The sequence below is a fragment of the Doryrhamphus excisus genome, chromosome 2 (assembly GCF_030265055.1).
Source record: "Doryrhamphus excisus isolate RoL2022-K1 chromosome 2, RoL_Dexc_1.0, whole genome shotgun sequence".
Lineage (NCBI taxonomy): Eukaryota > Metazoa > Chordata > Actinopteri > Syngnathiformes > Syngnathidae > Doryrhamphus > Doryrhamphus excisus.
The window spans coordinates 21430759-21502847 of NC_080467.1; the positions used below are offsets into that span (position 1 = coordinate 21430759).

General features: G+C 44.8%; 2 protein-coding genes and 2 long non-coding RNA genes across 5 annotated transcripts; 3 read left to right on the forward strand and 1 right to left on the reverse strand.

Annotated features, from left to right (window-relative positions):
• Positions 1 to 15730: 15730 nt before the first annotated feature.
• Positions 15731 to 21571, forward strand: LOC131104820 (uncharacterized). Its single transcript, XM_058052376.1, has one exon. It carries the CDS (start codon positions 15731 to 15733, stop codon positions 21521 to 21523), a length of 5793 nt encoding a protein of 1930 aa, XP_057908359.1. The 3' UTR covers positions 21524 to 21571.
• A 12033-nt stretch (positions 21572 to 33604) lies between these two features.
• Positions 33605 to 34542, forward strand: LOC131113648 (uncharacterized). The gene is made up of 3 exons (XR_009121517.1): positions 33605 to 33852; positions 33974 to 34061; positions 34429 to 34542. It is a non-coding gene; the product is annotated as an uncharacterized LOC131113648 (long non-coding RNA).
• A 498-nt stretch (positions 34543 to 35040) lies between these two features.
• LOC131113659 (uncharacterized) lies at positions 35041 to 38156 on the reverse strand. The gene is made up of 6 exons (XR_009121519.1): positions 37895 to 38156; positions 36995 to 37089; positions 36612 to 36757; positions 36388 to 36494; positions 36139 to 36299; positions 35041 to 35998 (listed from the first exon to the last, which is right to left on the reverse strand). It is a non-coding gene; the product is annotated as an uncharacterized LOC131113659 (long non-coding RNA).
• Positions 38157 to 40859: 2703 nt separating this feature from the next.
• Positions 40860 to 52595, forward strand: LOC131113670 (uncharacterized). Of its 2 annotated transcripts, XR_009121521.1 has the most exons (4): positions 40860 to 41078; positions 42642 to 42720; positions 51340 to 51611; positions 52084 to 52595. XR_009121521.1 is itself a non-coding variant. In XM_058064264.1 (2 exons), the coding sequence occupies exons 1-2, from the start codon at positions 40908 to 40910 to the stop codon at positions 50175 to 50177; spliced, it is 7707 nt and encodes a 2568-aa protein (XP_057920247.1). In that variant the 5' UTR covers positions 40869 to 40907; the 3' UTR covers positions 50178 to 51256. The 2 variants fall into 2 exon arrangements, 1 of the variants encoding a protein (XP_057920247.1); XM_058064264.1 differs by lacking the exons at positions 51340 to 51611; positions 52084 to 52595 and having other exon boundaries at positions 40869 to 41078; positions 42642 to 51256.
• Positions 52596 to 72089: the final 19494 nt, after the last annotated feature.

Below are 72089 nucleotides of genomic sequence, written 5' to 3' on the forward strand. Positions count from 1 at the left end.
ATCACGGTTCATCAACAGTCTTCACCAGACTGCCAGTCAGGGACCTTGTGACCTTTATGTCCATCTGATCAATCTCCTGCCAGAAGAAGACTAATCGTTAGGCTAGTTGTTGCCAATAGGGGGGTTGCGCCGAAATCAGGAAGTGACCTATGTGGATCGTTGAGTTGTGGTCATGATCACATGTACCAAGTACGATGAAGATCAGACCACGTGAAGCCATCTCATTAACGTTTACAGTCTGCTCAGCATGCAAGGCGACCCGCCACGCCCACATTTCATGGCGCAACCAAAAATTCCTATCATTTGAACATACCGCACCCCATGCCACTCGGGGTGCGCGAGAGTTGACGGGCACGCGAATCGACGGGCGCTAGGAACCAGCACCAGGCATCGGCGTGTCTGGTAGAAAAAAACAGAGGCGCTCGGAGTGGAATTCACCATGCACCATATTTATCCGGAAGGGGGCGATGTGGAGCGCTCCAGCCGCTTCCTGAGACTTTGTTGTGGGTCCTATAATAATAATGTCTTTACTGGAAACATCCCTTTCCAGCAAATGGGCATATTCAGGTTCTCCCAGTGTTTTTTAACACCCACGAGTATTTCATTGGTGAAGTTCATATGCAAAGTGAGATGATTGAGCAATGTATTTGTTGGTGTGTTTTGTAAAGTCTACTTAAACCTTATTACGTGTGTCAAAATGAATAAAGACCGGCTTTGTAAAAATAACAAACATGTTGTGGAATACCAGATGGTGGATGAAAGCTAAAGAGATTTAAACAAAGTCGCGTACGAACAAAACAAAACACGTTTAATTATGTAACATACAAAAATTCAACAATCCAAAGCACAACATAACAACAACAATTTATTAATAATACAGATAAAAAACGTTCACACATATTCATACCTATGGACAATTTGGAGTCGCCAATTAACCTAACATGTTTGTGGAAGGGGGGATGTTTATTTGTTTTTTTTCTGTCTCTTTTCCGGACGTGTTTTTTCTGGATGTTTATCCTGTCTTTCGGTGTTTTTTTCGTCGTCTGTTTGTGTGGCACAGTCACGGGTGTCTGTTTAGAAGAAATAACACGTGAGTGACATCTAGCGGTGAAACACTATAACATCCACTGCATTAACAACTACAATATGTCATCAGAATCATACATAATGTTACGCATAAACATGGCAATATTGCACATCAACACAATATATAACTTGTCATCAATGAAATATGAAATATCTCACCATTTGGGTTCAAACGCTGTTGCCCCTCTGCTGCGTCAATTCGCTGATTCGCCTCTGCCAAGGCTTTCTCAAGCTGGCTGATGGTGGCTTGATTTTTTTCCACCTGTTCCGCCATTAGTTGTTTGCCCCTGACACGTCTGGCAGCGAAGCCTATGAAGGTCTCGGCCAGCACGTAACTTTGTGAATATAAGTCTTCACGGGACACGCAAGGGTCCTGGCACGAGTACTGTCAAAACAGACAGATAACAACACATTATTCACAGTAATTGATGGTAACCCATGGCATCATGTTTTTTACGACAAAATGAAGTGTACACGGACATCGAAATGCACAATAACAAATATTATTCTGTTGAAATGTAGAACTATAGAAAGAATGCAATATTTTCTAGCATCAGAATAATAATGATATGAACGAATAAAATCATCCAAATACTTACACACAACAATTGGCATTTGGTGCGCAAAGCTTGCACCTCCGGGTTGGTGGATGTGGGCGATTTCGCCGGAGAAGAAGAGCTGGCCATTCTAGACACAAAAAGAGATGATAAAATGTGTAGAAGTTCATATTGACTTAAACATGAATTGCATTCAATGGTCAAAATAAGGGCAAATAATAAGAAAACACTTACCTTTCAGCTGTGTTAATCGTGAGGCGACTTAGGTGGAAATAAAAAGTGACCAAATGGATTCCTATTTATAATACTGTGTCATGTGACCATGTCATGGGCGTGGCATTGTTGGACACCAGACAGTTAGGCGACATTCTTCGACGCTCCAGATGTGTTGACGTTATTTTAATAAATTGTATAATACACTATCTCTGTTGTTTTTATAATTAATGTGATATTTTTTGCTCATGACAGTAACCATGTGTAATGATGTTGTAACATCACAATCTCAGCAAGTTGTAAATGAAAATGAGATGATTTTTTATTATAGAACAAAACAATTCTGCTCCATTTACTCTGTCTTTAACAGAATGTAATAATGGACTATCAAATAGAGAAAAAATATGAATTTGATGATGTATAATGCATATTTCTTTAATCTTTTTCAGTACTTCAAGTCAATATATGAAACAAACAAAAACCATGAAAAATACGCTAAACATGTATTAGTCTCCTTTGGCAAAGATAAAATATCTATTTCATTTTTGAACAGTAGTGACTTTACAAGAGGTGCCGGGGCCTCAAAGCGTGTGTCGAGTTATTGAGTGGGCACTACCCGGAAGCGTGGACCGAGGGGTGATTCATTGAGGGGAGGGGCCTGAATCGATGAGCCCGAAGCCTCGCTGCCCGGCTGTACCACGTGACGGATTCCGGAAAACGTTTAGAATTTGCCGCGATGTTTTCCTATCAGTCGGCGATATAAACCCCTTAGGCTTAAACATTAAAATGTGGGGTTTTGTGGTGAGAGTCAGTCTGTTGAGCGTGTGGATAGTTTGTTGATTCATAGTCGACATGTCTCAAAAAAGAGGAATCGCCTAAAACCAAAAATTGTTAATAAAAAGTATTATTGAATAAAAAAACAATTATCTTTCATATTCTATCCAGGTTACACAAGCATACATCTTTTAGTTACACAAGCACTTTCCCTGAAACCATGGCCGCCAGGTGACATAAAACCATGATGAAGATAGCCATATCACGATACATGGCATTGATGGACAATAAAACATTCAGTATGTTATATATACTGTATATTTAATCTTACACTTTTTAGGTTAATTAAGTGGTTCTATAATGTTTTGTAGTACATAATCATATCCTAGAGCCAAAACAGATCAGCATTTAATGCATCACACATGAAGATCCAGCCGCCTGTAATTCTATCCAAGGCCAGCAGGTGGTTTCGTGTGCACATGAAGCTTGAAGAAATGAATCATTTGTCAAACCAGTTGATTGAAATGGTTCAAAGCCTCACGGGGTGTCATCTCGCCATCATTATTGGACATAGTCTGAGAAATCTACATTTGAATTATATAACCTCAGGGTACATCAACATCAAAATGAGCATATGAGCATCTGGTAGAAATTGTTGCAACACATGGCTGAAATGCAGAAAGAATGACATTTTCATGACCTTAAGACACTTGAATAAACATTAACACATGAAAGTTCTATACTTAGGACGGGTAAACTTCACCAACCAAAAATCACTCAGAAAGCCGCCAACAACATCCATTCATTTTCTACCACTTTGTCCTTACGTGTGCTGGAGCCTATCCTAGCTGTCTACGGGCGAGTGGCAGGGTACACCCTGGAATGGTGGCCAGCCAATCACAGGGCACATATAGACAACCATTCACTTTACGGGAGCCAGGCAACAACATTTTGTTGGCAAAGTCTTTGAAAGGTTTCCATAAATCCAGATCCAGCAGTACTAACTGGAACACCATAAAACTGGATGACAGGGTCTCGGGGAATCGCAGGTCTTGGCATACGTCAGTCCCATCAGATAGTAGCAGGCTTGGCTAAGATCCCCAAGATTGCTGTGTTCGGTGCTGCTCTCAATCACTATGCCATCTTTTCTTGAATGCTGGTTGATCCATCCTCGGCATCCTGCAGACATTGTAAAGACAGCTGTTAGGAGTTCACGTTCAACTTGCACCTCACAAGAGAAATAGCACGTACTCTGTTCTGTTGTCCACAGCTGCTTTATGGCAGGGGTGTCAAAGTCAAGTGGACGGAGGGCCAAATAAAACATTTGGCCATAAGCTGAGGGCCGGACTGTCCAATCTTCATTAAAACCAAGATTTAACGTACTGAAAACATAACAAATATATTACAATATGATTGGATAAATAAAGCAATATTTTCTTATGACTGTCAGTCATTTTTAATTTCAGCCATGTCATATTATATTCTTTCATCACCGCCACACTTTCTCCACATAGAAGACACACAGGTTTTCCAGCTACCTCTGTTACATGTACTCTAACTCCCACCTTGTTTGAAAGCCCCTGTTTTCACTGTCCACCTTCCATTTAGCCATTGTTGATGGGTATCTGTAAATTAACTTTTGCTGTTGTGCTAATGACTGATGCTGACTGACTGCTGAATAAATTAAGCTACCTCCCGCTATGCTCCCGCTCGCGCGTCCCTGTTGCATTGTGGGAAAAGTAGTACAGTTTATCTGCAGGCTGAATTTAATATTAGATTAATATCATCACGTGGGCCAGGTAAAACCCTCTCGCGGGCCTGATGTGGCCTGTGGGACTTAACTTTGACATATGTGCTTTATGGCATACAAAAAGCAGCTCCATCTTTGTGTGCAATTGTTGTGGAAAAAAATTCTATCATCCTAAGTAGGATAGAGAATGCCTGAAATAAATACATAGCTCTGGTGGTTTTATTACCTTTGCAAAACAAAGGGGTCAGACAACACACAGTATGCATGGCGGTCTGTAGGTGTCTGGCCAAGAGTGGCCTCTTGGCGGGAACTTTGCTATTCCATAGCATGCAATTGAATTACATTACAATAGAAAAGAGACTTTCATGCCACTCCCCCGATGCCATCCTCATGTATGGGGGTTAGCCTACACACCTTTTCTTTTGGTATGGTTTGTCACACCCATGCGAGATAACCTCCTAGGGTTAACCATTTGGTGGGACCTCTTGATGTCCTTTGTCTTCTGAAGGTAGAGGTTTGATCAAAGAATGACTCATCTGACACTGCCCCTAACCCCAGGTTACAGGTAGCCTCCTGCTGTGCCACCATCTTTGAAGGGACAGCAGGATGTGCTCGGATGCAAATGTTGCAGCGCTACAAAAGGCTGTAAAATAATTCACACAATGTGTAAACTATGTTATACCTGTGAAATATAAAATTTTCCATTACACAGTAAAGAAAAATAACTGTATTGCAGCTGTGCATTTGAGATTACATTTGGAAAAATTGTAAAACCTTTAAAAGCATAGAAAGTACAGTAGTATACCAACCTCAAAGTCCTGGAATATGGCACTGGCATGTCCTGCAAGATAGTCAATAAGGCATGGGATGACAACGTCCCTTGTTTGTTCATGTTGGATTCCATCTGCTGGACACAAAGTGTTTAAAGTAACAGAAAGCAACACTACACATTGAAGCAGTGCTTTGATTTACTAGAAAAACTTAAGTCTCAAACATTTCTATAGAATTTACATGAGAGGGAAGTTTGTAAGTGGTGATGCTAGCAAAAAACTCAGACCTAAAATTTAGCCAGGCGCATGAATGTAAGTGGATATTGTGGTGCGGTGTGCAAAGGATGTGAGAGAATGAGGCACAGAAAACTAAGGAAGAAAAAGCAAATACTGTTCAAGGGGCTGTATGTAAGATTGTGGCTGTTGCTGGAGTGAAATAAAAAAATCTGTATTGCAACTAGCAGCAGGAATGAAGCGGCAGTATCTGTTGTCACAGTGATATCTATTTAGGCTTGTGTAGCTTAAGCAGGTATGATGGACGAGTATTTAGCTTCTTACTCTCAGTCACAGTAACTAAAAGCAGAGGTCATGTCAGTCAGGTGGTCTGCTGGTTATTGTTTTACTTTCACCGCCCTGACATTGTGTCTGTGCGCTGTGCACCTGCAGAAGGCTTGTTGTCAGATCTTTATTTCAAATTAACATGTTTTCTTAGTCTCTGATGACAGACATATTGTGCGATATTTTGTTTACTTGATGTGAATTTCTCCTTTGAGAAAGACTGGAGAAAAGGATGAGTAATAAATAGGGAGAGTCAGACAAGATAAATGTCAGCTGTATGATGTGAACAGAGAATGGAGAGAACTGTGAATGAGACAGGTGGAATGATGACTATTGCAGGTAAAGTACAAATTGAATAGGTGGAGGGTGGTTTTAATACCTGAAATAGAATTTTCGTCTGTGCTTGAATTCTTGCTCTGACAACATTTTTCTTTGCTGGAAACAAGGATAACAGTTTTGGTGTCCTTTTGCCTCCATTCTGGCACCCTCCTCTCCTGAAAGAGAGATATGAAAGAAGAGACAAAAAATCAGTGACAACAAAAAGTGAAGTGCATACTTAAGTATAACTGTGAAACATACAGTAGTTGTTTACAGTCCTTAATGTGTTTAACACAAAAAATCCAAATACTCACCTGTGAGACATTAAACAAGGTAGGCCACCCGTGCTTCATGTCACTGATGCTCATTTGTATGTCGTATGTTCCTTTATGTGCAAAAGTTCTGCACATCAAGTCCTTAATGACTGGGTTGTCTCTCTTCTTTAATTGGTGATTAGTTGGTTTTGGTTCAGCTCCTGGAGGATAGCGAGGAAGAATACCACTTCACCACTGTTCCATGTTTTAAGGGAGCAAGGACATGTTAAATGAAGACAGGGTACTTACAGCCCCAACCATAAATACTGTGCTTGACTTGGTATTGCTTGAGAAGCTCCCCTTTTGAAGTATCTTCCAATGTGCAGCGCCTACATTGTCAGGCCACGGGCCGCCACCTTTAAAAAGGAGCATAAATAGTGTTACAATGGTTTGTTTTTAAAAGTGCTGTCTAATTTCATGTACATAGTTTTTGGATTGTGTTTTAAATCCACAGTTGTAAAGAATGAATTAAAATGCACATTCATTCATGCATTCATTTTCGATTGCTACTCCATAGCATGCAAATGAATTACATTACAATAGAAAAGAGACTTTCATGTCACTCCCCCGATGCCATCCTCATGTATGGGGGTTAGCCTACACACCTTTTCTTTTGGTATGGTTTGTCACACCCATGCGAGATAACCTCCTAGGGTTAACCATTTGGTGGGACCTCTTGATGTCCCCTGTCCTCTGAAGGTAGAGGTTTGATCAAAGAATGACTCATCTGACACTGCCCCTAACCCCAGGTTACAGGTAGCCTCCTGCTGTGCCACCATCTTTGAAGGGACAGCAGGATGTGCTCGGATGCAAATGTTGCAGCGCTACAAAAGGCTGTAAAATAATTCACACAATGTGTAAACTATGTTATACCTGTGAAATATAAAATTTTCCATCACACAGTAAAGAAAAATGACTGTAATGCAGCTGTGCACTTGAGATTACATTTGCAAACATTTTAAAACCTTTAAAAGCATAAAAAGTACAGTAGTATACCAACCTCAAAGTACTGGAATATGGCACTGGCATGTCCTGCAAGATAGTCAATAAGGCATGGGATGACAACGTCCCTTGTTTGCTCATGTTGGATTCCATCTGCCGGACAGAAAGTGTTTAAAGTAACAGAAAGCAACACTACACATTGAAGCAGTGCTTTGATTTACTAGAAAAACTTAAGTCTCAAACATTTCTATAGAATTTACATGAGAGGGAAGTTTGTAAGTGGTGATGCTAGCAAAAAACCTCAGACCTAAAATTTAGCCAGGCGCATGAATATAAGTGGATATTGTGGTGCGGTGTGCAAAGGATGTGAGAGAATGAGGCACAGAAAACTAAGGAAGAAAAAACAAAAACTGTTCAAGGGGCTGTATGTAAGATTGTGGCTGTTGCTGGAGTGAAATAAAAAAATCTGTATTGCAACTCGCAGCAGGAATGAAGCGGCAGTATCTGTTGTCACAGTGATATCTATTTAGGCTTGTGTATCTTAAGCAGGTATGATGGACGAGTATTTAGCTTCTTACTCTCAGTCACAGTAACTAAAAGCAGAGGTCATGTCAGTCAGGTGGTCTGCTGGTTATTGTTTTACTTTCACCGCCCTGACATTGTGTCTGTGCGCTGTGCACCTGCAGAAGGCTTGTTGTCAGATCTTTATTTCAAATTAACGTTTTCTTAGTCTCTGATGACAGACATATTGTGCGATATTTTGTTTACTTGATGTGAATTTCTCCTTTGAGAAAGACTGGAGAAAAGGATGAGTAATAAATAGGGAGAGTCAGACAAGATAAATGTCAGCTGTATGATGTGAACAGAGCATGGAGAGAAATGTGAATGAGACAGGTGGAATGATGACTATTGCAGGTAAAGTACAAATTGAATAGGTGGAGGATGGTTTTAATACCTGAAATAGAATTTTCGTCTGTGCTTGAATTCTTACTCTGACAACATTTTTCTTCGCTGCAAACAAGGATAACAGTTTTGCTGTCCTTTCGCCTCCATTCTGGCACCCTCCTCTCCTGAAAGAGAGATATGAAAGAAGAGACAAAAAATCAGTGACAACAAAAAGTGTAGTGCATACTTAAGTATAACTGTGAAACATACAGTAGTTGTTTACAGTCCTTAATGTGTTTAACACAAAAAATCCAAATACTCACCTGTGAGACATTAAACAAGGTAGGCCACCCGTGCTTCATGTCACTGATGCTCATTTGTATGTCGTATGTTCCTTTATGTGCAAAAGTTCTGCACATCAAGTCCTTAATGACTGGGTTGTCTCTCTTCTTTAATTGGTGATTAGTTGGTTTTGGTTCAGCTCCTGGAGGATAGCGAGGAAGAATACCACTTCACCACTGTTCCATGTTTTAAGGGAGCAAGGACATGTTAAATGAAGACAGGGTACTTACAGCCCCAACCATAAATACTGTGCTTGACTTGGTAATGCTTGAGAAGCTCCCCTTTTGAAGTATCTTCCAATGTGCAGCGCCTACATTGTCAGGCCACGGGCCGCCACCTTTAAAAAGGAGCATAAACAGTGTTACAATGGTTTGTTTTTAAAAGTGCTGTCTAATTTCATGTACATAGTTTTTGGATTGTGTTTTAAATCCACAGTTGTAAAGAATGAATTAAAATGCACATTCATTCATGCATTCATTTTCGATTGCTACTCCATAGCATGCAAATGAATTACATTACAATAGAAAAGAGACTTTCATGTCACTCCCCCGATGCCATCCTCATGTATGGGGGTTAGCCTACACACCTTTTCTTTTGGTATGGTTTGTCACACCCATGCGAGATAACCTCCTAGGGTTAACCATTTGGTGGGACCTCTTGATGTCCCCTGTCCTCTGAAGGTAGAGGTTTGATCAAAGAATGACTCATCTGACACTGCCCCTAACCCCAGGTTACAGGTAGCCTCCTGCTGTGCCACCATCTTTGAAGGGACAGCAGGATGTGCTCGGATGCAAATGTTGCAGCGCTACAAAAGGCTGTAAAATAATTCACACAATGTGTAAACTATGTTATACCTGTGAAATATAAAATTTTCCATCACACAGTAAAGAAAAATGACTGTAATGCAGCTGTGCACTTGAGATTACATTTGCAAACATTTTAAAACCTTTAAAAGCATAAAAAGTACAGTAGTATACCAACCTCAAAGTCCTGGAATATGGCACTGGCATGTCCTGCAAGATGGTCAATAAGGCATGGGATGACAACGTCCCTTGTTTGCTCATGTTGGATTCCATCTGCCGGACAGAAAGTGTTTAAAGTAACAGAATGCAACACTACACATTGAAGCAGTGCTTTGATTTACTAGAAAAAGTTAAGGCTCAAACATTTCTATAGAATTTACATGAGAGGGAAGTTTGTAAGTGGTGATGCTAGCAAAAAAACTCAGACCTAAAATATAGCCAGGCGCATGAATATAAGTGGATATTGTGGTGCGGTGTGCAAAGGATGTGAGAGATTGAGGCACAGAAAACTAAGGAAGAAAAAACAAAATCTGTTCAAGGGGCTGTATGTAAGATTGTGGCTGTTGCTGGAGTGGAATAAAAAAAATCTGTATTGCAACTAGCAGCAGGAATGAAGCGGCAGTATCTGTTCTCACAGTGATATCTATTTAGGCTTGTGTAGCTTAAGCAGGTAGGCTGGACGAGTATTTAGCTTCTTACTCTCAGTCACAGTAACTAAAAGCAGAGGTCATGTCAGTCAGGTGGTCTGCTGGTTATTGTTTTACTTTCACCGCCCTGACATTGTGTCTGTGCGCTGTGCACCTGCAGAAGGCTTGTTGTCAGATCTTTATTTCAAATTAACATGTTTTCTTTGTCTTGGATGATAGACATATTGTGCAATATTTTGTTTACTTGATGTGAATTTCGTACATACGTACAGCTCCTTTGAGAAAGACTGGAGAAAAGGATGAGTAATAAATAGGAGGGAGAGTCAGACAAGATAAATGTCAGCTGTATGATGTGAACAGAGAATGATGACTATTGCAGGTAAAGTACAAATTGAATAGGTGGAGGATGGTTTTAATACCTGAAATAGAATGTGTGTCTGTGCTTGAATTCTTGCTCTGACAACATTTTTCTTCGCTGCAAACAAGGATAACAGTTTTTGTGTCCTTTCGCCTCCATTCTGGCACCTTCCTCTCCTGAAAGAGAGATATGAAAGAAGAGACAAAAAATCAGTGACAACAAAAAGTGTAGTGCATACTTAAGTATAACTGTGAAACATACAGTAGTTGTTTACAGTCCTTAATGTGTTTAACACAAAAAATCCAAATACTCACCTGTGAGACATTAAACAAGGTAGGCCACCTGTGCTTCATGTCACTGATGCTCATTTGTATGTTGTATGTTCCTCTATGTGCAAACATTCTGCACATCAAGTCCTTAATGGCCTGGCTGTCTTTTTTTCTTTAATTGGTGATTAGTTGGTTTTGGTTCAGCTCCTGGAGGATAGCGAGGAAGAATACCACTTCACCACTGTTCCATGTTTTAAGGGAGCAAGGACATGTTAAATGAAGACAGGGTACTTACAGCCCCAACCATAAATACTGTGCTTGACTTGGTATTGCTTGAGAAGCTCCCCTTTTGAAGTATCGTCCAATATGCAGTTCCTACATTGTCAGGCCACGGGCCGCCACCTTTAAAAAGGAGCATAAATAGTGTTACAATGGTTTGTTTTTAAAAGTGCTGTCTAATTTCATGTACATAGTTTTTGGATTGTGTTTTAAATCCACAGTTGTAAAGAATGAATTAAAATGCACATTCATTCATGCATTCATTTTTGATTGCTCATCGATTGCTGTGAGGTCTGCATGCTAATCACTTGCCTGCCAAAAATGCACATTGACATGAATTATATCTGCAAATATAATTACAAAAAACATGCAGTAATTCATAATTAGAATTAATATTTTGTATATGAAACCATGATTAAATAATTTTAATGAATAATGTTGCCCATCTATGTGTACAGTTTGCATGTTCTCCGCGTGCATGCGTGGGTTTTCTCCGGGTACTCCGGTTTCCTCCCACATTCCAAAAACATGCAAAGTTAATTCCAAGTAGACTCCAGTACCCCCCGCGACTTTCGTGTGGGTGAGGGGTAGAAAGCGAATGTTGAATACTCTTGTATTACATTTGTAATGAGCTCTGGAAGTACCTCGGCTGTTCCCACAAGAGATTCCAGAGCATATCAACATGTTACAAAAACACAAAGTAAAACTAAGCAAAACACGGCGTACACACATAGAGAAAGAGAGCGCGGTTAAAAGCTAAACTTTTCCGGTTCGATGGTCCGTTACCTGTGAAAGTATGTTCGCCCAACGAACAATGTTAGCTAAGCTCTTTGGTGGCTAGCAAACATAGCTAAAGTTAGCTTACGCACAACAGTATGACGGTGACATTAAAAAAACAACACCCATCGTATTTGAAGGAAGACGGGGTCGCTATTAGTTTAAAAATTGCAATTGCTCTACTTACCGATGTATTGTCGTCCATATAACTTGCCGTTTTCGTCTTGATACCTTCGCTTGTGTTGTGTTGCCGCCAACTGCACAATAGACCTTTCATAACTCCACCCCTTTGGCAGCGAAGGGGGCACGTCATGACGGGCTACGTCACCAAGCTTAAGCGCTGGACTTAAGCATTTATTTATGTAAGCGATAAAATGATTTTCAGAGGTTTTACTAAGTTAGTAAACTTTATTATTGTTATATTTAATAAGGCTCTGGGTCATTTTCTGAGTGTAGTATTTTGTACATCATTCTAATGGTCAGATCCTTTCGACAACCATTTGTTTATGTTTTATTCTGAAGCAGTGCGTTGCGGTGTGTGGAATGCATTGGAACATTTTGCTCTTTATGGAAAAGTGGATGGCTCTTAAATGAGCCGTTGTGGTGAATCTTCTGCAGATTTTCAGCGATTTCTTTTTTATACAGTGAGCACGCAATGCCATATGCTTGTTTTTTCTATATTCATTTTGTCAATAGGTGACATTTTGTTGAGTGAGGCACGATTGGTCATTTTTCAAATATTGACCCGCCCAACTTTCACAATACATTCAATCAGACAATCGCTGATAGGTTGTTTTTTGAGTGACTTACGATTGGTCATTTATCCAAAGGCGGAGCCTGACAGGTTGGTTTTGTGAGCTACGATTGGTCAGTTCTTCCACGGTGTGGTGCATGGTGCTATAAATGCTGCTTCGCGCGACCACGCTTTACTTCTTCTGTTCGACCGAACTGAACGCTTTTCGAGAGAGAACGCTTTTTGCATTGCCGATATCAGGACAAAGGACCCATATTCGCAGGAATCTGCAGTTTGCCATTGTGTTGGACTTCATCTGCCGACATAGAGGTGAGTTTTCTTTTAATAGACTTCGTAAACTGAAATATATTTATTTGTAAGGACAAAACGTTCTTGATGATAAAAAGACTGTAGCCCCTCTGCCGAGCGCGTTCCGCGGGAGTACACGTCCGGTTGGAGCTTAACTCCATGTTGTTTTTCTTCGGCTTTTTCGCCATATATGTATAATTTTATGTATTTATACGTTGTCATTAGTGCGTGTTTGGGATACACTGACGGTCGAAACTTAACTCCATATAGCTCAAGTTCTATTCGGTGCTGCTGCACGTAGGCCGTTTGTTTAGGATACACGAATAGTCGGAGCTTAACGCTGTACATCGAAAATTTATATTCGCTGTTGCCGCACCTTAAACGAGCCGTTAGCGGGCAATTTGCCATCTTATCGGAGCAGGCGGGGAGAAAATAAATTCTCACTGATGTTAAAAGTATGGGAGTATTTTACACCTAAAAGTAACGATTCTGTGTCCTGTTAAACAGCGATAGCGTATCATTTTTCGACGCCATGATTGCAATGATTAACATAGTCATTTAGCCAAAGCGCCACACTTACGTGTGCATGTGCCCACTCAAACGCACACCTGAATAGATGCACAAAATATGAGAGGGGGGGCTGGTGCTATTGTCCCCCCCCCCCACACACACACCCACCCACCCCATATTGTCAGTGGCCATGAATGTGACTGTGAATGGTTGTCTATGTGTCCTGTGGTTTTGCTGTTGACCAGGGTGTAGTCTGCCTCTTGCCAGAATACAGCTGGGGTAGGTTCAGCATGCCCGCAACGCTTGTGAGGATAAGCAGTACACAAAATGTATGGATATATTCATTCATTTTCTACCGCGGCTACTGGAGTCTAACCCAGCTGTATTTGGGCGAGAGGCGGGATATATCTTGGTAGCCAGCCATATATATAGACAACCATTCACACTCACTCTCATGCTTATGGACAATATGGCATCGTCAATGGGGGGGGGGGTGCACAGAGAAAACCCCCACACATGCGGGAGTGGCGACAAAAACAAGTACAAAGAGTCAAGTACAAGTTTAGCAAAGCGGTGAAAGAGGCTATAGGAGTGTGCAGACCTGCCTTAAAGGCGCCCCCCCACCTTAGTGACGACTCTTTCCATTCAGGAGAGAGGTGAAACAAACAGCCATCTACATATACATATTTCTACTGTTTATTCTGTATATTTAGTATTTTTCATTTTTTTAAATGTCTGCACCAACTTCACCAAAACCAATTCCTAGTATGTGTTTGATCATACCTGGCAGTAAACCTTTTTCTGATTCTGATTGTGGGAACTGACATTGATTTCATCTGTTTTTTTCTTTTAGATGCCACAGAAGAAGGGTTTCCGTATGCGACGCACACCCAAGGCTGCCCAAGCTGTTGACTGTGCAGTTGTGCCAAAAGGTAGGGACGAAGTATCTTCACTGTCACCAGTGGAGGTACCAACAGGTGGGTTACAAAAGGTGGTAAAAGTGTCATTTCATCAAGGTAATACAAGGTTTAAGTATGCAGGAACACAGTGTATGGCGATTGCCTTATGTGTCACTGCTTTACACAGTATTAAAAATGTCTTGTTGTGGGATACTGCTGATCTAGACATGGCTGTTGTTGAAGGCGATCAGTTGTATACTACTCTAAGGGAACATCACGTAATTCATCACCCATCCCACTTTTTGTGTGCCACAGAATTGCCCAAACAGGAGGTGATTGCTGGACACAAATTTGAGTTTTGTGTGAAGGATGATTATGCTTCAGGTGATGTCAATGTAGTTTCTGGCTATTATATTGAAAACGGAATTCACGTCACTCTGCATGATGCTTTACAAACAATGTTTAGCAAGTACAGCACATGCATTTTTACGGTCTGTCAAAGTAGTTGTGCCATAATTTGTGATGCTGGTCAGTATTGTCTGGTGGATTCACACTCGCGCAGCTGTAATGGCATGGTGTGCAGTGATGGAACCAGTGTTGTTCTGTGTTTTGTTAGTCTCGATGATCTTGCTAATCACATTAGCAATTTGGCTGCAGGTTTTGGTGGAACAGAGAAACTTTTTGAGATAGCTGGTATTGTTGTGACTGTTGTAGCTGATAGAAAACGTCACTTGGAGGAGACTGATGTCTCCAAAAAGTTAAAAATGGCTGACATTTCTAGTACATGTGCATCTGATGTCGAAGTAGTCAGTGTTGTTACCACACAGCATGCCTTTTGTCCAATGCTTCAAAATGACTCCCAAGATGTGTGCCAACTTTTGAATATAGATTGTGAAGTTAAAACTGTGCCTGTCAATTTGCGTGTTGGACCCTTGGGAGCTCCCTGTAAAAAGGAGAGCATTGTTGCTGACGGCAACTGTTTTTTCCGTGCCATATCACAAGCGGTGAGTGGCACACAGAAAAATCACAGGAGAATTAGACTCCATGTGGTTAAACATATGGAAAAGCACTGTGAAGATTACGAGAAGCTTCTCAGGAGTGAGTACAGTTGTTTGGCAGAATATATTAGTGTTTCCAAAATGAAATATGTCAATAGCTGGGCAACAGAGGTGGAAATTCAGGCTGCAGCGAATAGTTTAGGAATAAATATCTTTACTTTTTACTCTGATCGTTGGTTGAGATATAGCTCAACGTCAGAATCCAGTTGCGGGATTTATTTGGACAACTCGAGTGGTAATCACTACGAGTGTGTGACATGTGTCAATGAGGGCCTGTTAGGAAGTTGCTTTGGCATTTGTCAGAATATTACATCTCAGGTCAGTCAGTATGGTACCAGGTCACATCAGCATCACGTAATTTGCGCTGATAGTGAAGTAGCAGTTAGTTTGAATGATGTTGTTGAAACAGGCAAAGAAAAACATCAGTCCTTGGTTCCACTTGTAAGCCCATCCAAATATATTAAAAAGAAGAGGGCACTGGCCCAAAGATCCAAATATGTAGCAGAAATGTTGGAAAGGGAGAAGAAGATAACAACGAGTGTAAAAAAATACAAAGAACATGCTGTCTTTAGGCAGAGAATGAAGTCAAGGAGTGTAGCAAAATATAGAAGTGATGTAGTGCATCAAAACATAGTTAAAACATCTAGCATCACAAAGTATAGAAGTGACAGCTTGCACAGGGACAGAGTCAAGACACGTAGTATCCAAAAGTATAAAAGTGACAGCTTGCACAGGGACAGAGTCAAGACACGTAGCGTCCAGAAGTATGAAAGTGACAGCTTGCACAGGGACAGAGTCAAGACACGTAGCGTCCAGAAGTATGAAAGTGACAGCTTGCACAGGGACAGAGTCAAGACACGTAGCGTCCAGAAGTATGAAAGTGACAGCTTGCACAGGGAAAGAGTAAAGACGCGTAGCGTTCAGAAGTATGAAAGTGACCGCTTGCACAGGGAAAGAGTCAAGGCGCAGAGCGTCAAAAAATATAAAGTAGATACCACGCACCAGGCCATTGTCAAACTTGCCAGTATACAGAAGTATCACAGTAACTTAGAGCACAAAATGCGTGTAATGGCAGATGTGAAGGTTCGAAGGCATGCTGCAAAGTTGCGAGAGGAAGAATTCAATGTTGTTGTAGAGAATTTTTTAGAGAAGGTGAAGAATGGGCCCCAGTTTGTCTGCTGTGTGTGCCATAGGTTGATGTTTAAACATCAGGTCCTGCAGTGTCACAGAGAGCATTACAGCAAAAGTAGTGCAAGTGCTTCTCTTGTGAACATGTGCATTAATGAGCAGTATTTGCACAAATGTGATGTAGAGTGCACAGTACCATGTGTGTTGATGGAGTCTGGTAGAGAGCAGCTGTGGATTTGCTACAGTTGCCATTATAAACTTAGCAAAGGGGAATTCCCACCTGAATGTGTTGCAAATAATTTGAGTGTGGACCCGATTCCTCCTGAGCTGGCTTGCTTAAATAGCTTAGAGCAACACTTAATTGCGCTAAATATCCCCTTCATGAAAATGCTAGCTTTGCCTAAAGGGGGGCAAAATGGTGTCCATGGGCCTGTGACTTGTGTTCCGGCCAATGTTGTAGAAACGACAAATTTGTTGCCACGGTCCAATATGGAAGGCTCTATGCTCCGTGTCAAGCTCAAAAGAAAGTTAACTTACAAAGGACACTACGAGTACCATTTTGTAGACAGCATGCACATTCGAGAAGCGCTGAGGTATTTAAAAGAGTCAAATGTGCATTATGAAGATATAGAGTACAACGAGGAGTGGGTCAATGACTTTTGTAGGGAACCTGATGCCTCTCAGGTGGAGGACAGTGTTCCTGCTGTAGATGTCACACCGCCTCTAGATACAGAAGATGAACAGCTCCATGATAGACAGCAACACTGCATGTTTCAGGACACATGTTTAATGCCAGTTGACATTGGTCAGGAAGTGTTGGATCAGTACTATGACAATATATTGAATGTGGCTCCGGCAGAAGGCAATAATCCTGTGAGGTTGCTCTCTGACCATTCAAATGAAGCTAGATGTTTCCCTGTGTTGTTTCCACGTGGCCGTTTTACATTTCATGATACACGGCAATATAGACTGACTGCATCTAGATATTTTAATAATCGTGTCATGCATGCTGATAAGAGGTTTGGGCAGAATGTGGAATACATATTCTATGCCCAGTATTTGTGTGAACTTCTGCAGGTAGTGTCAAGCATTTCCATTGCTTTACGCAAAGGAATTGCTGGTTTGGTGGCAAAAATGGCCAAGGATTTGTTGACCAACGATGAGTCGTTAAAGACATTGTTGGAATGTGACCAGGGCTATCGTTTTTTGAAGCCCATCAGAGGCACTCCAGCCTTTTGGCAGAGTACGCAGCGCGATATTTTGGCGTGTGTGCGTCAGCTTGGTGTTCCCACGTGGTTTTGCTCCTTTTCGTCTGCAGATTTACGGTGGCAAAACTTGTTAGACTGTGCTTTGAGACAAGAGGGAAGAACGCAAACAGCTGCAGAGTTGGAGTGGGCTGATAGGTGCGACTTGTTGCGACGCAATCCTGTGACCGCTGCACGTATGTTTGATTTCCGGTGGCATGTTTTTCTGAAAGAGGTGATAATGTCTTTGAGCCAACCGATTGGCAAAGTTGTGGACTATTTTTACCGGGTCGAGTTTCAACAGCGTGGTTCTCCACATGTCCACTGTTTGTTCTGGGTAGACAAAGCCCCGAAGATTGATGTAAACACTGATGAGGAAGTTACTGACTTTATTGATAGATACGTCACCTGTGAATTGCAGACACAGGATGAAGTATTGTCAGACACGGTGTCTTCTGTGCAGCAGCATTCAAAGCGACATTCCAAAACATGTAAAAAGAAAAATACCACGTGTCGTTTTGGTTTTCCTAAACCTGTGTCTGGCCGAACATTTATTAGCCGTCAGTTTGAGGGACAGGGAGACAAAACGTGCAGTTGCCAGGGTAGCCAAACTGGCATTAAAACATGCACATGTCCGAAAGTCTCCAAAAATTCTGTAGACATGAAAGCAGAAGAGGCATCAGAAATCATAAAATCCATAAAAACAGCCCTGGCTGACGAGAACCACACTTATCAAAGTGTGGAACATTTGTTCCATAGTCTGGGTATAACCCAAGAAATTTTTGAGACTGCACACCGCCGCTTGGGTCGGCGTACAGAGGTCATAATAAGGCGCCAAATAAACGAAATTTGGATCAATCCGTACAGCAAACCTCTGCTGAAATGCTGGAATGCAAACATGGACATCCAGTATGTAGTTGATGCATATGCCTGCGTAGTGTACATCATTTCGTACATTTCCAAAGCTGAAAGGGAGATTGGATTGCTGCTGAGTAATGCCCAGAAAGAAGCATCCAAACAGGCAAACGTCAGTGCCAAAGAGGCCTTAAAAAGTCTTGGCAGTGTGTACCTGCACAATAGAGACGTTTGTGCACAAGAGGCCGTTTACCGGCTGACAAATATGCACCTTAAAGAATGCTCACGTAAAGTTGTCTTTGTTCCAACAGGGGACAATGTAGTTAAAATGAGTTTACCTGTCAGTGTCTTGCGACAAAAAGCGGCATCAGCGGAACTAACAACAGAGGACATGTGGATGACCAGCATTGTTGATCGCTATAAAAATCGACCAAATAACAACACCTTTAATGACATGTGCTTGGCGCAATTTGCATCCGAATACCGTCTTGTCACCAAAAACGAAAGGCCGAAATCCAAAATAGAACTGAAAAATAATTACGGACATGTGACCAAACGTACACGGACCAAACCTGCCGTAGTACGCTCCGCGTCTTTTTCCCAAACAAAAAACCCAGAGTTATACTATCGTAGCCTTTTGCAGTTGTATCTGCCATACCGGGTGGATTTGCAGTTAAGACCTGCCAACTGCCCAACATTTGAAGAGTTTTACAACAACGGTGCAATCAGATTAAATGACGGGTCGATGCATTCTGTCCGATCCATCGTGGATGTAAATCAACAACACTTTGACAGTAGCGGGGATGAACTGGACAGCATCCAAAGATCTATTGATCACAGCGGTGTTGCTGAGGATGCGTGGTGTCTGTTGTGTCCCGAACAAGAATTAGAACGGCTACAGTGTGAAGAAGAGCGCCAGAAAAAACATCAATTAGTAGAAGAAGAGGCAGAAATAATACCTGATTTGGCAAATGAAAATAGACCAGCTCTAAATATCCAAAAACAAAACTCATTGAGTCGAAATGATGGCTTGGCATTGATCCGCTCCCTAAATAATACTCAAATGGACATTTTTTACAAAGTTAGACAGTGGTGCCTCGAGAAAGTAGGTGGGAGAAAACCCGAGCCATTACATTTATTTATCACAGGTGGTGCCGGGACAGGAAAAAGCCACCTAATTAAAGCCATCCATTATGAGGCTACCAGGTTGTTGTCAACAATGTGTCGGCAACCCGACAACATTTCTGTATGTCTGACGGCTCCGACAGGTATTGCTGCGTACAACCTGAATGCCACAACCATCCACAGCACCTTGAGCATCGGCAAGGATACCCGTTTGCCTTACACACCACTGGGTGAGGAAACGGTGAATTCCTTGCGTGCCAAGTTTGCGGACCTCCAAATTTTGATAATCGACGAAATATCAATGGTAGATCACAAGTTGTTGACATACATTCATGGTAGGTTGCGACAGATCAAACAAACTGGAGACTATGCTGCTTTCGGCAACGTCAGCATCATTGCAGTAGGTGATTTCTACCAGTTGCCGCCAGTCAAGGGAAAACCTCTCTACGTCGAAGATGCCACTTTTAACTTGTGGACCAGTCTCTTTCGTGTGGTCGAACTCACAACGATTGTGCGTCAAAAAGATAATGTATTTGCAGCATTGCTAAATAGACTACGCAAACAGCCAAAAGGCGCGCCGTTGTTAGAAACAGATGTCGCACTTCTAAAGCAGCGGGAAACAGGTGAAGTCAGCACCGCATTACACATTTTCCCAACCAATCGTCAAGTTAATGAATACAACTTAAACCAGCTTTTCAAAATATGCCCGCAGTACACAACAGTGAAAGCTCAGGATTACAGCCATAACAAAAAATCAGGAAAATTAGAAAAAAAAGTAGGGCACCACAGCAAAGTTTACAACACGTGTTTAGAGGAAACTCTGCACATCGCTAAAGATGCACGTGTAATGCTGTGCAAAAACATCGATATTGAAGACGGCTTAGTTAACGGGGTTTGTGGCACCGTCTGTGACATAGATATCCAAAAGGATGACACATTTCCCAGTAGGATCTATGTTAAATTTGATGATGACAAAGTAGGCAGACAAAGGCGCGCACAAACAGTTAGTGAATCGATCACACGAAAAGGCAGTACATTTATTGTGCCAGAGGAAGAAAAAGTAACTAAAAGTGGTGGCATGCGTCACCAGTTCCCTCTGAAGCTCGCTTGGGCTTGCACGGTACATAAAGTCCAGGGTGTTACCGTGAGCAATGCAGTTGTGTGTCTGGACAGGGTGTTTGCCGCAGGGCAGGCATATGTAGCCTTAAGCCGGGTCACAGGTTTAACCGGTTTGATTATTCAGGACTTCGATGAAACAAAAATATATTGTAATGATGCCATTAAGGATGCTGTAGGAAGGATGCCCCCATTTTTGACAGAAAGTGAAACACCACACAATGTACAACCACCACATTTCACAATTTACTTGATGAATGTCCAAAATTTGACAAAACATGCGTCAGATTTGGCAGCATGTACACAGCACCTGCAGCCTAACTGCATCGCTGTGACGGAAACGTGGCTGCCAACGGCATGTACACCCAGCAGTGTAACCATTCCTGGGTACTATTTCCATAGCCAACCACGATGTTTGTCTTACTCCAGCAGTAACCCTGCTTTGGTAGAATTACAAGGGCAACAGCATGGCGGAGTTGGCATGTACATTGCAGACCACCTGCACTGTAGTGTTGTCTCCGCCCCAAACTTCAACTTGGAAGTTTTACTGGTGAACTGCTCCGCACCCAGTGTGTTAATAGCAGTTGTGTATCGACCACCGTCCTATCCAATGGCGTTGTTTCAAGGTCACCTTGGCACGCTGCTGGATTGGTTGCACCAGAAGTACGCCAGCGTTGTCATACTGGGAGATTTTAATGAAAATTTGTTAAAATCTTCCACTATCAGCACATTCATGGCTAGGAAAGGGTTCTGCCAGTCAGTCAAACATCCTACCACAGAAAAGGGTACATTAATTGACCATGTATATGTCAAAACATCACACTTTGATGTAGAATCGGTTGTGATGCCCACCTATTTCAGTGATCATGAAGGGATTTTGTGCTCTTTTAAACGCCAAATTTAAAACGCGCACACACAGGCACACACACACACGTTCCACTTCAGCATTCTTCTGGCAGACTTATAGTGTGTAAAATGGGTTCAGGTGGTCTCACATGTTTAGCCAGTGGACAATTTACAAGCCACGAGTTTGCTCTTCCGAGAACGGTGGATTGTATTTGTCAATCACTGAATAAAAGTGAAACCACAGTGAAACTATTTGCCTTTTCTGAAAACAAACTGGTTATTTGTCAAACCAGTAAATGAACATGTACATATTGTAAACATGTACATATTGTAAATATTTTATATTTATATAATATTTAAATAGTGTACATATTATATGTAAATATGTAAATATGTAAATATGTAAATATGAAATATGAAATATGTAAATATGAAATATGTAAATATGAAATATGTAAATATGTATATAGTACCTGATGAAATGATCCCAGTGCTGCCTCACTCACCTGTCCTCTTGTCTTGATAGTTACCGCCTGTCTGCCTTAAAGTTAAATGCTAAAGGGATTCAAACCTTTCAGAACTTTTCGAGTAGAGAAATTGTATTAGTCATGCACTGGCGCAAAATTCAACACTGCCCAAAATTAAGATTCAAAGGGATTAAAACTAAGACTTTTCTGAACACATAGTTGGTATTTTTCTAACAGTGGACAATTTACAATCCGCGAGTTTACTCTTCCGAGAACGGTGGATTGTGTTTGTCAATCACTGACGAAAAATACGTTTTTTTCAGACGCGGTAATGCAAACAATGAGGGCTATGTAAATATGTAAATGAATATGTGAATATGTAAATATGTGAATATGTGAATATGTAAATATGTAAATATGTAAATATGTAAATATGTAAATATGTAAATATGTAAATATGTAAACATGTGAATATGTGAACATGTGAATGTATATTGTGACTAACCTCTGCTCTTCTCTTTCTAGTTTCCGCCTGTCTTCAGTTCCACACACATCTTTATATTAAACATAGTAGAAGTGCATATGTATATTGACATAGTCGCAGTAGAAGTACATGCGTATATTAGTTAACATAGTAACAGTAGAATAGCATAGAAGTAAAACTAAGTGCATCATACCAACTATTATAATAGCAATGTAGTCGTTTGCATGCATGTGAGTTTTCATCAACAGGACAAGACCCCTCTGACGGTGTGAGTGTCCTCTGACAACTGCTGCATATGGTAAGATATGGAGCTGTTTTCACTATTCATATTGGTCAAATTCTGTTAATGTGTGAAACACTTGCCTTTTTTGCCACTTGACATTTTACTAATGTGATTTCTCCCGAAACGTAAACCAAGCTGCAGACCACAAATACAACTTTGCTTGGTAAATAAAATACATCTTGAAATGTTGCCAGTCACATAAAAACACAATTTTTGACCAAGTAGCTTTAATTAGCTGGAAGTTGGAAACACCTCCACTATGCTAAATGGGACACAGAATCTTACACGAGTTTATGTTCTGCAGGGGAAAAATGTTAACCTGTTAACCAAAATGTATGGGGGCCTTGTGCTTGTGCTACTAAAATTATACATAGAATGCCATGGTACTTGTAGTTAAAAAAAAAACCTTCCTCATGCTGTCTTCTTTGACCTTTTTATATGATCATAGCAAGTTTACTAACGCATTTGTTTCACGCTTTGTCTGACCTGTAGTGAATGCTGGCTGCTTCCAGAGGAGGTCCCACTGTTGCACCTTGACATCCACCCATTGATGACTGGATAGGATACTGATGATTCCGGAAACTGGTCATCGTGGGACTGCAACTGCTGATCCTTTCCTCCACCCATTCTTAACCCTCTGTCCATTCTTCACCACTGTCTACCTACCATCTCTCCCTGTCATCCCTCTCAACCCAACCGGTCGAGACAGAAGGCCGCCCCATAGAGCCTGGGTTCTGTCCAAGGTTTCTCAAAGAGTTTTTCCTTGCCTCCGTTGCCAAGTGCTTGCTCGTGTGGGGTTCAGTTGGGTCTCTTTCTAGATAACTTCCAAATGATGATTTGAATTGGCAATATATAAAATAAATTGGCTGGACATAAACCTCTCCTTAAGGGCATTGGTTTTGACTGTATATATGAGGTACATACTTCTCTTGTGCACACACACCAACAATTATGACAATATATATATATATATAGATGAAAAAATTTAATGTCCAATTTAATATCTACATATTGTATCCAGACCATGAGGCAAATGTGTGCTGTTATTAAAGTAATTATCCAAAACCAAAATTTGTGTGTATTTATATTTGCAAAGTAAAATTGATGTTGATGAAAAATTGACTGTAAATGGTTGTCTATATGTGCCCTGCCATGGGCTGGGATCAGTCCAGGATGTACCCCACCTCTCTGCGAAATATAGCTGGGATTGGTTCCAGCACATCTATGACCCATGTGGAGGATGAACAGCATAGAAGATGGATGGTATAATGATGAATGTCAACATAATTGTGTCCATACTTGCCTGTGTGGAAGGGTGTTACGACAGATATTGACAACTCTTTCAAAGGTGGGTATGTGGTCATGTCCTGTTTGATGTCACAGCTCCCTAAAAGTCTCGGGCCAGACAGACCATGTAAAATGTAGTTATACTTTTCCAGAGGTTGGTGGCGCTATACAGTCTAAGGTGGGTACATGGTCATGTCCTGTCGGTGCCACCATAGAAAAAATCAGACCATATAAAATGGAGTTATACAATTTAAACAGTTGGTGGCGCTATATGTACACAGTCAGACTGATTTGGAAACGATCTGACCATGTGGAAGTTATGGCAGATGTACATCTCTGCCTGTTGGTGGCGCTATACAGTCTATGTACACACACAGTCATAGACCGGAGGGTACCCCACACCACCAGAAAAAATGTGGGACCGATCCGACCATGTGGAAGGAAGTTACAGCTGATATACATTTCCACCAGTTGGTGGCGCTATACAGTCTATGTACACACAGTATAACAGACCAGAGATTGACCCAACACACCAAAAAAAATTTCAAGACAATCTGACCATGAATCAGGAAGTTACGGCAGATATACATTTCCACCAGTTGGTGGCGCTGTGTTTTGAACATGGGTTCTGGAGCGTTAGGTGCGTCCTGTCATGATAGACGTCTCCACCGAAAATCATAGTGATACGTGCCACGGGTGGCGAGGGATAATGAATTGAAACTTCTAGGTGGCGCTAGTGTGTCAATTTAGATTGGTGTCACATGGGAGCACCACCAGGGCGCTCAGGCCTGGATTCTGACCTTACGTGTAAGATTTCAGCAGCCTGTGACCTTCTGCGGGCAAAATATGAGCCTTCGATGGTCAATGGCGAAGGCTGACCATTCGCCGTGGCCACGCCCACCACATGTGCTTTACACACATCACAGTCCATCAACTGACATCATCAGTCTGTCAGTCAAACTGTGTATTGACTTTGATGTACATTGCTTCAAGGCAAGGACAGACACCAGGCAGGGCCAGATAAGGTAAAAGTTGAGGTTAAAGTAAAAGTTTGGTGGCGTGCCACGCCCACATCCTAAGTAGCAGCCCAAAATCCTTCGCAATTTAACGTGGGCCATCCGTCTAGTGTCCGTTGATGCTACAACAAACTCATTCAATCAAACCCTCTAGGAGGAGTTTGTCGAGATACGACCCCTACATCCTCCCCCAAATGGCGGCCGCCACCTAAAATGGCCGACTTCCTGTTGGTTTTTGAACATGGGTTCTTGAGACTTTTTTGTGCGTCCTGTCACGAGTGATGTCTCCTCCGAAAATCATGCCCATACGTGCAACGGGAGGCGAGGGATAATTATTTTAAAACTTGTAGGTGGCGCTAGTGAGTCAATTTGGCTTGGTTTCAAATGGGGGCCCCACCAGGGCCCTCAGGCCTGGAATCTGCCCCCCCTTATGAGTTTTCAAGCACATGCGACCTTCTGCGGGCGAATGATGACCCTTTCTTTGTAAACGGCGAGGCCTGAGCATTCGCCGCCAGGCCACGCCCACCACGTGCGCTTTTCCTGCATCATGCTCCATCAACAGGCTTCACCAGGCTGTCAGGCAGTGACCTTGTGACCTCGGTGTTCATCTGATGAATCTCCTGCCAGAAAAGGCCTCATGTAGATGACACGCCTTTAGCCTGTCGCCAATAGGTGGCGCTGCGACGAAATCAGGAAGTGACCTACGGGGACGTTCGGGGCGGGGCCATGATCACATGTACCAAGTATGATGAAGATCTGACCACGTGGAGCCAAGTTATTCACGTCTACAGTTACGCTCAGCGTGCAAGGCCCGGACAGATGAAAAAGGGCAAAATTTGGGGGCGTGCCACGCCCACATCGTACGGAATATCCCAAAATCCTTCGCAATTTAACGTCGGCCATCCGTCTAGTGTCCGTTGATGCAACAACGGACTCATTCGGTCAAACACCCTAGGAGGAGTTCGTCGAGATACGACCCCAACTTCTGGCCCGAAAAAGGCCGGCGCCATCCAAAATGGCCGACTTCCTGTTCGTTTTCCAATATGGGTTCTTGAGACTTTTTGGTTCGTCCTGTCACGATAGACGTCTCCACCAAGTTTCGTGACGATCGGTGAAACTGGTGGCGGGGGCTAATTTTTTTTAAAATTCAAGGTGGCGCTAGAGAGGCAATTTTGGAACATTATATTTGAAACCCATAAAATATCAAATTTTTCGCCAGACCTGATGCGCTCGCCAAATTTGGTGAGTTTTCGGGCATGTTCAGGCCCTCAAAAAGGCCGTCATTTCGTCAGAATAATAATAATAATAATAATAATAATAATAAACATTACGATTACAATAGGGCTTTCGCACTGGTCAGTGCTCGAGCCCTAATAATAAACATTACGATTACAATAGGGCTTTCGCACTGGTCAGTGCTCGAGCCCTAATAAAAAGAAACGGAACGATTACAATAGGGCTTTCGCACTGGTCAGTGCTCGAGCCCTAATAATTAAAACTGCAAGCAGTGATGAGCGGGCTCGAGCACCCCGACGCGGTCGGGGGTATGCGCGGGTCGGTGGTACGCGCAGGTCGGGGGCGCGCGCGTGTCCGGACGGGCGCGCGGACGCGCCGTACGAAAAACCGCGGCGATGGGATAAGCGGTAAGGGAGTTACGGCACTTGCAATTTTCCGCCAGGAGGGGGCGACGCCGGCGGCGAGGCGGGTGCGTGGTCACGTCCCGTCCGGCGCCCCGAACCGCCATAAAAAAATTGCGACGATCGGACCGTGCGGTAGGTACTTGCGGCGAATATACGTTTCCGCCTGTGGGTGGCGCTATACAGTCTATGCGCCCACACGGTAACGGACCGGAGGGTACCCAGAACCACCAGAAAAAATTAGGTGCCGATCAAACCGTGCAGAAGGAAGTTACGGCTGATATACATTTCCACCAGTTGGTGGCGCTATAGCGTATGTACACACACTGTCATAGACCAGAGGGTACCCCAAACCACCAGAAAAAAATTCAGGCAGATCCAACCATGTGGGAGAAAGTCACGGCAGATATACATTTCCACCAGTTGGTGGCGCTATGCAGTCTATGTACACACACAGTCATAGACCAGAGGGTACCCCAAACCACCAGAAAAAATTTGGGGCCGATGCGACCATGTGGAAGGAAGTTACAGCTGATATACATTTCCACCAGTTGGTGGCGCTATAGTGTATGCACACACACTGTCATAGAGCAGAGGGTACCCCAAACCACCAGAAAAAATTTGGGACCGATCCGACCATGTGGAAGGAAGTTACGGCAGATATACATTTTCACCAGTTGGGTGCGCTATAGAGTCTACGTACACACACAGTCACAGAGTGGAGGGTGACCCAACCCAGCAAAAAAAATTTGGTACCGATCCGACCATGTGGAAGGAAGATACGGCTGATATACATTTCCACCAGTTGGTGGCGCTATAGAGTCTATGTACACACAGTATAACAGACCAGAGATTGACCCAACCCAGCCAAAAAAATGTGGAGACGATCCGACCATGCATAAGGAAGTTACGGCAGATATACATTTTCGCCATTTGGTGGCGCTATACAGTCTATGTACACACACAGTCATAGACCAGAGGGTACCCCAAACCGCCAGAAAAAATTTGGGGCCGATCCGACCATGTGGAAGGAAGTTACAGCTGATGTACATTTCCACCAGTTGGTGGCGCTATAGAGTCTATGTACACACTGTATAACAGACCAGAGATTGACCCAACACACCAAAAAAAAAATTCAAGACAATCTGACCATGAATCAGGAAGTTACGGCAGATATACATTTCCACCAGTTGGTGGCGCTATAGAGTCTATATACACACACAGTCACAGACTGGAGGATGACCCAACCCACCCAAAAAAAATTGGAGACGATCCGACCATGTATAAGGAAGTTACGGCAGATATACATTTCCACCAGTTGGTGGCGCTGTGTTTTGAACATTGGTTCTGGAGCGTTAGGTGCGTCTTGTCATGATAGACGTCTCCACCGAAAATCATAGTGATACGTGCCACCGGTGGCGAGGGATAATGAATTGAAACTTCTAGGTGGCGCTAGTGTGTCAATTTAGATTGGTGTCACATGGGAGCACCACCAGGGCGCTCAGGCCTGGAATCTGACCTTACGTGTAAGATTTCAGCAGCCTGTGACCTTCTGCGGGCAAAATATGAGCCTTCGATGGTCAATGGCGAAGGCTGACCATTCGCCGTGGCCACGCCCACCACATGTGCTTTACACACATCATAGTCCATCAACTGACATCATCAGTCTGTCAGTCAAACTGTGTATTGACTTTGATGTACATTGCTTCAAGGCAAGGCCAGACACCAGACAGGGCCAGATAAGGTAAAAGTTAAGGTTAAAGTAAAAGTTTGCTGGCGTGCCACGCCCACATCCTACGGAGCAGCCCAAAATCCTTCGCAATTTAACGTGGGCCATCCGTCTAGTGTCCGTTGATGCTACAACGGACTCATTCAGTCAAACCCCCTAGGAGGAGTTCGTCGAGATACGACCCCTACATCCTCCCCCAAATGGCCGCCGCCACCTAAAATGGCGGACTTCCTGTTGGTTTTTGAACATGGGTTCTTGAGACTTTTTTGTGCGTCCTGTCACGAGTGATGTCTCCTCCGAAAATCATGCCCATACGTGCAACGGGAGGCGAGGGATAATTATTTTAAAACTTGTAGGTGGCGCTAGTGAGTCAATTTGGCTTGGTTTCAAATGGGGGCCCCACCAGGGCCCTCGGGCCTGGAATCTGCCCCCCCTTATGAGTTTTCAAGCACATGTGACCTTCTGCGGGCGAATGATGACCCTTTCTTTGTAAACGGCGAGGCCTGAGCATTCGCCGCCAGGCCACGCCCACCACGTGCGCTTTTCCTGCATCATGGTCCATCAACAGGCTTCACCAGGCTGTCAGGCAGTGACCTTGTGACCTCGGTGTTCATCTGATGAATCTCCTGCCAGAAAAGGCCTCATGTAGATCACACGCCTTTAGCCTGTCGCCAATAGGTGGCGCTGCGACGAAATCAGGAAGTGACCTACGGGGACCTTCGGGGCGGGGCCATGATCACATGTACCAAGTATCATGAAGATCTGACCACGTGGAGGCAAGTTATTCACGTCTACAGTTACGCTCAGCGTGCAAGGCCCGGACAGATGAAAAAGGGCAAAATTTGGGGGCGTGCCACGCCCACATCGTACGGAATATCCCAAAATCCTTCGCAATTTAACGTCGGCCATCCGTCTACTGTCCGTTGATGCAACAACGGACTCATTCGGTCAAACCCCCTAGGAGGAGTTCGTCGAGATACGACCCCAACTTCTGGCCCGAAAAAGGCCGGCGCCATCCAAAATGGCCGACTTCCTGTTCGTTTTCCAATATGGGTTCTTGAGACTTTTTGGTCCGTCCTGTCACGATAGACGTCTCCACCAAGTTTCGTGACGATCGGTGAAAATGGTGGCGGGGGCTAATTTTTTTTAAAATTCAAGGTGGCGCTAGAGAGGCAATTTTGGAACATTATATTTGAAACATATAAAATATAAAATTTTTCGCCAGACCTGATGCGCTCGGCAAATTTGGTGAGTTTTCGGGCATGTTGAGGCCCTCAAAATGGCGCTCATTTTGGGAGAAGAATAATAATAATAAAAAACATTACGATTACAATAGGGCTTTCGCACTGGTCAGTGCTCGAGCCCTAATAATAATAAAAAGAAACGGAACGATTACAATAGGGCTTTCGCACTGGTCAGTGCTCGAGCCCTAATAATAATAAAAAGAAACGGAACGATTACAATAGGGCTTTCGCACTGGTCAGTGCTCGAGCCCTAATAATTAAAACTGCAAGCAGTGATGAGCGGGCTCGAGCACCCCGACGCGGTCGGGGGTACGCGCGGGACGGGGGTACGCGCGGGTCGGGGGCGCGCGCGTGTCCGGACGGGCGCGCGGACGCGCCGTTCGAAAAACTGTGGCGATGGGATAAGCGGTAAGGGAGTTACGGCACTTGCAATTTTCCGCCAGGAGGGGGCGACGCCGGCGGCGAGGCGGGTGCGCGGTCACGTCCCGTCCGACGCCCCGAACCGCCATAAGAAAATTAGCGACGATCGGACCGTGCGGTAGGTACTTGCGGCGGATATACGTTTCCGCCTGTGGGTGGCGCTATACAGTCTATGCGCCCACACGGTAACGGACCGGAGGGTACCCCGAACCACCAGAAAAAAATTAGGTGCCGATCCGACCGTGCGGAAGGAAGTTACGGCTGATATACATTTCCACCAGTTGGTGGCGCTATAGCGTATGTACACACACTGTCATAGACCAGAGGGTACCCCGAACCACCGGAAAAAAATTCGGGCAGATCCGACCATGTGGGAGGAAGTTACGGCAGATATACATTTCCACCAGTTGGTGGCGCTATAGAGTCTATGGACACGCAGATTGAAAGAGTGGAGGGTGACCCGACCGACCAAAAAAAAATTTAGAGACTATCCGACCATGTGGAAGGAAGTTACAGCTATATACATTTCCACCAGTTGGTGGCGCTATAGAGTCTATGTACACACACAGTCATAGACCAGACGGTACCCCAAACCACCAGAAAAAATTTGGGACCGATCCGACCATGCATAAGGAAGTTACGGCAGATATACATTTTCACCAGTTGGTGGCGCTATAGAGTCTATGTACACACACAGTCATAGACCAGAGGGTACCCCAAACCACCAGAAAAAATTTGGGGCCGATCCGACCATGTGGAAGGAAGTAACAGCTGATGTACATTTCCACCAGTTGGTGGCGCTATACAGTCTATGTACACACAGTATAACAGACCAGAGATTGACCCAACACACCAAAAAAAATTTCAAGACAATCTGACCATGACTCAGGAAGTTACGGCAGATATACATTTCCACCAGTTGGTGGCGCTGTGTTTTGAACATGGGTTCTGGAGCGTTAGGTGCGTCCAGTCATGATAGACGTCTCCACCGAAAATCATAGTGATACGTGCCACGGGTGGCGAGGGATAATGAATTGAAACTTCTAGGTGGCGCTAGTGTGTCAATTTAGATTGGTGTCACATGGGAGCACCACCAGGGCGCTCAGGCCTGGATTCTGACCTTACGTGTAAGATTTCAGCAGCCTGTGACCTTCTGCGGGCAAAATATGAGCCTTCGATGGTCAATGGCGAAGGCTGACCATTCGCCGTGGCCACGCCCACCACATGTGCTTTACACACATCACAGTCCATCGACTGACATCATCAGTCTGTCAGTCAAACTGTGTATTGACTTTGATGTACATTGCTTCAAGGCAAGGCCAGACACCAGGCAGGGCCAGATAAGGTAAAAATTAAGGTTAAAGTAAAAGTTTGGTGGCGTGCCACGCCCACATCGTAAGTAGCAGCCCAAAATCCTTCGCAATTTAACGTGGGCCATCCGTCTAGTGTCCGTTGATGCTACAACGGACTCATTCGGTCAAACCCCCTAGGAGGAGTTCGTCGAGATACGACCCCTACATCCTCCCCCAAATGGCCGCCGCCACCTAAAATGGCCGACTTCTTGTTGGTTTTTGAACATGGGTTCTTGAGACTTTTTTGTGCGTCCTGTCACGAGTGACGTCTCCTCCGAAAATCATGCCCATACGTGCAACGGGTGGCGAGGGATAATTATTTTAAAACTTGTAGGTGGCGCTAGTGAGTCAATTTGGCTTGGTTTCAAATGGGGGCCCCACCAGGGCCCTCAGGCCTGGAATCTGCCCCCCCTTATGAGTTTTCAAGCACATGCGATCTTCTGCGGGCGAATGATGACCCTTTCTTTGTAAACGGCGAGGCCTGAGCATTCACCGCCAGGCCACGCCCACCACGTGCGCTTTTCCTGCATCATGGTCCATCAACAGGCTTCACCAGGCTGTCAGGCAGTGACCTTGTGACCTCGGTGTTCATCTGATGAATCTCCTGCCAGAAAAGGCCTCATGTAGATGACACGCCTTTAGCCTGTCGCCAATAGGTGGTGCTGCGACGAAATCAGGAAGTGACCTACGGGGACCTTCGGGGCGGGGCCATGATCACATGTACCAAGTATGATGAAGTCATACTTGTGCGCCAGTTGGTGGTGCTATAGAGTGTATGTACACGCAGTATAACAGACCAGAGATTGGGTCACCCGGGCAAAAAAAAATTGAGAACATATGCTACTTAAACCTTATTAAGTGTGTGAAATAGAAAAAAAGACTGGGTTTGTCAAATTAACCATGTTGTGGAATATCTAATGATGGATGCAAGCTAAAAACATTTAAACAAAGTCATGTACAAACAAAATAAAAAGTTTAATTATGTAAATTGAAATAACCATCAAAGTGAACAAATACAAAAGGCAAGAACACTATGATTTATCATTCAACAAACTTTTTTCCTGTTTATCCTCACAAGGGTTGCGGGGGCATGTACATACAGTCAAACAACCATTCACACACATTCATACCTATGGACAATTTGGAGTGGCCAATTAACCTAGCATGTTTTTGGAATGGGGGGGGGGGTTATTTCTGCCTTGGTCTCTTCTCCGGACGGGGTTTTTCGGGACATCTTCGCTGTCTTCCTGTTGTCGTTTCGTCGCCAGTCTGAGTCTCTGAGTCCCGCATGTCTGTTTATAGGAGAATTGATGAAATAACAGATGAGTGACATCTACTGGTGAAACGCTGGAACAACCATTGCATGAACGGCCATCAATCACGTAAATAATATCATCAGAATCATATGTTTTACTACACATAAAATGACAATATTGCAACATCAACACAATACATAAAATTTAATCTATTAAATATGAAATATCTCACCATTTCGTTCTTTCCCCTCCGCTGCGTCAACTCGTTGGTTGGCCTCTGCCAAGGCTTCTTTGAGTTGGCTGATGGTGTTTTTTTGTTTTTTTAATAGTTCAGCCCTTCTTTGCCTCTCGTCGACCTGTCTGGCAGCGAAACCCAGAAAAGTCTCGGCCAGCACGCAGCTTTGCGAAAATAGGTCCTCGCGGGACACACACTGGTCCTGGGACGAGTACTGTTAAAACAAACATATTATTAACAGTCATTGATAGTAACGCATGGTAACATGCAACACAATGTTTCATATGACAAAATGAAGTGTACATGGAGATCCACATGTACAATATCAAATGTTATTGTTAATATTATTGAACCGTAAAACTATAGAAACAATAAAATATAGTCTAGCTTCAGAATAATAATGATATTGAAAAGTAAAATCACAGAAATACTTACACACATCAGCCGGCATTTGGTTCTCAGAGCTTGCACCTGAGGGTTTGTGGCTCTGGGCGATTTCGCCGGGGAAGAAAAGTTTGCCATTCTAGAAACAAAAAGAGATGCATAATATGTGACGATGTCCACATTTACTTAAACATGAATTGCATTCATGGTCAAAATATGGGGAAAAATAGGAAAGCGCTTACCTTTCAGCTGCGTTCACGGTGATAGACAGAGGTAGGAAAAAATGATCGAATGACCTCTTTTATACGTAATTCTACGACGATGTGATGGGCGTGGAATTCTTGGACACTGGACAGTTGTCATGTATTATTGGATGCTCCAAATGTGGGCATGGCACAGCGGCAAACTGTTGTATTTGATTCTGGCGTTGTTTGAAGGTTCAAACGATGCATTCATGGCCCTTTGATCATCTGTTGGAATCTCAGAATGAAACACCTGTGCAGGCCGTCCGTTGCAGCAAAGACACCCGACAGTGTATAAATGGACATTTTGTCATACTGTCGAGACAGTTACATCGATATTACTGCTGCGAAGTAAGTACTTGATTATTTTCCTTTCTAATTAATTTATGTCTCAAATGAAGTGCATTTTACACGAATGCACGTAATGTTTGAGCAAATGTGGGTATATAACATGTGATGTATTTCTTTATAGAATGGCACATTTCTCGTCTCCTGCAAGGTTTATCAGCATAGATGACCCCGAGGTGGACTCCATCAGGAGCCAGTGCCAGGTGTTGAGTGTAAGTATTTGTAATTGCAATCGTAAATGTTTGTATTGTATTGACTGTTAACATGATAAAAATAAGAAACAATGTTATTTATATTGCATAACAAGATCGTGGTATTATATAAGAGCCAAATACGATGTCACTTGAATGAAGTGAGCATGTACCATTTTTGCATATGTGTATAAATTGTAGTAATGTATGAATCTTACAAAAATGTTGTTACTAAAACCAATTGCAAACAGTGTACTGTTACACAGTTAAGTATCATGCTCATTTGTTAATGTCTTCAGGTAAAGGTTGTAATAAGCTATTTAAAACACTGTCGTTAATGATAGCGTCTAGTATTGCAAATAATCTAATTTTTATTGTATTTGTGCAGTATTCATGCAGAGATCGCAGTGTGCCCAGGGTTGAATTAAATCAACAATGTGTGGAGGTGAGCCATGACATTATGGCCTATGTGACCAGGGAGATGGAGCAGAAGGAACGGGAGCAACTCGTGAGCAGGAGACAAAGGGCTGAAATTGCCAAATATAAATTTGGTCTCCAACAAGCTCTGCTAAGAGCTGAGGTGGCTGAGGCAACGTGTCTTTTTGTTGAAGATGGTGAGAAAGTTCATGCATAAATGTATTGTTTTCAATTTCTGATCTATTAATGTGGATTTGTGTGTATCACTAAAACTTGTGATGTTTTCAATATACAGAAAAAAGAGAATGTGGCACCCAAACCGGAGAAGAGGAGACAAGTGCCTCCCCCTAGATGTAAAGTGTGTATTTTTGTAAATTTTTTCATCGGTGTTTGTAAATTTGTTGGAAGTTATCGAAATAAATTATATATTAGACAATTTCTCTTGTTTTTTTTGCTCATCAACTACTACACAAACCTGCACACATAATATTCCACCTTTTAAAGGGAGACACTGGTGCCCACGTAATTCTGTAAAAATGGAAGTAAACACACACACACACATATATATATATATACAGTGTAATGGTGTTCCAAAACTACAATTTCAGCAAGTAGAAAATGAGATTATTGTTGAACAAAACAAATATGCAATATTTACTTGATGTCTTTAATGTCATAATGGACTATCAAATATAGAAAATATATAAAAATGAGTATCTAAAATGTATTTTCTCTTTAATCTACTTCAGTACTTCCTGTCAATATATGAAACAAGAGTGAATGCAGAGTTTCAGCACACCTGAAGATACACAGGTGCGTAGGAAGCAGGTGTAGCCAACAAAGTGTTCAAAAAGAGGTTCCTGCACACTGTGTTGCTCTCATTCATTAGTTTATTTAGGTAACGTTTCAGTCCGTTTGACCTTCATCAGAAATATTAGCTAGACCTAATATGTCTGATGAAGGTAGACCTAATATGCTAGACTTAATATGTCTGATGAAGGTAGCCCTAGTATGCTAGACTTAATATGTCTGATGAAGGTAGACCTAATATGCTAGACTTAATATGTCTGATGAAGATCCAACGGACCGAAACGTTACCTAACTAAAGTAATGAATGAGAGCCACACAGTGTGTGGGAACCTCTTGTTGTATATAATATATGAAACAAACCATGAAAAATTTTTTGACAAAAATATAAAATATAATATATCTACTAACAGAGTCTGAGAAATCTCTATTTGAAATATATAACCTCAGGGTACATCAACATGAGCATATGAGTATATGGCTGAAATGGATGCAGCATGTGGCTCAAATGCACAAAGAAGGACATTTTGATGACATTCTGACACTTATGGAAACATCAACACATGAACTTCTACACTTAGGGGGCTGTATGTAAGATTGTGGCTATTGTGGCTGTTGCTGTGCCTGCTCATCACATCTGTGCTTGAATTGTTGCTCTGACATCGCTTTTCCTTGCTGGAAACAAGGACATCAGTTTTGGTGTCCTTTCACCTCCCTTCTGGCACCTTCCTCTCCTGAAAGAGAGATATGAAAGAAGAGACAAAAGAACCAGTGACAACAAAAACTGAAGTGCATACTTAAGTATAACTGTGAAACATACAGTAGTTGTTTACAGTCCTTAATGTGTTTAACACAAAAAAATCCAAATACTCACCTGTGAGACATTAAACAAGGTAGGCCACCTGTGCTTCATGTCACTGATGCTCATTTGTATGTCGTATGTTCCTCTATGTGCAAAAGTTCTCCACATCAAGTCCTTAATGACTGGGCTGTCTCTCTTCTTTAATTGGTGATTAGTTGGTTTTGGTTCAGCTCCTGGAGGATAGCGAGGAAGAATACCACTTCACCACTGTTCCATGTTTTAAGGGAGCAAGGACATCTTAAATGAAGACAGGGTACTTACAGCCACATCCATAAATACTGTGCTTGACTTGGTAATGCTTGAGAAGCTCCCCTTTTGAAGTATCCTCCAATGTGCAGCGCCTACATTGCCAGGCCACGGGCCGCCACCTTAAAAAGGAGCATAAACAGTGTTAGGATGGTTTGTTTTTGAAAGGTTTTCATAAATCCAGATCCAGTAGTACTTTCTGGAACACCTCAAGACTGTATTAGAGGGGCGTTGGGTACCTCTTAAGATCCTTAAGAGTGCAGAGGATAGTGCTGCCCTCAATCACTATGCCGACATCAACTGACCCATCTTTCCGCAACAGGTAAATCGCCATCACTTCATCTGCCATCTGCTCTTGAATGCTGGTTGATCCATCCCCAGCATCCTGCAGACATTGTAAAGGCAGCTGTTAAATGCTCACGTTAAACGTGCATCTCACAAGACAAGTAGCACGTCCTGTCTTCTAATGTCCACAGCTGCTTTACACCATACAAAAAACAGCTCCATCTTGGTGTGCAGTAAAGATAAATTAACTGTAAATATAAATGTACTGCTGCTGTGCACTTCGAGATTACATTTGGCCAAACCTTGAAAATCATGAAAAGTACAGTCGTATACCAACCTCAAAGTCCTTGAAAAGGGCACTAGCATGTTCAGCAAGATGGTCAATAAGGAATCGGATGACAACGTCCCTTGTCTGCTCACGTTGGATTCCATCTGCCGGACAGAAACATTGAAGCAGTGCTTTGATTCACAGGAAAAACTTAAGTCTCAAACATTTCAATAGAATTTGCATGAGAGGGAAGTTTGTAAGTAGTGATGTCAGCAAAAAAACTAAAACCTAAAAATTTGCCAGGCGCATGAATATAAGTGGATATTGTGGTGCGGTGTGCAAAGGATGTGAGAGATTGAGGCACAGAAAATTAAGGAAGAAAAACCAAAAACTGTTTAAAGGGGCTGTATGTAAGATTGTGGCTATTGTGGCTGTTGCTGGAGTGAAATAAAAAACAATCTGTATTGCAACTAGCAGCAGGAACGAAGCGGTAGCATCTGTTGTCACAGTGATATCTGGTTCAGGCTTCTGTGGCTTAAGCGGGTAGGATGGACGACTATTTTGCTTCTTACTTTCAGTCACAGTAACTAAAAGCAGAGGTCATGTCACTCAGGTGCTGTGCTGGTTATTGTTTCACTTTCACCGCCCTGACATTGTGTCTGTGCGCTGTGCACCTACAGAAGGCTTGTTGTCACATCTTTATTTCAAATGAATATGTTTTCTTAGTCTCTGATGACAGACATATTGTGCGATATTTTATTTACTTGATGTGCATTTTGTACATACGTACAGCTCCTTTGAGAAAGAATGGAGGAAAGGATGAGTAATAAATAGGAGGGAGAGTCAGAAAAGATAAATGTCAGCTGTATGATGTGAACAGAGAATGGAGAGAAATGTGAATGAGACAGGTGGAATGATGACTATTGCAGGTAAGGTACAAATTTAATAGGTGGAGGATGGTTTTAATACCTGAAGTAGAATGTTCGTCTGTGCTTGAATTGTTGCTCTGACATCGCTTTTCCTTGCTGGAAACAAGGACATCAGTTTTGGTGTCCTTTCACCTCCCTTCTGGCACCTTCCTCTCCTGAAAGAGAGATATGAAAGAAGAGACAAAAGAACCAGTGACAACAAAAACTGAAGTGCATACTTAAGTATAACTGTGAAACATACAGTAGTTGTACTCATGAGGTCCTTTGTGGCCATTCAGGGCCAGCTAACAAACTGCTGATTGTAGATGTAACGCACAAATGTCAAACTTAATGACTGGGCTGTCTCTCTTCTTTAATTGGTGATTAGTTGGTTTTGGTTCAGCTCCTGGAGGATAGCGAGGAAGAATACCACTTCACCACTGTTCCATGTTTTAAGGGAGCAAGGACATCTTAAATGAAGACAGGGTACTTACAGCCACATCCATAAATACTGTGCTTGACTTGATAATGCTTGAGAAGCTCCCCTTTTGAAGTATCCTCCAATGTGCAGCGCCTACATTGCCAGGCCACGGGCCGCCACCTTAAAAAGGAGCATAAACAGTGTCAGGATGGTTTGTTTTTAAAAGTGCTGTCCAATTTCATGTACATCGTTTTTGGATTGCGTTTTAAATCCACAGTTCTAAAGAAAGAATTATAATGCACATTCATTCATGCATTCATTTTCGATTGCTCATCCTCACAAGGGTCGCGAGGGGTGCTGGAGCCTATCCCAGCTGTCTTCGGGCGTGATGCAGGGTACACCCTGGACTGGTGGCCAGCCAATCCCAGGGCACATATAGACAAACAACCATTACCACCCACATTCATACCTATGGACAATTTGAAGTGGCCAATTAACTTAGCATGTTTTTGGAATGTGGGAGGAAACCGTAGTACCCGGAGAAAACCCACGCATGCACGGGGAGAACATGCAAACTCCACACAGAGATGGCCGAGTGTAGAATTGAACTGGCATCTTTTAGCTGTGAGGTCTGCACGCTAATCACTCGCCTGCCAAAAATGCACATTGACATTAATTATATCTCCAAATATAATTACAGGAAAACATGCAGTAATTCATAATTCGAATTAATATTTCGTATATAAAACCATGAATAAATAATTTTAATGAATAATGTCGCCCATCTCTGTGTGGAGTTTGCATGTTCTCCCCGTGCATACGTGGGTTTTCTCCGGGTACTCCGGTTTCCTCCCACATTCCAAAAACATGCAAATTTAATTCCAAGTAGACTCCAGCACCCCCCGCGACCTTCGTGGGGGTGAGCGGTAGAAAACGAATGTTGAATACTCTTGTACTATAATTGTAATGAGCTCCGGAAGTACCTCGGCTGTTCCCACAAGAGCTTCCCATCGGAGCATATCGACATCACGTCATGTTACAAAAACAATGTAAAACTAAGCAAAACACGGCGTACACACATAAAGAGAGCGCGGTTAAAAGCTTAACTTTTTCGGTTCGATGGTCCGTTACCTGTTAAAGTATGTTCGCCCAACGAACCATGTTAGCTGAGCAATTTGGTGGCTAGCAAACATAGCTAAAGTTAGCTTACGCACAACAGAATAGCGGTGACATTAAAAAACAACACCCAGCGTATTTGAAGGAAGACGGGGTCGCTATTAGTTTAAAAATTGCAAGTGCTGTACTTACCGATGTATTGTCGTCCATATAACTTGCCGTGTTTCGATACCTTCGGGCTGTTGTGTTGCCGGAAACTGTACCATAGACCTCTCATAACTCCACCCCTTTGGCCGCGAAGGGGGCACGTCATGACGGTCTACGTCACCAAGCTTAAGCGCTGGACTTAAGCATTTATTTATGTAAGCGATTAAATGATTTTCAGAGGTTTTACTAAGTTAGTAAACTTTATTATTGTTATATTTAATAAGGCTCTGGGTCATTTTCTGAGTGTAGTGTTTTGTACATCATTCTAATCGGTCAGATCCGTTCGACAACCATTTGTTTACGTTTTATTCTGAAGCAGTGCGTTGCGGTGTGTGGAATGCATTGGAACATTTTGCTCTTTATGGAAAAGTGGTTGGCTCTTAAAAGAGCCGTTGTGGTGAATCTACTGCAGATTTGCAGCGATTTCTCGGCGGAAGTTGAGATAGAGCGTCTCATTTCCCCTCTCGTTGAGATGGCAACCGTCGGCAAGCAAGTCGTGGACAGAGACGTTCGAGTGCGGGATGCGCTTCATGCCGCGTTGTCGTAGGAAGCCGCCAAGGACTCGGTTAATCCTTTTCCTCGCATTGTCCAGTCCACGTCCTGTGGGTGCCGTCTGGTAACGCCAGTTCCAACGAGGCAAGATATCCGAAAACATCACCACCGTGCCGGGTAGCAAGTGGATGATGTAGTCGAGATCCGCCATCATTTTAAGGAGAAGCCGGCGGCAATTTTGGCCGCCGAAGCCAAAACTATTGCCGCCAAGGTGGATGAGCAGCAACTGTGGAGGTGTCGCTCCCGTTTGCAGCTTCTGGTGTATAAAAGGCACCAGATGCTCCCACCTCCTGCCGCCTTGTCCATGCCAGGTGACTTGGCAAGGGAGGCCGAAATTCGGATCTCGGCGGTGCAGCCTGACGTGTCTTTCCAGCCGGGTCACAATGGAGCTGCCGATGAGCCACAACGTTGTCCTCTGCGTCCCGTTCATCGTTATGCCGATAGTCGCACTTGCAGCTTATTTATACAGTGAGCACGCAATGCCATTGGTTAGTTTTCCCTCCGTTCGTCCACGTAAACATTGTTTGGTTTAATTCAATTTCAAATTACATTCATTCCGCCAATAGCTGATCGATTGATAGGTGAGTGAGGCATGATTGGTCAATTTAAAAAATATTGACCCGCCCAACTTTCACATTACATTCAATCAGACGATCGCTGATAGGTTGTTTGTTTGGTGACTTACGATTGGTCATTTATCCAAAGGCGGAGCCTGACAGGTTGGTTTTGTGAGCTACGATTGTTCAGTTCTTCCACGGTGTGGTGCACGGTGCTATAAATGCTGCTTCGCGTGCCCGCTTCCCCCCCTTTCTGCTCGAGCGAACAGAAAACTTTTCGAGAGAACGCTTTTTGCATTGCCTCAGACAAAGACAAAGACAAAGACGAAGGACCTACATTCGACGGAAACTGCAGTTTGCCGTTGTGTTGGACTTCATCTGCTGACATAGAGGTGAGTTTTTTTTTAATAGACTTAGTAAACTGAAATATATTCATTTGTAAGAATGAGCGCCATCGCAGGAATGCACGTCAGGTTGGAGCTTAACTCCATTTTGTTTTTTCTTCGGCTTTTTCTCCACATGTGTATAATTTTATGTGTTTTTATGTTGTCGTTGGTGTCGCCGCAAGGTAACTGCATGTTTGGGATACACTAACGGTCAGAACTTAACTCAATATAGCTCAAGTTATATTCGGTGGTGCTGCACGTAGGCCGCTTGTTCAGGATACACGAACGGTCGGAGCTTAACGCTGTATAGCGAAAATTATATTCGTTGTTGCCGCACCTTAAACGAGCCGTTAGCGGGCAAATTGGCGGCACTGATGACAAAGGCCCCGAAATGGCGGCGTCGTAAATGTCGTCGTTGATGCCACAGGCCCCAAAATGGCGGTCGGTAGGTTTTCAACTTTTTTAGCTTTCTCTGTTTCCAATGATTTTAACCCCGTCATTCATCTAAACCACTATCGCGTTGCGGAGGAGAAGACGTCCACCTGACGTTTTCTTCATTTTTCTTGTTTCCAATGATTAATCCCGTCATTCAGCCAAAGGGCCACACCCAAGTGTGCATGTGCCCACTCAAACGCACACAATATGAGGGGGGTGGGGGAAGATAGTGCTCTTGCAGTAAAACACACAGCTGGTGTTTATTTATTTATGTTGTTTTCTGCATAATAGTTGTATTTATTGACAGTTTGATTTATCATTTTATCTCTGTGTGGAGTTTGCATGTATTCTGTGCGTGTGTTTCTCCGTGTACCCCCTCCCCCACTGGCGACTCCAAATTGTCCATAGGCATTAATGTGACTGTCAATGGTTGTCTCTGTGACCCATGCTTGGCTGGTGAGCAGGGTGTAGTCCACCTCTTGCCAGAATACAGCTGGGGTAGGCTCCAAGCATGCCCACGACCCTTGTGAGGATAAACGGCACAGAAAATAAATGGATTTATTCATTCATTTTCTGCCGCTGCTGCAGGAGTCTATCCCAGTTGTATTCAGGCGAGAGGCGGGTACATCCTGGTTGTCAACCAATCACAGGGCACATAGAGACAACCATTTATACTCACTTTCATTTGACCCCCACCCCACACACACACTCCATATTCTCTGTGGCCATGAATGTGACTGTGAATGGTTGTCTATGTGCCCTGTGTTTTGCTGGTGACCAGGATGTAGTCCACCTCTCGCCTGAATATAGCTGGGGTAGGCTCCAGCATGCCCGCGACCCTTGTGAGGATAGGCAGTACGTAAAATGTATGGATATGTTCATTAATTTTCTACTGCTGCTGCTGGAGTCTATCCCAGTTGTATTCGGGCGAGAGGAGGGGTACATCCTGGTTGTCAGCCAATCACAGGGCACGTATAGACAACCATTCACACCCACTTTCTTGCCTATGGACAATATGGCATCGCAAAAAAAAACCCACGCACACATGGGGTAACCAGAGAGCATGGAAAAGAGCATTTAGAAGCTTAAGTACATGGCGTGTGAACTGACATTGATTTCATTGTTTTCTTTTAGATGCCACGAAAGAAGGGTTTCCGTATGCGACGCACACCCAAGGCTACCCAAGCTGTTGACTGTGCAGTTGCAACAAAAGGTAGGGAAGAAGTATCTTCACTGTCACCGGTGGAGGTACCAACAGGTGGGTTACAAAAGGTGGTCAAAGGGTCATTTCATCAAGGCAATACAAGGTTTAAGTATGCAGGAACACAGTGTATGGCGATTGCCTTTTGTGCCACTGCTTTACACAGTATTAAAAATGTCTTGTTGTGGGATACTGCTGATCTTGACATGGCTGTTGTTGAAGGTGATCAGTTGTATGCTACTCTAAGGGAACGTCACGTAATTAGTCACCCATCCCACTTTTTGTGTGCCACAGAATTGCCCAAACAGGAGGTGATTGCTGGACACAAATTTGAGTTTTGTGTGAAGGATGATTATGCTTTAGGTGATGTCAATGTAGTTTCCAGCTATTATATTGAAAACGGGATTCATGTCACTTTGCATGATGCTTTGCACACAATGTTTGGCAAGTACAGCACATGCATTCTTACAGTTTGTCAAAGTAGTTGTGCCATCATTTGTGATGCTGGTCAGTATTGTCTGGTGGATTCGCACTCGCGTAGCTGTAATGGCATGGTGTGCAGTGATGGAACCAGTGTTGTTCTGTGTTTTGGTGGTCTTGATGCCCTTGCTAATCACATTAGCAATTTGGCTGCAGGGTTTGGTGGAGCAGAGAAACTTTTTGAAATAGCTGGTGTTGTTGTGACTGTTGTGGCTGACAGGAAACGTCACTTGGAGATGATGACTGGTGATGATGGCAAAAAGTTTAAAATGGCTGACATTTCTAGTACATGTCCATCTGATGTTGAGGTCATCAGTGTTGTTACCACACAGCATGCCTTTTGTCCAATGCTTCAAAATGACTCCAAAGATGTGTGCCAACTTTTGAATATAGATTGTGAAGTCAAAACTGTGCCTGTCAATTTGCGTGTTGGACCCTTGGGAGCTCCCTGTAAAAAGGAGAGCATTGTTGCTGACGGCAACTGTTTTTTCCGTGCCATATCACAAGCGGTGAGTGGCACACAGAAAAATCACAGGAGAATTAGACTCCATGTGGTTAAACATATGGAAAAGCACTGTGAAGATTATGAGAAGCTTCTCAGGAGTGAGTACAGTTGTTTGACAGAGTATATTAGTGTTTCCAAAATGAAATATGTCAATAGCTGGGCAACTGAGGTGGAAATTCAGGCTGCAGCGGATAGTTTAGGAATAAATATCTTTACTTTTTACGGTGGTCGTTGGTTGAGATATAGTTCAACGTCAGAATCCAGTCGTGGGATTTATTTGGACAACTCGAGTGGTAATCACTACGAGTGTGTGACATGTGTCAATGAGGGTCAGTTAGGAAGTTGCTTTGGCATTTGTCAGAATGGTACATCTCAGGTCAGTCAGTATGGTACCAGGTCACATCGGCATCAAGTAATTTGCGCTGATAGTGAAGTAGCAGTTGGTTTGAATGATGTTGTTGAAACAGGCAAAGAAAAACATCAGTCCATGGTTCCACGTGTAAGCCCGTCCAAATATCTAAAAAGGAAAAGGGCCCTGGACAACAGATGTAAATATGTCGCTGACATGAGCATAAGGGAGACAAAGAAGGTAATGACTATGAAGAATTACAGAGAACAAGCAGTCTTTAGGCAGAGAAAGAAGACGAGGAGTGTTGAAAAGTATAGAAATGATGTCATTCATAAAAATAGAGTTAAAACATCTAGCATCTATAAGTATAGGAATGACAGCTTGCATCGGGACAGGGTCAAGATGTGTAGTGTGAGTAAGTATAGAAGTGACAGCTTGCATCGGGACAGGGTCAAGATGTGTAGTGTGAGTAAGTATAGAAGTGACAGCTTGCATCGGGACAGGGTCAAGATGTGTAGTGTGAGTAAGTATAGAAGTGACAGCTTGCATCGGGACAGGGTCAAGATGTGTAGTGTGAGTAAGTATAGAAGTGACAGCTTGCATCGGGACAGGGTCAAGTTGTGTAGTGTGAGTAAGTATAGAAGTGACAGCTTGCATCGGGACAGGGTCAAGATGTATAGTGCGAGTAAGTATAGAAGTGACAGCTTGCATCGGGCCAGGGTCATTATGCAGGGCGTCAAAAAATATAAAATGGATACAAGGCACCGGGCCAGTGTCAAACTAGCCAGTATGAAGAAATATCACAGTAATTTAGAACGCAAAATGCGTGTCATTGCAGATGTGAAGGCACGAAGGCATGCTGCAAAGTTGCGAGAGGAAGAATTTGATGTTGTTGTTGAGAATTTTTTAGAGAAAGTGAAGAATGGGCCCCAGTTTGTCTGCTGTGTGTGCCATAGGTTGATGTTTAAACATCAGGTCCTGCAGTGTCACAGAGAGCATTACAGCAAAAGTGCAAGTGCTTCTCTTGTGAACACGTGCATTAATGAGGATTATTTGCACAAATGTAGTGCAGAGTGCACGGTGCCTTGTTTGTTGTTGGAGTCTGGTAGAGGGCAGCTGTGGGTTTGCTACACTTGCCATTACAAGATTAGCAAAGGGGAATTCCCACCTGAATGTGTGGCAAATAATTTGGGGGTGGACCCGATTCCTCCTGAGCTGGCTTGCTTAAACAGCTTAGAGCAACACTTAATTGCACTAAATATCCCCTTCATGAAAATGCTAGCTTTGCCTAAAGGGGGGCAAAATGGTGTCCATGGGCCTGTGACTTGTGTTCCGGCCAATGTTGTAGAAACGACAAATTTGTTGCCACGGTCCAATATGGAAGGCTCTATGCTCCGTGTCAAACTCAAAAGGAAGCTGACTTACAAAGGACACTACGAGTACCATTTTGTTGACAGCATGCACATTCGTGAAGCCTTGAGGTATCTGAAAGAGTCTAATGTGCATTATGAAGATATAGAGTACAACGAGGAGTGGGTCAATGACTTTTGTAGGGAACCTGATGCCTCTCAGGTGGAGGACAGTGTTCCTGCAGTAGATGTCACACCGCCTCTAGATGCAGAAGATGAGCTTCTTCATGATAGACAGCAACACTGCATGTTTCAGGACACATGTTTAATGCCAGTTGACATTGGTCAGGAAGCGCTAGATCAGTATTATGACAATATATTGAATGTGGCTCCGGCAGAAGGCAATAATCCTGTGAGGTTGCTTTCTGACCATTCGAATGAAGCTAAATGTTTCCCAGTGTTGTTTCCACGCGGCCGTTTCACGTTTCATGACACTCGACAATATAGGCTGACGGCGTCGCGATATTTCAATAATCGTATCATGCATGCTGATAAGCGGTTTGGGCAGAATGTGGAATACATATTCTATGCTCAGTACTTGTGTGAACTTGTGCAGGTGGTGTCGAGCATTTCCATTGCTTTACGCAAAGGAATTGCTAGTTTGGTGGCAAAAATGGCCAAGGATTTGTTGACCAACGATGAGTCGTTAAAGACATTGTTGGAATGTGACCAGGGCTATCGTTTTCTGAAGCCCATCAGAGGTACTCCAGCCTTTTGGCAGAGTACGCAGCGCGATATTTTGGCTTGTGTGCGTCAGCTTGGTGTTCCCACGTGGTTTTGCTCTTTTTCGTCTGCTGATTTACGGTGGCAAAACTTGGTAGACTGTGTTTTGAGGCAAGAGGGTAGAACGCAAACGGCTGCAGAGTTGGAGTGGGCTGACAGGTGTGATTTGTTGAGACGGAATCCTGTGACTGCTGCACGGATGTTTGATTTCCGGTGGCATGTCTTTCTCAGAGAGGTGATAATGTCTTCGAGCCAACCGATTGGCAAAGTTGTAGACTATTTTTACCGGGTGGAATTTCAGCAGCGTGGTTCCCCGCATGTACATTGTTTGTTCTGGGTCGAGAATGCCCCACGTATTGAAGTGAACTCAGATGAAGAAGTCACAAAGTTTATTGATAGATATGTTACTTGTGAATTGCAGCCACAGGATGAAGGATTGACAGAGACAGTGTCTTCCGTACAGCAGCATTCTAAGAGACACTCTAAAACGTGCAAAAAGAAAAACACAGTGTGTCGTTTCGGTTTTCCCAAACCTGTGTCAGGACGAACATTTATTAGCCATCAGTTTGACGGACAGGGACAAAAAACATGCACTTGTCAGGTTAGCCAATCAACCGGTGTTAAAACATGCACATGTCCAAAAGCATCCCAAAATGCCGTAAACATGAAAGCAGAAGAGGCGTCGGAAATCATAAAATCCATTAAAACAGCCCTGGCTGACGAGAACCACGCATATCAAAGCGTGGAACATTTGTTCCATAGTCTCGGTATAACACAAAATACTTTTGAGGCCGCACATCGCCGCTTGGGTCGTCGTACGGAAGTCATAATGAAGCGTCAAATCAATGAGGTTTGGATCAATCCATACAGCAAACCTCTGCTTAAATGCTGGAATGCTAATATGGACATCCAGTATGTCGTTGATGCGTATGCGTGCGTGGTTTATATAATCTCGTATATTTCCAAAGCTGAGAGGGAGATTGGATTGCTGCTGAGTAATGCCCAGAAAGAAGCATCCAAACAGGCAAACGTCAGTGCCAAAGAGGCCTTAAAAAGTCTTGGCAGTGTGTACCTGCACAATAGAGACGTGTGTGCACAAGAGGCCGTTTACCGGGTGACAAATATGCATCTTAAGGAATGCTCGCGCAAAGTAGTTTTTGTTCCAACAGGGGACAATGTGGTCAAAATGAGTTTGCCTGTGAGTGTTTTGCGTCAAAAAGCTTCATCGGCCGAATTAACAACGGAAGACATGTGGATGACCAGCATTGTCGACCGTTATAAAAACAGACCAAACGACGACACGTTTAATGACATGTGCTTGGCACAATTTGCTTCGGAATACCGCATCATTAGCAAAAACGAAAGGTCGGCATCCAAAATAGAACTTAAAAACAACTACGGACATGTGACAAAACGTACACGGACCAAACCTGCCGTCGTACGCTCTGCGCGCTTTTCAGAAACCAAAAACCCAGAGTTGTATTATCGTAGCCTTTTGCAGTTGTATCTGCCATACCGAGTGGATTTGCAGTTAAGACCTGCCAACTGCCCAACATTTGAAGAATTTTATGACAATGGTGCGGTCCGATTAAATGATGGGTCGATGCATTCTGTTCGATCCATAGTGGAAACAAATAAACAACATTTCGACAGCGACGGGGATGAACTGGACAGCATCCAAAGATCTATTGATCACAGCGGTGTTGCTGAGGATGCGTGGTGTCTGCTGTGTCCAGAGCAAGAATTGGAAAGGCTACAATGCGAAGAAGAACGCCGGAAAAAACAACAGTTGGTCGAAGAAGAGGCAGAAGTAATACCTGACTTGGCAAATGAAAATAGAACCGCTCTAAACTTACAAAAGCAAAAGTCAATGAGTCGAAATGATGGCTTGGCATTAATCCGCTCCCTAAATAATACTCAAATGGACATTTTTTACAAAATTAGACAGTGGTGCCTTGATAAAGTAGGTGGGAGAAAACCCGAGCCTTTACACTTATTCATCACAGGTGGTGCCGGGACAGGAAAAAGCCACCTAATTAAAGCCATCCAATATGAGGCTACCAGGTTGTTGTCAACAATGTGTCGGCAACCGGACAATATTTCTGTCTGTCTAGCTGCACCAACAGGGATTGCTGCTTACAATTTGAATGCCACAACAATACACAGCACATTGAGCATCGGCAAGGATACCCGTTTGCCTTACACACCACTGGGTGAGGAAACGGTGAATTCCTTGCGTGCCAAGTTCGCGGACCTCCAAATTTTGATTATCGATGAAATATCGATGGTTGATCACAAGTTGTTGACGTACATTCATGGTAGGCTCCGACAAATTAAGCAAACCGGTGACTATGCTGCATTTGGCAACGTCAGCATCATCGCAGTCGGTGATTTTTACCAGTTACCGCCAGTCAAAGGAAAGCCTCTTTATGTCGAAGACGCCACTTTCAACTTGTGGACAAATCTTTTCAGTGTTGTCGAACTGACAACGATAGTCCGGCAAAAAGATAATCAGTTTGCAGCATTGCTAAATAGACTCCGCAAACATCCAAAAGGCGCGGCGTTGTTGGAAACAGACATAGAACTTTTGAAACAGCGCGAAACGGGTGAGGTCAGCTCCGCGTTACATGTGTTTCCAACCAATCAACAAGTAAACGAATACAATCTAAAACAGCTTTTCAGGATCTGTCCGGAGTACACGACGATAAAAGCTGAGGATTTCAGCCAAAACAAAAAATCCGGTAAATTAGAAAGAAAAGTAGGGCACCACAGCAAAGTTTACAACACGTGTTTAGAGGAAACTCTGCACATCGCTAAAGATGCACGTGTAATGCTTTGCAAAAACATCGATATTGACGACGGCTTAGTTAACGGGGTTAGTGGCACTGTCTCTGATGTTCTTTTCCAAAAGGATGACACATTTCCGAGTAAGATCTATATAAAGTTTGATGATGCCAAAGTAGGTCAACAAAGGCGCGCACAAACTGCTGAGTCTGTCACGCTAAAAGACAGTACATTTATTCTGCCAGAGGAAGAAAAAGTAACTAAAAGTGGTGGCATGCGTCGCCAGTTCCCTCTGAAGCTCGCTTGGGCTTGCACGGTACATAAAGTCCAGGGTGTTACCGTGAGCAATGTAGTTGTGTCTCTAGACAGGGTGTTTTCCGCAGGGCAGGCGTATGTTGCATTGAGTCGGGTCACAGCTTTAGACGGTTTGATTATTGAAAAGTTTAATGCCGAAAAGATTTACTGTAATGATGCCATTAAGAATGCTGTAGGTAGGATGCCAGCATTTTTGACAGAAAGTGAACCAACACAAACAAATGTACAACCACCACATTTCACAATTTATTTGATGAATGTCCAAAATTTGACAAAACATGCGTCAGATTTGGCAGCATGTACACAGCACCTGCAGCCTAACTGCATCGCTGTGACAGAAACGTGGCTGCCAACGGCATGTACACCCAGCAGTGTAACCATTCCTGGGTATCATTTCCATAGCCAACCACGATGTTTGTCTTACTCCAGCAGTAACCCTGCTTTGGTAGAATTACAAGGGCAACAGCATGGCGGAGTTGGCATGTACATTGCAGACCACCTGCACTGTAGTGTTGTCTCCGCCCCAAACTTCAACTTGGAAGTTTTACTGGTGAACTGCTCCTCACCCAGTGTGTTAATAGCAGTTGTGTATCGACCACCCTCCTATCCAATGGCGTTGTTTCAAGGTCACCTTGGCACGCTGCTGGATTGGTTGCACCAGAAGTACGCCAGCATTGTCGTACTGGGAGATTTTAATGAAAATTTGTTAAAATCTTCCACTATCAGCACATTCATGGCTAGGAAAGGGTTCTGCCAGTCAGTCAAACATCCTACCACAGAAAAGGGTACACTAATTGACCATGTATATGTCAAAACATCACACTTTGATGTAGAATCGGTTGTGATGCCCACTTATTTCAGTGATCATGAAGGGATTTTGTGCTCTTTTAAACACAAAATTTAAAACGCACACACACGCACATACACATTCCACTTCAGCGTTCTTCTGGCAGTCTTATGGTGTAAGTGTAGTGTATAGTGTAAAATAGGTTTAGGTTCAACCAGTGGACAATTTACAATCCACGAGTTAACTTGCCCACGAGAACGGTGGATTGTATTTGTCAATCACTGAATGAACGTGTAAGTGTAGTGTATAGTGTAAAATAGGTTTAGGTTCAACCAGTGGACAATTTACAATCCACGAGTTTACTTGCCCACGAGAACGGTGGATTGTATTTGTCAATCACTGAATGAACGTGTAAGTGTAGTGTATAGTGTAAAATAGGTTTAGGTTCAACCAGTGGACAATTTACAATCCACGAGTTTACTTGCCCACGAGAACGGTGGATTGTATTTGTCAATCACGGACTAAAAGTGAAATCACTGGTCATAGTTAAGATCCCAGTTTCTGTCAAACCAGTAAATTAACATGTAAATATTGTAAACATGTAAATATTGTAAACATGTAAATATTGTAAACATGTAAATATTGTAAACATGTAAATATTGTAACATCTGCTTGTATTTTAAATAATGTAAATATGTATATATGTAAATATGTATATATGTAAATATGTATATATGTAAATATGTAAATGTGTATATATGTAAATAGTACCTGATGAAATGATCCCAGTGCTGCCTCACTCACCTGTCCTCTTGTCTTGATAGTTACCGCCTGTCTGCCTTAAAGTTAAATACTAAAGGGATTCAAACCTTTTTCAACAGTTATTTTTCTAACCAAATTGTATTAGTCAATCACTGCCGCAAAATTCAACCACTGCCCAAAATTAAGAATCAAAGGGATTAAAACTAAGACTTTTCTGAACACGTTGGTATTTTTCTAACCAGTGGACATTTTCCAATCCGCGAGTTTACTCTTCCGAGAACGGTGGATTGTGTTTGTCAATCACTGGCGAAAAATACGTTTTTTCAGACACGGTAATGCAAACAATGAGGGCAATGTAAATATGTAAATATGTAAATATGTAAATATGTAAATATGTAAATATGTAAATATGTAAATATGTAAATATGTAAATATGTAAATATGTAAATATGTAAAAATGTAAAAATGTAAATATGTGAATGTATATTGTGACTAACCTCTGCTCTTGTCTTTCCAGTTGCCGGCTGTCTTCAGTTCCACGCACATGATCTTTATATTAAACATAGTAGCAGTAGAAGTACATGCGTAGATTTAACATAGTAGCAGTAGAAGTACATGCGTAGATTTAACATAGTAGCAGTAGAATAGCATAGAAGTAAAACTAATCCCATAAGTGCATCATACCAACTATTATAATAGCAATGTAGTCGTTTGCATGCATGTGAGTTTTCATCAACAGGACAAGACCCCTCTGACGGTGTGAGTGTCCTCTGACAACTGCTGCATGTGGTAAGATATGGAGTTGTTTTCACTATTCATATTGGTCAAATTCTGTTCATGTGTGAAACACTTGACTTTTTTGCCACTTGACATTATACTCGCATGTGATTTCTCCCGATACGTAAACCGGGCTCCAGACCACAAGTTAAACTTTGCTTAGTAAATAAAATACATCTTGAAATGTTGCCAGTCGCATAAAAACAATTTTTTTGACCAACTAGCTTTAATTAGCTAGAAGTTGGAAACACCTCCACTATGCTAAATGGGACACAGACTCTTAGATGAGTTTATGTTCTGCAGGGGAAAAATGTTAACCTGTTAACCAAAATGTATGGGGGCCTTGTGCTTGTGCTACTAAAATTATACATACAATGCCATGGTACTTGTAGTAAAAAAACCTTCCTCATGCTGTCTTTGACTTTTTATATGATCATAGCAAGTTTACTAACACATTTGCTTTCACTCTTTCTCTGACCTGTAGTGAATGCTGGCTGCTTCCAGAGGAGCTCCCACCGTTGCACCTTGACATCCACCCATTGATGACTAGATAGGATACTGGTGATTCCGGGAACTGGTCATCGTGGGACTGCAACTGCTGATCCTTTCCTCCACCCATTCTTAATCCTCTGTCCTTTCTTCACCACTGTCTACCTACCATCTCTCCATGTCATCCCTCTCAACCCAACCGGTCGAGACAGAAGGCCGCCCCATAGAGCCTGGGTTCTGTCCAAGGTTTCTCAAAGAGTTTTTCCTTGCCTCCGTTGCCAAGTGCTTGCTCGTGTGGGGTTCAGTTGGTTCTCTTTCTAGATAGCTTCCATATGATGATTAGAATTGGCACTAAATAAAATAAATTGGCTTGACATAACTGCTTTTGTCATTTCTGCATGTTTAGTACATAAGCCCACACGTGTTCATTCATAGTTTAGACAATCTACAATGTCAACTTGGTCTCTGCTGCTATCCTGCAAAACACTCCACCCACTTTGACCCTGGGTAGACCACAGAGATGCTTCACAGACCAAGGACCCAACCAGCAATCGTGATGGAGTCCACCAGCATGGCACATCAAGATATAGCTGGGATTGGTTCCAGCACACCTATGACCCATGTGGAGGATGAACAGCATAGAAGGATGGTATAATGATGAATGTCAGCATAATTGTGTCCATAATTGACTGTGTGGCAGGGTGCTATGACAGATATTGACAACTCTTTCAAAGGTGGGTATGTGGTCATGTCCTGTTTGATGTCACAACTCCCTAAAAGTCTTGGGACAGACACACTATGTAGAATGTAGTTTTACGTCTCCGGAGGTTGGTGGCGCTATACAGTCTAAGGTGGGTACATGGTCATGTCCTGTCTGTGCCACCATAGAAAAAATCAGACCATATAGGATGGAGTTATACAATTCAAACAGTTGGTGGCGCTATATGTACACAGACTGATTTGGAGACGATCCGACCAAGTTTTGGCAGATATACATTTCAACCAGTTGGTGGCGCTATAGAGTATGTACACACAGTATAACAAACTAGAGATTGACCCAACACCAAAAAAAATTTCAAGACAATCTGACCATGAATCAGGAAGTTACGGCAGATGTACATCTCTGCCTGTTGGTGGCGCTATACAGTATGTACACACACAGTCATAGACCAGAGTGTACCCCAGACCACCAGAAAAAAATTTGAGGCATATCCGACCATGTGGAAGGAAATTACAGCTGATATACATTTCCACCAGTTGGTAGCGCTATACAGTCTATGTACACACAGTATAACAGACCAGAGATTGACCCAACACACCAAAAAAAAATTTCAAGAGAATCTGACCATGACTCAGGAAGTTATGGCAGATATACATTTCCACCAGTTGGTGACGCTGTGTTTTGAACATGGGTTCTGGAGCGTTAGGTGCGTCCTGTCATGATAGACTTCTCCACCGAAAATCATAGCGATACGTGCAACGGGTGGCGAGGGATAATGAATTGAAACTTCTAGGTGGCGCTAGTGTGTCAATTTAGATTGGTGTCACATGGGAGCACCACCAGGGCGCTCAGGCCTGGATTCTGACCTTACGTGTAAGATTTCAGCAGCCTGTGACCTTCTGCGGGCAAAATATGAGCCTTCGATGGTCAATGGCGAAGGCTGACCATTCGCCGTGGCCACGCCCACCACATGTGCTTTACACACATCATAGTCCATCGACTGACATCATCAGTCTGTCAGTCAAACTGTGTATTGACTTTGATGTACATTGCTTCAAGGCAAGGCCAGACACCAGGCAGGGCCAGATAAGGTAAAAGTTAAGGTTAAAGTAAAAGTTTGGTGGCGTGCCACGCCCACATCCTAAGTAGCAGCCCAAAATCCTTCGCAATTTAACGTGGGCCATCCGTCTAGAGTCCGTTGATGCTACAACGGACTCATTCGGTCAAACCCCCTAGGAGGAGTTCGTCGAGATACGACCTCTACTGCCGCCCCCAAATGGCCGCCGCCACCTAAAATGGCGGACTTCCTGTTGGTTTTAGAACATGGGTTCTTGAGACTTTTTTGTGCGTCCTGTCACGAGTGATGTCTCCGTCGAAAATCATGCCCATACGTGCAACGGGAGGCGAGGGATAATTATTTTAAAACTTGTAGGTGGCGCTAGTGAGTCAATTTGGCTTGGTTTCAAATGGGGGCCCCACCAGGGCCCTCAGGCCTGGAATCTGCCCCCCCTTATGAGTTTTCAAGCACATGCGACCTTCTGCGGGCGAATGATGACCCTTTCTTTGTAAACGGCGAGGCCTGAGCATTCGCCGCCAGGCCACGCCCACCACATGCGCTTTTCCTGCATCATGCTCCATCAACAGGCTTCACCAGGCTGTCAGGCAGTGACCTTGTGACCTCGGTGTTCATCTGATGAATCTCCTGCCAGAAAACGCCTCATGTAGATGACACGCCTTTAGCCTGTCGCCAATAGGTGGCGCTGCGACGAAATCAGGAAGTGACCTACGGGGACCTTCGGGGCGGGAACATGATCACATGTACCAAGTATGATGAAGATCTGACCACGTGGAGCCAAGTTATTCACGTCTACAGTTACGCTCAGCGTGCAAGGCCCGGACAGATGAAAAAGGGCAAAATTTGGGGGCGTGCCACGCCCACATCGTATGGAATATCCCAAAATCCTTCGCAATTTAACGTCGGCCATCCGTCTAGTGTCCGTTGATGTAACAACGGACTCATTCGGTCAAACCCCCTAGGAGGAGTTCGTCGAGATACGACCCCTACTCCTGGCCCGAAAAAGGCCGCCGCCATCCAAAATGGCCGACTTCCTGTTCATTTTGCAATATGGGTTCTTGAGACTTTTTGGTCCGTCCTGTCACGATAGACGTCTCCACCAAGTTTCGTGACGATCGATGAAACTGGTGGCGGGGGCCAATTTTTTTTTTAATTCAAGGTGGCGCTAGAGAGCCAATTTTGGAACATTATATTTGAAACCCATAAAATATCAAATTTTTCGCCAGACCTGATGCGCTTGGCAAATTTGGTGAGTTTTCGGGCATATTAAGGCCCTCAAAATGGCGCCCAAAGGCGCGGAATAATAATAATAATAATAATTAAAACTGCAAGCAGTGATGAGCGGGCTCGAGCACTCCGACGCGGTCGGGGGTACGCGCGGGTCGGGGGTACACGCGGGTCGGGGGCGCGCGCGTGTCTGGACGGGCGCGCGGACGCACCGTACGAAAAACCGCGGCGATGGGATAAGCGCTAAGGGAGTTACGGCACTTGCAGTTTTCCGCCAGGAGTGGGCGACGCCGGCGGCGAGGCGGGTGCGCGGTCACGTCCCGTCCGGCGCCCCGAACCGCCATAAAAAAATTTGCGACGATCGGACCGTGCGGTAGGTACTTGCGGCGGATATACGTTTCTGCCTGTGGGTGGCGCTATACAGTCTATGCGCCCACACGGTAACGGACCGGAGGGTACCCCGAACCACCAGAAAAAATTAGGTGCCGATCCGACCGTGCGGAAGGAAGTTACGGCTGATATACATTTCCACCAGTTGGTGGCGCTATAGCGTATGTACACACACTGTCATAGACCAGAGGGTACCCCGAACCACCGGAAAAAAATTCGGGCAGATCCGGCCATGTGGGAGGAAGTTACGGCAGATATACATTTCCACCAGTTGGTGGCGCTATAGAGTCTATGGACACGCAGATTCAAAGAGTGGAGGGTGACCCGACCGATCAAAAAAAATTTAGAGACGATCCGACCATGTGGAAGGAAGTTACCGCTATATACATTTCCACCAGTTGGTGGCGCTATAGAGTCTATGTATACACACAGTCATAGACCAGAGGGTACCCCGAACCACCAGAAAAAATTTGGGACCGATCCGACCATGTGGAAGGAAGTTACAGCTGATATACATATCCACCAGTTGGAGGCGCTATAGCGTATGTACACACACTGTCATAGACCAGAGGGTACCCCGAACCACCAGAAAAAAATTCGGGCAGATCCGACCATGTGGGAGAAAGTTACGGCAGATATAAATTTCCACCAGTTGGTGGTGCTATACAGTCTATGTACACACACAGTCATAGACCAGAGGGTACCCCAAACCACCAGAAAAAAATTTGGGCAGATCGGACCAAGTGGGAGGAAGTGACGGCAGATATACATTTTCACCAGTTGGTGGCGCTATAGAGTCTATGTACACACCCAGTCATAGACTGGAGGGTATCCCAAACCACCAGAAAAAATTTGGGGCAGGTCCGACCATGTGGAAGGAAGTTACAGGTGATACACATTTCCACCAGTTGGTGGTGCTATACAGTCTATGTACACACAGTATAACAGACCAGAGATTGACCCAACACACCAAAAAAAATTCAAGACAATCTGACCATGAATCAGGAAGTTACAGCAGATATACATTTCCACCAGTTGGTGGCGCTATAGAATCTATATACACACACAGTCACAGACTGGAGGGTGACCGAACCCACCCAAAAAAATTTGGACACGATCCGACCATGTGGAAGGAAGTAACAGGTGATATACATTTCCACCAGTTGGTGGCGCTATACAGTCTATGTACACACAGTATAACAGACCAGAGATTGACCCAACACACCCAAAAAAATTTCAAGACAATCTGACCATGAATCAGGAAGTTACGGCAGATATACATTTCCACCAGTTGGTGGCGCTATAGAGTCTATATACACACACAGTCACAGACCGGAGGGTGACCGAACCCACCCAAAAAAAATTGGAGACGATCCGACCATGTATAAGGAAGTTACGGCAGACATTCATTTCCACCAGTTGGTGGCGCTGTGTTTTGAACATGGGTTCTGGAGCGTTAGGTGCGTCCTTTCATGATAGACGTCTCCACCGAAAATCATAGTGATACGTGCAACGGGTGGCGAGGGATAATGAATTGAAACTTCTAGGTGGCGCTAGTGTGTCAATTTGGATTGGTGTCACATGGGAGCACCACCAGGGCGCTCAGGCCTGGATTCTGACCTTACGTGTAAGATTTCAGCAGCCTGTGACCTTCTGCGGGCAAAATATCAGCCTTCGATGGTCAATGGCGAAGGCTGACCATTCGCCGTGGCCACGCCCACCACATGTGCTTTACACACATCACAGTCCATCAACTGACATCATCAGTCTGTCAGTCAAACTGTGTATTGACTTTGATGTACATTGCTTCAAGGCAAGGCCAGACACCAGGCAGGGCCAGATAAGGTAAAAGTTAAGGTTAAAGTAAAAGTTTGGTGGCGTGCCACGCCCACATCCTAAGTAGCAGCCCAAAATCCTTCGCAATTTAACATGGGCCATCCGTCTAGTGTCTGTTGATGCTACAACGGACTCATTCGGTCAAACCCCCTAGGAGGAGTTCGTCGAGATACGACCCCTACATCCTCCCCCAAATGGCCGCCGCCACCTAAAATGGCCGACTTCCTGTTGGTTTTTGAACATGGGTTCTTGAGACTTTTTTGTGCGTCCTGTCACGAGTGATGTCTCCTCCGAAAATCATGCCCATACGTGCAACGGGAGGCGAGGGATAATTATTTTAAAACTTGTAGGTGGCGCTAGTGAGTCAATTTGGCTTGGTTTCAAATGGGGGCCCCACCAGGGCCCTCGGGCCTGGAATCTGCCCCCCCTTATGAGTTTTCAAGCACATGCAATCTTCTGCGGGCGAATGATGACCCTTTCTTTGTAAACGGCGAGGCCTGAGCATTCGCCGCCAGGCCACGCCCACCACGTGCGCTTTTCCTGCATCATGGTCCATCAACAGGCTTCACCAGGCTGTCAGGCAGTGACCTTGTGACCTCGGTGTTCATCTGATGAATCTCCTGCCAGAAAAGGCCTCATGTAGATGACACGCCTTTAGCCTGTCGCCAATAGGTGGCGCTGCGACGAAATCAGGAAGTGACCTACGGGGACCTTCGGGGCGGGGCCATGATCACATGTACCAAGTATGATGAAGATCTGACCACGTGGAGCCAAGTTATTCACGTCTACAGTTACGCTCAGCGTGCAAGGCCCGGACAGATGAAAAAGGGCAAAATTTGGGGGCGTGCCACGCCCACATCGTACGGAATATCCCAAAATCCTTCGCAATTTAACGTCGGCCATCCGTCTAGTGTCCGTTGATGCAACAACGGACTCATTCGGTCAAACCCCCTAGGAGGAGTTCGTCGAGATACGACCCCAACTTCTGGCCCGAAAAAGGCCGCCGCCATCCAAAATGGCCGACTTCCTGTTCGTTTTACAATATGGGTTCTTGAGACTTTTTGGTCCGTCCTGTCACAATAGACGTCTCCGCCAAGTTTCGTGACGATAGGTTAAACTGGTGGCGGGGGCCAATTTTTTCCAAATTAAAAGGTGGCGCTAGAGAGCCAAATTTGGAACATGATATTTGGGACCCCTAAAATATCAAATTTTTCGCCAGACCTGACGCGCCTGCAAAAATTGGTGAGTTTTGGGGCATGTTAAGGCCCCCAAAAAGGCGATCATTTCGGGAGAATAATAATAATAATAATAATAAACATTACGATTACAATAGGGCTTTCGCACTGGTCAGTGCTCGAGCCCTAAAAAGAAACGGAACGATTACAATAGGGCTTTCGCACTGGTCAGTGCTCGAGCCCTAATAAACATTACGATTACAATAGGGCTTTCGCACTGGTCAGTGCTCGAGCCCTAATAATAATAATAAACATTACGATTACAATAGGGCTTTCGCACTGGTCAGTGCTCGAGCCCTAATAAACATTACGATTACAATAGGGCTTTCGCACTGGTCAGTGCTCGAGCCCTAATAATAATAATAAACATTACGATTACAATAGGGCTTTCGCACTGGTCAGTGCTCGAGCCCTAATAAACATTACGATTACAATAGGGCTTTCGCACTGGTCAGTGCTCGAGCCCTAAAAACGGAACGATTACAATAGGGCTTTCGCACTGGTCAGTGCTCGAGCCCTAATAAACATTACGATTACAATAGGGCTTTCGCACTGGTCAGTGCTCGAGCCCTAATAATAAACATTACGATTACAATAGGGCTTTCGCACTGGTCAGTGCTCGAGCCCTAATAATAATAATAAACATTAAAACTGCAAGCAGTGATGAGCGGGCTCGAGCACCCCGACGCGGTCGGGGCTACGCGCGGGTCGGGGGTACACGCAGGTCGGGGGCGCGCGCGTGTTCGGACGGGCGCGCGGACGCACCGTACGAAAAACCGCAACGATGGGATAAGCGGTAAGGGAGTTACGGCACTTGCAATTTTCCGCCCGGAGGGGGCGACGCCGGCGGGGAGGCTGGTGCGCGGTCACGTCCCGTTCGGCGCCCCGAACCGCCATAAAAAAATTCATGACGATCGGCCCGTGCGGTAGGTACTTGCTGCGGATATACGTTTCCGCCTGTGGGTGGCGCTATACAGTCTATGCGCCCACACGGTAACGGACCGGAGGGTACCCCGAACCACCAGAAAAAATTAGGTGCCGATCCGACCGTGCGGAAGGAAGTTACGGCTGATATACATTTCCACCAGTTGGTGGCGCTATAGCGTATGTACACACACTGTCATAGACCAAAGGGTACCCCGAACCACCAGAAAAAATTCGGGCAGATCCGACCATGTGGGAGGAAGTTACGGCAGATATACATTTCCACCAGTTGGTGGCGCTATAGAGTCTATGGACACGCAGATTCAAAGAGTGGAGGGTGACCCGACCGACCAAAAAAAAATTTAGAGACTATCCGACCATGTGGAAGGAAGTTACAGCTATATACATTTCCACCAGTTGGTGGCGCTATAGAGTCTATGTACACAAAGAGTCATAGACCAGAGGGTACCCCAAACCACCAGAAAAAATTTGGGACCGATCCGACCATGTGGAAGGAAGTTACGGCAGATATACATTTTCACCAGTTGGTGGCGCTATAGAGTCTACGTACAGACACAGTCATAGACCAGAGGGTACCCCAAACCACCAGAAAAAATTTGGGGCCGATCCGACCATGTGGAAGGAAGTTACAGCTGATATACATTTCTACCAGTTGGTGGCGCTATAGCGTATGTACACACACTGTCATAGACCAGAGGGTACCCTGAACCACTGGAAAAAAATTCGGGCAGATCCGACCATGTGGGAGGAAGTTACGGCAGATATACATTTCCACCAGTTGGTGGCGCTATAGAGTCTATGGACACGCAGATTCAAAGTGTGGAGGGTGACCCGACCGACCAAAAAAAATTTAGAGACGATCGGACCATGTGGAAGGAAGTTACAGCTATATACATTTCCACCAGTTGGTGGCGCTATAGAGTCTATGTACACACACAGTCATAGACCAGAGGGTACCCCAAACCACCAGAAAAAATTTGGGGCCGATGCGACCATGTGGAAGGAAGTTACAGCTGATATACATTTCCACCAGTTGGTGGCGCTATAGTGTATGTACACACACAGTCATAGACCAGAGGGTACCCCAAACCACCAGAAAAAAATTTGGGCAGATCGGACCAAGTGGGAGGAAGTGACGGCAGATATACATTTTCACCAGTTGGTGGCGCTATAGAGTCTATGTACACACCCAGTCATAGACTGGAGGGTATCCCAAACCACCAGAAAAAATTTGGGGCAGATCCGACCATGTGGAAGGAAGTTACAGCTGATATACAGTGAAGAAAATAAGTATTTGAACACCCTGCTATTTTGCTATTTCTCCCACTTAGAAATCATGGAGGGGTCTGAAATTTTCATCGTAGGTGCATGTCCACTGTGAGAGAGATAAACTAAAAAGAAAAATCCAGAAATCACAATGCATGATTTTTTTAACAATTTATTTGTGTGATACAGCTGCAAATAAGTATTTGAACACCTGTGTATCATCTAGAATTCTGACCCTGAAAGACCTGTTAGTCTGCCCATTAGAAGTCCACCTGCACTCCATGTATCATCCTGAATCAGATGCACCTGTTTGAGGTCGTTAGCTGCATAAAGACACCTGTCCACCCCATACAATCAGTAAGACTTTAACTTGTAACATGGCGAAGACCAAAGAGCTGTCCAAAGACACCAGAGACAAAATTGTACACCTCCACAAGGCTGGAAAGGGCTACGGAGCAATTACCAAGCAGCTTGGTGAAAAAAGGTCCACTGTTGGAGCTATCATTAGAAAATGGAAGAAGCTAAACATGACGGTCAATCTCAATCGGAGTGGAGCCCCATGCAAGATATCACCTCGTGGGGTCTCAATGATTCTAAGAAAGGTGAGGAATCAGCCCAGAACTACACGACAGGACTTGGTCAATGACCTGAAAAGAGCTGGGACCACCGTTTCCAAGGTTACTGTAGGTAATACACTAAGACGTCATGATGTGAAATCATGCATGGCACGAAAGGTTCCCCTGCTTAAACCAGCACATGTCAAGGCCCGTCTTAAGTTTGCATATGACCATTTGGATGATACAGAGGAGTCATGGGAGAAAGTTTTATGGTCAGATGAGACCAAAATAGAACTTTTTGGTCATAATTCCAATAAGCGTGTTTGGAGGAAGAAGAATGAAGAGTACAATTCGAAGAACACCATCCCTACTGTGAAGCATGGGGGTGGTAGCATCATGCTTTGGGGGTGTTTTTCTGCACATGGGACAGGACGAGTGCACTGCATTAAAGAGAGGATGACTGGGGCCGTGTATTGTGAGATTTTGGGGAACAACCTCCTTCCCTCTGTCAGAGCATTGAAGATGGGTCGTGGCTGGGTCTTCCAACACGACAACGACCCGAAGCACACAGCCAGGAAAACCAAGGAGTGGCTCCGTAAGAAGCATATCAAGGTTCTAGCATGGCCCAGCCAGTCTCCAGACCTGAACCCAATCGAAAATCTTTGGAGGGAGCTCAAACTCCGTGTTTCTCAGCGACAGCCCAGAAACCTGACTGATCTAGAGAAGATCTGTGTGGAGGAGTGGGCCAAGATCCCTCCTGCAGTGTGTGCAAACCTGGTGAAAAACTACAGGAAACGTTTGACCTCTGTAATAGCAAACAAAGGCTACTGTACCAAATATTAACATTCATTTTCTCAGGTGTTCAAATACTTATTTGCAGCTGTATCACACAAATAAATTGTTAAAAAATCATGCATTGTGATTTCTGGATTTTTCTTTTTAGTTTATCTCTCTCACAGTGGACATGCACCTACGATGAAAATTTCAGACCCCTCCATGATTTCTAAGTGGGAGAAATAGCAAAATAGCAGGGTGTTCAAATACTTATTTTCTTCACTGTACATTGCCACCAATAGGTGGTGCTATACAGTCTATGTACACACAGTATAACAGACCAGAGATTGACCCAACACACCAAAAAAAATTCAAGACAATCTGACCATGAATCAGGAAGTTATGGCAGATATACATTTCCACCAGTTGGTGGCGCTATAGAGTCCATATACACACACAGTCACAGACTGGAGGGTGACCGAACCCACCCAAAAAAATTAGGAGACGATCCGACCATGCGTGAGGAAGTTACAGCAGATATACATTTCCACCAGTTGGTGGCGCTGTGTTTTGAACATGGGTTCTGGAGCGTTAGGTGCGTCCTGTCATGATAGACTTCTCCACCGAAAATCATAGTGATACGTGCAACGGGTGGCGAGGGATAATGATTTGAAACTTCTAGGTGGCGCTAGTGTGTCAATTTAGATTGGTGTCACATGGGAGCACCACCAGGGCGCTCAGGCCTGGATTCTGACCTTACGTGTAAGATTTCAGCAGCCTGTGACCTTCTGCGGGCGAAATATGAGCCTTCGATGGTAAATGGCGAAGGCTGACCATTCGCCGTGGCCACGCCCACCACATGTGCTTTACACACATCACAGTCCATCAACTGACATCATCAGTCTGTCAGTCAAACTGTGTATTGACTTTGATGTACATTGCTTCAAGGCAAGGCCAGACACCAGGCAGGGCCAGATAAGGTAAAAGTTAAGGTTAAAGTAAAAGTTTGGTGGCGTGCCACGCCCACATCCTAAGTAGCAGCCCAAAATCCTTCGCAATTTAACGTGGGCCATCCGTCTAGTGTCCGTTGATGCTACAACGGACTCATTCGGTCAAACCCCCTAGGAGGAGTTTGTCGAGATACGACCCCTACATCCTCCCCCAAATGGCCGCCGCCACCTAAAATGGCCGACTTCCTGTTGGTTTTAGAACATGGGTTCTTGAGACTTTTTTGTGCGTCCTGTCACGAGTGATGTCTCCTCCGAAAATCATGCCCATACGTGCAACAGGAGGCGAGGGATAATTATTTTAAAACTTGTAGGTGGCGCTAGTGAGTCAATTTGGCTTGGTTCCAAATGGGGGCCCCACCAGGGCCCTCAGGCCTGGAATCTGCCCCCCCTTATGAGTTTTCAAGCACATGCGACCTTCTGCGGGCGAATGATGACCCTTTCTTTGTAAACGGCGAGGCCTGAGCATTCGCCGCCAGGCCACGCCCACCACGTGCGCTTTTCCTGCATCATGGTCCATCAACAGGCTTCACCAGGCTGTCAGGCAGTGACCTTGTGACCTCGGTGTTCATCTGATGAATCTCCTGCCAGAAAAGGCCTCATGTAGATGACACGCCTTTAACCTGTCGCCAATAGGTGGCGCTGCGACGAAATCAGGAAGTGACCTACGGGGACCTTCGGGGCGGGGCCATGATCACATGTACCAAGTATGATGAAGATCTGACCACGTGGAGCCAAGTTATTCACGTCTACAGTTACGCTCAGCGTGCAAGGCCCGGACAGATGAAAAAGGGCAAAATTTGGGGGCGTGCCACGCCCACATCGTACGGAATATCCCAAAATCCTTCGCAATTTAACGTCGGCCATCCGTCTAGTGTCCGTTGATGCAACAACGGACTCATTCGGTCAAACCCCCTAGGAGGAGTTCGTCGAGATACGACCCCAACTTCTGGCCCGAAAAAGGCCGGCGCCATCCAAAATGGCCGACTTCCTGTTCGTTTTCCAATATGGGTTCTTGAGACTTTTTGGTCCGTCCTGTCACGATAGACGTCTCCACCAAGTTTCGTGACGATAGGTGAAACTGGTGTCGGGGGCCAATTTTTTCAAAAATAAAAGGTGGCGCTAGAGAGTCAATTTTGGAACATTGTTTTCGGGACCCCCACCAGATCGAAATTTTCGGCAGACCTGACGCGCTTGCAAAATTTGGTGAGTTTTCGGGCATGTTCAGGCCCTCAAAATGGCCGTCGAATCGGCAGAATAATAATAATAATAATAATAATAATAATAAACATTACGATTACAATAGGGCTTTCGCACTGGTCAGTGCTCGAGCCCTAATAATAATTAAAACTGCAAGCAGTGATGAGCGGGCTCGAGCACCCCGACGCGGTCGGGGGTACGCGCGGGTCGGGGGTGCGCGCGGGTCGGGGGGGCGCGCGCGACCGGACGGGCGTGCGGACGCGCCGTACGAAAAACCGCAGCGATCGGATAAGCGGTAAGGGATTTACGGCATTTACAAATTTCCGCCAGGAGGGGGTGACGCCGGCGGCGAGGCGGGTGCGCGGTCAAGTCCTGTCCGACGTCCCGAACCGCCATAAAAAAATTCGCAACGATCGGACCGTGCGGTAGGTACTTGTGGCGGATATACGTTTCCGCCTGTTGGTGGCGCTATACAGTCTATGCGCCCACATGGTAATGGACCGGAGGGTACCCCGAACCACCAGAAAAAATTAGGTGCCGATCCGACCGTGCGGAAGGAAGTTACGGCTGATATACATTTCCACCAGTTGGTGGCGCTATAGCGTATGTACACACACTGTCATAGACCAAAGGGTACCCCGAACCACCAGAAAAAAATTCGGGCAGATCCGACCATGTGGGAGGAAGTTACGGCAGATATACATTTCCACCAGTTGGTGGCGCTATAGAGTCTATGGACACGCAGATTCAAAGAGTGGAGGGTGACCCGACCGACCAAAAAAAATTTAGAGACGATCCGACCATGTGGAAGGAAGTTACGGCTATATACATTTCCACCAGTTGGTGGCGCTATAGAGTCTATGTATACACACAGTCATAGACCAGAGGGTACCCCGAACCACCAGAAAAAATTTGGGACCGATCCGACCATGTGGAAGGAAGTTACAGCTGATATACATTTCCACCAGTTGGAGGCGCTATAGCGTATGTACACACACTGTCATAGACCAGAGGGTACCCCGAACCACCAGAAAAAAATTCGGGCAGATCCGACCATGTGGGAGAAAGTTACGGCAGATATACATTTCCACCAGTTGGTGGCGCTATACAGTCTATGTACACACACAATCATAGACCAGAGGGTACCCCAAACCACTAGAAAAAATTTGGGGCCGATGCGACCATGTGGAAGGAAGTTACAGCTGATATACATTTCCACCAGTTGGTGGCGCTATAGTGTATGTACACACACAGTCATAGACCAGAGGGTACCCCAAACCACCAGAAAAAAATTTGGGCAGAATGGACCAAGTGGGAGGAAGTTACGGCAGATATACATTTTCACCGATTGGTGGCGCTATAGAGTCTATGTACACACCCAGTCATAGACCGGAGGGTACCCCAAACCACCAGAAAAAATTTGGGGCAGATCCGACCATGTGGAAGGAAGTTACAGTTGATATACATTCCCACCAGTTGTGGCGCTATTGAGTCTATATACACACACAGTCACAGACTGGAGGGTGACCGAACCCACCCAAAAAAATTTGGAGACGATCCGACCATGTGGAAGGAAGTTAAGGCAGATATACATTTCCACCAGTTGGTGGCGCTGTGTTTTGAACATGGGTTCTGGAGCGTTAGGTGCGTCCTGTCATGATAGACGTCTCCACCGAAAATCATAGTGATACGTGCCACGGGTGGCGAGGGATAAGGAATTGAAACTTCTAGGTGGCGCTAGTGTGTCAATTTAGATTGGTGTCACATGGGAGCACCACCAGGGCGCTCAGGCCTGGATTCTGACCTTACGTGTAAGATTTCAGCAGCCTGTGACCTTCTGCGGGCAAAATATGAGCCTTCGATGGTCAATGGCGAAGGCTGACCATTCGCCGTGGCCACGCCCACCACATGTGCTTTACACACATCATAGTCCATCGACTGACATCATCAGTCTGTCAGTCAAACTGTGTATTGACTTTGATGTACATTGCTTCAAGGCAAGGCCAGACACCAGGCAGGGCCAGATAAGGTAAAAGTTAAGGTTAAAGTAAAAGTTTGGTGGCGTGCCACGCCCACATCCTAAGTAGCAGCCCAAAATCCTTCGCAATTTAACGTGGGCCATCCGTCTAGTGTCCGTTGATGCTACAACGGACTCATTCGGTCAAACCCTCTAGGAGGAGTTCGTCGAGATACGACCCCTACATCCTCCCCCAAATGGCCGCCGCCACCTAAAATGGCCGACTTCCTGTTGGTTTTTGAACATGGGTTCTTGAGACTTTTTTGTGCGTCCTGTCACGAGTGATGTCTCCTCCGAAAATCATGCCCATACGTGCAACGGGAGGCGAGGGATAATTATTTTAAAACTTGTAGGTGGCGCTAGTGAGTCAATTTGGCTTGGTTTCAAATGGGGGCCCCACCAGGGCCCTCAGGCCTGGAATCTGACCCCCCTTATGAGTTTTCAAGCACATGCGACCTTCTGCGGGCGAATGATGACCCTTTCTTTGTAAACGGCGAGGTCTGAGCATTCGCCGCCAGGCCACGCCCACCACGTGCGCTTTTCCTGCATCATGGTCCATCAACAGGCTTCACCAGGCTGTCAGGCAGTGACCTTGTGACCTCGGTGTTCATCTGATGAATCTCCTGCCAGAAAAGGCCTCATGTAGATGACACGCCTTTAGCCTGTCGCCAATAGGTGGCGCTGCGACAAAATCAGGAAGTGACCTACGGGGACCTTCGGGGCGGGGCCATGATCACATGTACCAAGTATGATGAAGATCTGACCACGTGGAGCCAAGTTATTCACGTCTACAGTTACGCTCAGCGTGCAAGGCCCGGACAGATGAAAAAGGGCAAAATTTGGGGGCGTGCCACACCCACATCATACGGAATATCCCAAAATCCTTCGCAATTTAACGTCGGCCATCCCTCTAGTGTCCGTTGACGCAACAACGGACTCATTCGGTCAAACCCCCTAGGAGGAGTTCGTCGAGATACGACCCCAACTTCTGGCCCGAAAAAGGCCGCCGCCATCCAAAATGGCCGACTTCCTGTTCGTTTTCCAATATGGGTTCTTGAGACTTTTTGGTCCGTCCTGTCACGATAGACGTCTCCACCAAGTTTCGTGACGATAGGTTAAACTGGTGGCGGGGGCCAATTTTTTCCAAATTAAAAGGTGGCGCTAGAGAGCCAAATTTGGAACATGATATTTGGGACCCCTAAAATATCAAATTTTTCGCCAGACCTGACGCGCCTGCAAAAATTGGTGAGTTTTGGGGCATGTTAAGGCCCCCAAAAAGGCGATCATTTCGGGAGAATAATAATAATAATAATTAAAACTGCAAGCAGTGATGAGCGGGCTCGAGCACCCCGACGCGGTCGGGGGTACGCGCGGGTCGGGGGTACGTGCGGGTCGGGGGCGCGCGCGTGTCCGGACGGGCGCGCGGACGCGCCGTACGAAAAACCGCAACGATGGGATAAGCGGTAAGGGAGTTACGGCACTTGCAATTTTCCGCCAGGAGGGGGCGACGCCGGCGGCGAGGCGGGTGCGCGGTCACGTCCCGTCCGGTGCCCCGAACCGCCATAAAAAAATTTGCGACCATCGGACCGTGCGGTAGGTACTTGCGGCGGATATACGTTTCCGCCTGTGGGTGGCGCTATACAGTCTATGCGCCCACACGGTAACGGACCGGAGGGTACCCCGAACCGCCAGAAAAAATTGGGTGCGGATCCGACCGTGCGGAAGGAAGTTACGGCTGATATACATTTCCACCAGTTGGTGGCGCTATAGAGTCTATGTATACACACAGTCATAGACCAGAGGGTACCCCGAACTACCAGAAAAAATTTGGGACTGATCCGACCATGTGGAAGGAAGTTACAGCTGTTATACATTTCCACCAGTTGGAGGCGCTATCGTGTATGTACACACACTGTCATAGACCAGAGGGTACCCCGAACCACCAGAAAAAAATTCGGGCAGATCCGACCATGTGGGAGAAAGTTACGGCAGATATACATTTCCACCAGTTGGTGGCACTATACAGTCTATGTACACACACAGTCATAGACCAGAGGGTACCCCAAACCACCAGAAAAAATTTGGGGCCGATGCGACCATGTGGAAGGAAGTTACAGCTGATATACATTTCCACCAGTTGGTGGCGCTATAGTGTATGCACACACACTGTCATAGACCGGAGGGTACCCCAAACCACCAGAAAAAATTTGGGGCAGATCCGACCATGTAGAAGAAAGTTACAGCTGATATACATTTTCACCAGTTGGTGGCGCTATAGTGTATGTACACACACAGTCATAGACCAGAGGGTACCCCAAACCACCAGAAAAAAATTTGGGCAGATCGGACCAAGTGGGAGGAAGTGACGGCAGATATACATTTTCACCAGTTGGTGGCGCTATAGAATCTATATACACACACAGTCACAGACTGGAGGGTGACCGAACCCACCCAAAAAAAATTGGAGACGATCCGACCATGTATAAGGAAGTTACGGCAGATATACATTTCCACCAGTTGGTGGCGCTGTGTTTTGAACATGGGTTCTGGAGCGTTAGGTGCGTCCTGTCATGATAGACGTCTCCACCGAAAATCATAGTGATACGTGCAACGGGTGGCGAGGGATAATGAATTGAAACTTCTAGGTGGCGCTAGTGTGTCAATTTAGATTGGTGTCACATGGGAGCACCACCAGGGCGCTCAGGCCTGGATTCTGACCTTACGTGTAGGATTTCAGCAGCCTGTGACCTTCTGCGGGCGAAATATGAGCCTTCGATGGTCAATGGCGAAGGCTGACCATTCGCCGTGGCCACGCCCACCACATGTGCTTTACACACATCATAGTCCATCAAATGACATCATCAGTCTGTCAGTCAAACTGTGTATTGACTTTGATGTACATTGCTTCAAGGCAAGGCCAGACACCAGGCAGGGCCAGATAAGGTAAAAGTTAAGGTTAAAGCAAAGGTTTGGTGGCGTGCCACGCCCACATCCTAAGTAGCAGCCCAAAATCCTTCGCAATTTAACGTGGGCCATCCGTCTAGTGTCCGTTGATGCTACAACGGACTCATTCGGTCAAACCCCCTAGGAGGAGTTCGTCGAGATACGACCCCTACATCCTCCCCCAAATGGCCGCCGCCACCTAAAATGGCCGACTTCCTGTTGGTTTTTGAACGTGGGTTCTTGCGACTTTTTTGTGCGTCCTGTCACGAGTGATGTCTCCTCCGAAAATCATGCCCATACGTGCAACGGGAGGCGAGGGATAATTATTTTAAAACTTGTAGGTGGCGCTAGTGAGTCAATTTGGCTTGGTTTCAAATGGAGGCCCCACCAGGGCCCTCAGGCCTGGAATCTGCCCCCCCTTATGAGTTTTCAAGCACATGCGACCTTCTGCGGGCGAATGATGACCCTTTCTTTGTAAACGGCGAGGCCTGAGCATTCGCCGCCAGGCCACGCCCACCACGTGCGCTTTTCCTGCATCATGGTCCATCAACAGGCTTCACCAGGCTGTCAGGCAGTGACCTTGTGACCTCGGTGTTCATCTGATGAATCTCCTGCCAGAAAAGGCCTCATGTAGATGACACGCCTTTAGCCTGTCGCCAATAGGTGGCGCTGCGACGAAATCAGGAAGTGACCTACGGGGACCTTCGGGGCGGGGCCATGATCACATGTACCAAGTATGATGAAGATCTGACCACGTGGAGCCAAGTTATTCACGTCTACAGTTACGCTCAGCATGCAAGGCCCGGACAGATGAAAAAGGGCAAAATTTGGGGGCGTGCCACACCCACATCGTGTGGAATATCCCAAAATCCTTCGCAATTTAACGTCGGCCATCCGTCTAGTGTCCGTTGATGCAACAACGGACTCATTCGGTCAAACCCCCTAGGAGAAGTTCGTCGAGATACGACCCCAACTTCTGGCCCGAAAAAGGCCGGCGCCATCCAAAATGGCCGACTTCCTGTTCGTTTTGCAATATGGGTTCTTGAGACTTTTTGGTCCGTCCTGTCACGATAGACGTCTCCACCATGTTTGGTGACGATCGGTGAAACTGGTGGCGGGGGCCAATTTTTTATAAATTTCAAGGTGGCGCTAGAGAGCCAATTTTGGAACATTATATTTGAAACCCATAAAATATCAAATTTTTCGCCAGACCTGATGCGCTCGCAAAATTTGGTGAGTTTTCGGGCATGTGAAGGCCCTCAAAATGGCGCTCAAAGGCGGAGAAGAATAATAATAATAATAATTAAAACTGCAAGCAGTGATGAGCGGGCTCGAGCACCCCGATGCGGTCGGGGGTACGCGCGGGTCGGGGGTACGCGCGGGTCGGGGGCGCGCGCGTGACCGGACGGGCGTGCGGACGCGCCGTACGAAAAACTGCGGCGATCGGATAAGCCGTTAGGGAGTTACGGCACTTAAAATATTCCGCCAGGAGGGGGCGACGCCGGGGCGAGGCGGTTGCGCGGTCACGTCCCGTCCGGCGCCCCAAACAGCCATAAAAAAATTTGTGACGATCGGACCGTGCGGTAGGTACTTGCAGCGGATATACGTTTCCGCCTGTGGCTGGCGCTATACAGTCTATGCGCCCACACGGTAACGGACCGGAGGGTACCCCGAACCACCAGAAAAAATTAGGTGCCGATTGGACCGTGCGGAAGGAAGTTACGGCTGATATACATTTCCACCAGTTGGTGGCGCTATAGAGTCTATGGACACGCAGATTCAAAGAGTGGAGGGTGACCCGACCGACCAAAAAAATTTAGAGACGATCCGACCATGTGTAAGGAAGTTACGGCTATATACATTTCCAACAGTTGGTGGCGCTATAGAGTCTATGTACACACACAGTCATAGACCAGAGGGTACCCCAAACCACCAGAAAAAATTGGGACCGATCCGACCATGTGGAAGGAAGTTACGGCAGATATACATTTTCACCAGTTGGTGGCGCTATAGAGTGTATGTACACACCCAGTCACAGAGTGGAGGGTGACCCAACCCAGCAAAACAAATTTGGGACCGATCCGACCATGTGGAAGGAAGTTACAGCTGATATACATTTCCACCAGTTGGTGGCGCTATAGCGTATGTACACACACTGTCATAGACCAGAGGATACCTTGAACCACCAGAAAAAAATTCGGGCAGATCCGACCATGTGGGAGAAAGTTACGGCAGATATACATTTCCACCAGTTGGTGGCGCTATACAGTCTATGTACACACACAGTCATAGACCAGAGGTTACCCCAAACCGGCAGAAAAAATTTGGTGCCGATCCGACCATGTGGAAGGAAGTTACGGCAGATATACATTTCCACCAGTTGGTGGCGCTATAGAGTCTATGGACACGCAGATTCAAAGAGTGGTGGGTGACCCGACCGACCAAAAAAATTTTGAGACGATCCAACCATGTGAAAGGAAGCTATGGCTATATACATTTCCGCCAGTTGGTGGCGCTATAGAGTGTATGTACACACACAGTAATAGACCAGAGGGTACCCCAAACCACCAGAAAAAATTTGGGACCGATCCGACCATGTGGAAGGAAGATACGGCTGATATACATTTCCACCAGTTGGTGGCGCTATAGAGTCTATGTACACACAGTATAACAGACCAGAGATTGACCCAACCCAGCCAAAAAAATGTGGAGTTGATCCGACCATGCATAATGAAGTTACGGCAGATATACATTTTCGCCAGTTGGTGGCGCTATACAGTCTATGTACACACACAGTCATAGACCAGA

Bases quoted from the DNA above. Each gene is read 5' to 3' on its own strand.
- LOC131104820 (XM_058052376.1), top strand. From the start codon at position 15,731: ATGAAGTCAAGGAGTGTAGCAAAATATAGAAGTGATGTAGTGCATCAA.
- LOC131113670 (XM_058064264.1), top strand. From the start codon at position 40,908: ATGCTGCTTCGCGTGCCCGCTTCCCCCCCTTTCTGCTCGAGCGAACAG. The intron at 41,079-42,641 runs GTGAGTTTTTTT...GTTTTCTTTTAG, and splicing joins CTTCATCTGCTGACATAGAG to ATGCCACGAAAGAAGGGTTT.